This window comes from Glycine max, chromosome 20, assembly GCF_000004515.6.
Source record: "Glycine max cultivar Williams 82 chromosome 20, Glycine_max_v4.0, whole genome shotgun sequence".
In the NCBI taxonomy this organism is placed as follows: Eukaryota; Viridiplantae; Streptophyta; class Magnoliopsida; order Fabales; family Fabaceae; genus Glycine; species Glycine max.
This window is the reverse complement of record NC_038256.2, coordinates 17,515,914-17,566,749: the sequence shown is the minus strand read 5'-3', so window position 1 is coordinate 17,566,749 and position 50,836 is coordinate 17,515,914. Positions and strand designations below refer to the sequence as shown.

The 50,836-nt window shown below is 33.5% G+C and overlaps 3 protein-coding genes and 1 pseudogene across 4 annotated transcripts; 2 read left to right on the top strand and 2 right to left on the bottom strand.

Moving 5' to 3' along the window:
• The first annotated feature begins 756 nt into the window (after nt 1-756).
• Nucleotides 757-1,961, top strand: LOC100815754 (heat shock cognate protein 80-like; annotated as a pseudogene).
• Nucleotides 1,962-18,601: 16,640 nt separating this feature from the next.
• On the bottom strand, nt 18,602-21,933 carry LOC100781890 (OBERON-like protein). 2 transcript variants are annotated; one of them, XM_003555621.5, is made up of 3 exons: nt 21,788-21,933; nt 20,029-21,161; nt 18,602-19,412 (listed from the first exon to the last, which is right to left on the bottom strand). In XM_003555621.5, exons 2-3 carry the CDS (start codon nt 21,113-21,115, stop codon nt 18,796-18,798), a joined length of 1,704 nt encoding a protein of 567 aa, XP_003555669.1. In that variant the 5' UTR covers nt 21,116-21,161; nt 21,788-21,933; the 3' UTR covers nt 18,602-18,795. The 2 variants fall into 2 exon arrangements, with proteins under 2 accessions (XP_003555669.1, XP_006605660.1); XM_006605597.3 differs by having other exon boundaries at nt 21,670-21,852.
• A 10,937-nt stretch (nt 21,934-32,870) lies between these two features.
• On the bottom strand, nt 32,871-36,724 carry LOC100781341 (thymidine kinase a). Its single transcript, XM_003555620.5, has 4 exons — nt 36,549-36,724; nt 36,253-36,397; nt 34,700-34,821; nt 32,871-33,502 (listed from the first exon to the last, which is right to left on the bottom strand). Exons 1-4 carry the CDS (start codon nt 36,698-36,700, stop codon nt 33,238-33,240), a joined length of 684 nt encoding a protein of 227 aa, XP_003555668.1. The 5' UTR covers nt 36,701-36,724; the 3' UTR covers nt 32,871-33,237.
• A 541-nt stretch (nt 36,725-37,265) lies between these two features.
• On the top strand, nt 37,266-37,598 carry LOC100815225 (classical arabinogalactan protein 9-like). Its single transcript, XM_006606703.1, has one exon. It carries the CDS (start codon nt 37,266-37,268, stop codon nt 37,596-37,598), a length of 333 nt encoding a protein of 110 aa, XP_006606766.1.
• The last annotated feature ends 13,238 nt before the right edge of the window (nt 37,599-50,836 follow it).

The following is a 50,836-nucleotide window of genomic DNA, read 5'->3' as shown; positions in this document are numbered from 1 at the left end:
TTACCTGGAGAACTTCTTTTTCACGTGAAGCTTTCCATAACCTAAATTGTTCGGATTCCTGTTTAATCTTATTTTAAAGTTGAACCTAAAGAGGAAAAAAAACTATGAGAAGTGCCAAAGAGTATAATACAAGTTTTCTGCTAGTTACTGCAAGCAAATACTGCACCTTTTGTGCTTTAATGAAAAACCTCTTGTGAAAAACCTCAGTTTCAACAACCACTTTTTAACCTTCTCTTTACTATTCTTTACCTCTTGTGACTTTCATATTAGTTACATGGCACTATAGAAATTTTTTTTAAGGAAACAAATTCATGTCATTTTATTAAGGATATCAAAGAATACATTTTGAGGAATACAAATGAAATCATGATAGCTAGCATACAGCAAGCTTGTGGGCAACAATGTTGGCTTGCCTCTTGACTAAACTCACAAGAGTTTTGGGATGAATTTAAAAGAGCCATACATCTGGCTAGAATAACATGGAATTTATTTCAACCTTGCTTTGTTGCATTAAGAGTATCTTGGATGAACTTATAGTTGTAGCTCTTGAAGACCATGTTTTGAAGTTGGAGCTGTTGTTGAAGACCACGTTTTGAAGCTGGAGTTGTTGTTGTATCTAGATTAAAGTTTGATGAAATGCAAATGCTTCATCTTCATGTGGTTAAGGTATACCGGGGTGTAACTCAGATCTTGCTCTAATAACCACATCATTTTTTGTCTCACAAACATAATCTGACGCCAAAGGAAGATTGATCCTTCAAGATTGCAACGTCAAGAAAGAAGCATTCTGAATTCATTAGCTATCCAATTTCCCTTTGGATTGACAAGACTATTGAAAAGGAGATTTTTGATGATGAGGATGAGGAAGAGAACAAGGATGAGGAGCGTAAAGTTGAAGATGTGGATGAAGATAAGGAGAAGGATGAGAAGAAAAAAAAAGACCATTAAGGAGGTATCTCACGAGTGGTCATTGGTGAACAACCAGAAGCCTATTTGGATGAGGAAACCTCAAGAGATTACGAAAGAAGAATATGTTGCTTTCTACAAGAGTGTTGCCAATGATTTGGAAGAGCGTTTGGCTGTTAAGCACTTTTTTGTTGAGGGTCAGCTGGAGTCTAAGGCTGTCCTCTTTATCCCCAAGAGGGCACCTTTTGATCTCTTTGACACCAGGAAGAAGCCTAACAACATCAAACTGTATGTTCGCCGTGTCTTCATCATGGACAACTGTGAGGAGTTGATGCCTGAATATCTTAGCTTTGTTAAGGGTATCCTTTGTTCTGAGGATCTTCCTCTTAACATTTCTAGAGAAATGTTGCAGCAAAACAAGATCCTGAAAGTCATCAGGAAGAACTTGGTCAAGAAGTGCATTGAGATGTTCTTTGAAATTCTTTAGAACAAGGAAGACTATAACAAGTTTTATGAAGGCTTCTCTAAGAACATGAAACTTGGTATTCATGAGGATTCTCAGAACAAGACAAAGCTAGTTGAATTGCTCAGGTATGACTCCACTAAGAGTGGTGATGAGATGACCAGCCTGAAGGACTATGTTACCAGGATGAAGGAAGGACAAAATGACATCTACTACATTATTGGTGAAAGCAACAAAGCTGTTGAGAATTCCCCCTTCCTTGAAAAGCTTAAGAAGAAGGGGTACGAGGTTCTCTACATGGTTGATGTTATTGATGAGTATGTTGTTGGTCAGCTTAAGGAATTTGAGGGAAAGAACTTGGTCTCTGCTACAAAGGAAGGCCTAAAACAGGTAGTAATCCGTATCCACCTATAATATATAGGGACTTTCAAGAATGAAGATTGGCTGCTTAACTTCTAGCATACCCTCACGGAAGGTAAAAAATGTTGATGTTTTAGCTGAACGTGAAGCGTCTTGGTCTCAACATGTTTTAGTTTTAGAGCACTTTCCCATGTTCAAATGCTTCTCTTGGAAGCTTTAGAGTCTGCTAGTTTTGTTGCCTATATTGATTATGCCGAATGATAAAAAAAAGATGACACAATATTTTTATTATCATTATTTATAAAATCCATTAAATTTAATAATTAACATATATAAAAAAATTGATATAGTTAATAATTGATTGATAAACAGTCACCAAGGCAAAGCAATTGCAAAGTTTCATTAAATATGTACATTACCTTCTATTGGAGGTATATTGACCCTTTCCTTTAGCAATAAAAACTCGAACACGACGTCCCAAATATACTTTATTATTCAATTCAAGAACCTGTGATTACAACAGAAAATTGATTTTCAGGTTCAAGTGATAACAACTGAGTATAACTAAGAGCTTTCTAAAACTTATTAGTATGGTACTGTATGACATGGATGACAAGATGTGATTTCTCATCACAGTATAAACTAATAATTCTTATGCATGTGTAGAGGCCAGCACTTAATGTTTTCTCACATGGTTACTACAACTCACAATTTTCTTGTGCAACGACTAAAATTTAAAATAGGAACTATAAGGCACAAAGAAATAGTTTAACCAACAAATTTCTTCTAAACATAGACAAAGGTCAGAATGGAAGGACCTCAAAATGACCTGGCAATAGCAATTACTAATTTCGGTTTACTTTCTATCACTTTGTTGCTTTATTGCACTAAGTTTCCAAATTATCTCTCCACTTAATCCCATAAAAGTTCATTTTAAATTTATATACATGATCTGGAGCAATTTGTTATGCCACTGATATATGTGAGTACAGTACTCATTTGTTTTTTGGATATGTAAGTCAATCATAATAATTTCTCAGGATTTCCAGTTCTCTAGCAATACTAAATGGACTGGACTAGAAACAACTAGACTATCAATAAATTTTAAAACAAAAACCATAACAAAGAAAACTATTAGTTCCTACATTTAGTCTGTAGTTGGCAACTATTTTGGTCATGCTTTGGATTTGAGTAAACCCATGCTTTTTTAAATGCTTTGTCATAGTCTTTGTTGGAACAAGGACATTATAACAATGAAACCATACACATGAATCAATTAACACAAATTATTTAATTTAACTAAAGATTAATTTCAAGTTTAAATTGTCAGCATACAGTTATTAGAAAAATTGTCACCTATAATAATTTTATATATTTGAAGATTATTTTTAATCAAAAATACAAGTAGTGGAGGGTTGGGGGCGAAGAAGAAGGGTGAAAACCCATTAGTATAAAACATATATATTAAATTAACAATCTGTAATTCATCATATGTTCTAATTTAAGGTTGTTAGTATTATGCATATTTAAATTGAATAAAAAAATATTTTATTCAAAAATAATATCAAATTCAAATAAATTTTTATTCTAAAATAGAAAACAAAATAGAAACTTAATGCATATTTTTTTCGGTGAATAATATACATATATTTATAATTAGGCTAAGAAATTCATTTATATAAAATAATTATTTTTTCTATAAATATCACATCTCTGCAGCGTTTTGTAGTGGATGAAAAAGTTTGAAACAAGTCATTCTTTTATTTATTCATAAAGCCAAAAAAATACAATGTTGAACAAAATCATTAATCAGACTTTAAAGAATCTTTTTTAGGCAACTTTAAAGAATTGGTAAAGCTTAATACATGTATTCTATCTACTAAATCAATATTTTTATAAATATATCTATAATTATAGACACAATTCACCTTAAACCTATACCTAGCTATAACTTAAAATAAATCTATCATATTCAATTGTTTTTTTATGATGGGGTTTCTTCTTGTCAAATAACATTTGATGAGACGAAGAGGATTGTGAAGATGCCAAACTAAAACCCAATGATAGAAGTTTGAGGACCTACTTAAGCAATGGAGAGATAAACGCAAACTCTAAAATTGATTCTTCTGAAGTAAGGTTTCACTCATTGGGGCTAGGAGCCTTGGAATCACTTTGGCTTGTTTATGTATCTTGGTCTACAAAATAAAAAAATAACTTTTCTTTTCTGTATGAACATTCTTTCTTTGAAGATTGATGAGGGAGGGATTGGTATCTCTATATTTGACTTGAGCAAAAGATTATAGATCTCTATGGTGAAATAGAGATGTATAGGAACAAAGTGAACTGCAAGAACAATTAAAAATGCAGTATCAATGTTCATCTCCTCCTCCTGCCGTTGATATGTAATGTGCTGATATGTAACTACAAAAATAAATGGTGAGCAGGGGAGGTTAGCCAAATGAATTTCGCTAGTTCACTATAACCATCTTATCCACAGGACGACAACCATTTGACCACAGGGCTATTTACTCACCATTGAGTCTTAATCTCCAGTTAGAATAATAATCATCTTCTACGTTAGGATGCCTACATGATTTTCTCACACAGCTAAGGATCTCAATTATTTTCCATTATTTTAGCCATTACTAATCCTATCCCTATTTCTTATCTTTGACAAAGCATTTTAGTTTTTACAGAAAAAGGTACAGATAACGAGTTTTATTCAGTTCATGATTAGTCATATGCTTTATGAACCACATATCTGATATACTACTTCGGGAATTATAAAACATAATCTAGCATACAATAAATGCCTAATATCTGTAACTTTTCATATTTTAAAAGCATCATCAACCATAGAAAAATCCATTAACACTTTTTTGTTTCACTCGCTCAAGCTCAGTAAGCAAAATTCATCTTTGTCTGGCATTTTTGTCAAAAAAACAAAAAAACCAAACACTAACATCCATCTGTAAGCTCTACTAACAAAAGCCAACCAATATTATGTTCAAATTCAATAAGGAATAAATGTGGAATCCTCTATCAACTTTTGCTTGAATCACTGAATGGCCAACATCTGCTAAATCTATTTATGACTAAATTCAAATGTAGAGGCACAGTTCAAGAGAGTAGTAGAAGTAGTAGTCAACTAATATCTATCACATGTTACAAAGAATGAAATCATAAATTGAAGCCAAACCCCAACCCTGGGGTGTTAGCTTCAAGTATTCCTATAACTTCCTAATTTTGAGGAATGCCACATTTTCAACAACTATTGAACCCTAACCACATAGTCCACTAGGTATTCCAATAAAACTCACTCTCGCACAAACTTTCCCTATAAATAAAAAAATAGACATTTGCAGTAACCCTACATCACTATTCCACACGCTTGACTAAAGTCAATGTATTCCCATACCCCTCCCTACTCATCATTCCTCTACTCTCTACACAAAGCCAAAAGCATGCAAAGAGTTCCCACAAAATACAAATGCACACAACTAAAACTTCCTCTTTCTACTTTTTCTTTTATTTTTAAGGGAGGAAATAAAGCAAAATGACGAATCTCAAATATGATATACAAAAAATCACTTTCATATTCAAAATTAGAGACAGTTCCGTCAACTTAAAAATCCATATCAAAGCAAAAAAAAAACACTCGAAAGCAGAGAAGCTGAAAAGTAAACAGGAGATAAACATGTATGTATAAACGACAGTGAGATGGAAAAATGCACTAAACCTGGTTCTGGTGCTGCTAAAGCCGAGCTACGGAAACGGCGGAGAAAACGAAACGAAGAAGAAACAAATACTAATAGAAAGAATAAAAGAGAAGCAAGCACAGCACAACGAGTCGTCGAAGTCGTCGGGTTGAATGGAAGAACAAAGAACAGTGGCTAGGGTTCGATTTGCAATGAAGAGGGGCTAGGGTTCAAGTTGTACGACCTCCAGGTTTCAAATGACTAAGCTAGGGTTGAAATTGTAACGATGAAGGGCTTCAATGCAAGGTGGGAGCTGAGTGTTATTCGAACACGTGCTTAATTATTTTTTTCCCCAATTACGACGGGCTTCAACTTAAACTCGTTGTAAACATTTTTGCATATAACATTCTAAGGCGGTTTTTAATAACCGTCTTAGAAAGTGCGTCGTAAAACACAAATTTTTTTACAATAATTACAAAAATGCATCCGCCCCACCTTTTACATCAGGTTTACAATAACAATCGTAGATCAACAGTCGTAAAAAGTACTTTTTTTAGTAGTGTGGTTTTTAAGAAAATGTTTTCTATGAGTCTATTTTTTGAAAATGTTGTGGATTTTTTTTCAGTGGTTTCTTTGGTACATTTTGAAAATGATAACATTGAAAATGTGATGGCATACCCATAATTAACATGAAAAATATTCCTAACCCCACACATGACAATTTCTCACTCTCTCATTTCCTCTTTCTCTCGTAGAGCACTGCATCATTTGTTCTTTTGCGTTCTGTGAGAGCAAACCATCGAAGCCCGTTTCTTCTTCCCATGCCCAAATAGTAAGTTGATGATGTTTTGTTTATGTCATGTTGTCATAGAACTTGGTTTGTGATGTTGTGATTGGAAGAGCCCAAGTAAATTCTTTTTGTCATACATGACTTTGATCTAAGCAACATTTTTAAACTCATGTTAATTGTATGCAATACCTGTGTGCCATGTTAATGAAGAAAACATTTTTAAGCTATTGATTGATTCATGATGTTAGTTTAAACTCATTTTTAAACTACTACTCTATATCTTATTCAACACAAACAACAATATGAAACAAGAAGAAACCATTTGTATTCTTTTTTTATATATGACAACTTCATGATTTATCAAAGTATAATCATTTTGGTGTAGTAAGAGCATTGTGCCAGCTTCATGATTTATCAAAGTATAATAATTTTGGTGTAGTAAGAGCATTGTGTCAGCTTCATGATTTATCAAAGTATAATAATTTTTCATAGTTAATTATGTCTCTTATTTCACTATTTATAATTACATCAGTGCACCTTGCATCCACTCATGTTTCTTATTTCACTATCTATGTTGTAGTTTCTTATTATGAAGTTAATATATATATAAAAAAAAACACTGGTGGGAAAGTGAGAAGGGGGAGAACATGGAATGGATAGTCCAAATCACAAAAGTTTTGTTCGAAATCATTTATGACCAAGTTAAAAAGAGACAATTACAAGGGTCAACTTTGAAGACAACATTTTGGGAAGAAACAAATGGTGAGTTGAAGAAAATAACCAGAGAAAATTATGGTGTGGATAGGTTGAAGGTTAAGTTTAATCACTTACGCTTCAACATCATGAATCTTCAAGCTTGCTATCTCGTACATGAGTTACTTGGGATATTGAATCTAATAAAGTAAATGCTCCTGAAGAAGTATAGCAAGATTTGTATAAGGTAAGTTTAATGTATTTGTTTAAATATATTGTAATAGTCAATGTAACACGTACTTTTTAAAGTTTTTCATTTACCATTTTCAGCAAGGAAAATTTTACAAACAGTTCAAGAAGAATGGATGTGAGCATGACTATGAGATCCTTGGTGAAATATTCAATTCCAGCACAATTTATAACAGGAAAGTTAAGTCAAGCTTCTACTCAAGAGCCACCAACCTCTAATGATGAGAGAGAAATGGAGGGAAACTTTCTTTCCAAAGGTGTTTATGTTGATGCCAATGATGATGTTGATGGAGACTACATAAGAACTTGACAAAAAAAAGAAAAAAACTACATCTTCAAGTGAGCATCAACGTAAAGAAACAAGAGATTCTATGTTGCATAAATTAGATGCATCATTAAGCTTGTATGATCACGAGGAGTCTTCATCTATGTGTGTTGCTTGTTTATGATAAAATTGAAAATAATGAGTTCTATAGGTATGGAAAGCATATGTCAGAATATATTACATTTGTATGTCTGATGGAACCCTAATTTGTGGATCTAAAGAGGAAACGTTTGACTTGGGTAGGCTTAACATAGATTGATTGATCGCTAGAGCAAAAGTATGAAATTTCAAGAAGAACTTGACGAGAGACTAATTTCTCTCATGGAGGAAAGAGAAGCGAAGCTCATAAATTTTAGCCAACTTTTATAATATGATTTATTTTTGTTTTTAATTGTATTTTGAGCCTATTTTTGGACTTGTAATGGGCTGTCATGACCTTTTATTATCATTTTCAAGTCTTTTAATGATTCGATTAGTTATTGGGCCTTGGGCCTAATTTAAGGTTATTACTAAGAGGTATAAATTAACTCCTTAAACCCTTTGTTGACATTTTTTATGAAATTTCGTATTAGACACAGTTAAAAGAATAGAATATATCTTGGTTCTAGTGTGAAACCTTAGGTTTTTATAAAAGAATTCTATTCTTTGTGGCGAATCATCCTCAACTTATCACTCTTTCAAGATTGTGGCGTTGTTCTTTCCATCTCGTTTTCTAATTCTTCTTTTTCCTTTTTATTTATCCCAATTTTAGAGAGTCTCAAATAGGTTTTCCAGTTTGATGATGCTACAAATTAGATTCGCAAATTAGGGTTCCATCAATTGGTACCAGAGCTTCGGTTCTTGAAATCTAGTGTTATTTATCCCTTGTGTTTTCTTTCTTCTTTTGTGTTTTCTCCTTTGTTCTTCTTTTTGTTTAACTCTATATTATTATTTTGTCTTCCTTTGTTCTATTTCTTCGGAATTTGATTTCAAATTTGAAGCCAAAATTCTATTACAATCCAGATTTGGATAATTGAAGTTGTTAAGATATGAATTTGTTTTTCAAATTTGGAGCCAAAATCCTGTTACATTCTAGATTTGGATCTGACCAATCACTAATTTGTGCTAAATTTGAATTTCATGCAAAAAAAAAAAGTGTTGAGATAAAAAAAAGGAGCAAAAAAAGTTATGCATTGAGAGTTGTTTCCCATCTAGTTTTCACATTACCTATACTTCAAAAAAAAGGTGTGTCTTGTTGATTATTTATATCTAATTTAGTTCAATTCTGGGACAATTCTTTTCTTGATTCCGGAGTCTTCTAGTTTTTCTTCCTTAGCAATCCTTTTGAGTGTTCCTTTTATTATTTTTGCTTGTCTTTAAAATTCCTTAGTTTTGTCTTAGAGTATTTCTATTCCTGGCTTCTTGAGTTGAGTTTTGATTTGTGACATATTTCACATTGAATACTTCATGATTTTGAGCTTGAAGGTTTTGCTTAAAAACTAAAGAGGAGCAAGAGTGGTAAAAGACAAGAGTGCATATTATTAAAGAAAAAAAAAGTCTTGAAAGAGTGATACACGAGTGAACTTGAGTGAAATACTAAGTTGAGTGGTGAGGTCCTATTCTATTTATTACTTGTGCACTAACTTTTCCTTGTAGGTATGGCTTCTACAAGTGGAGATGCTACTCCACCATCTCCAAAAACTGCAAAGCTCATGGCAGAGATGATTAAACTTGGTGATCAAATGAGAAGAATGAGTTACGAAAATGAAGAAAGGATGGAAAGAGTGAGAAAGGAGAATGAAGAGAGTTTTGGAAGAATACAAAGGAGTAGTGAAGCTTTAAGCATTAGGATTGAAAATATAGAGCAAAGAAATCATGGAGAATATGAGGGGTATGAAGATGAAACGCACCGTTTCACTTAAGGGAAAAAAAACTCACCCCTCTGCATCAACTTATTACCTGAGACCCCTTCCCCCCCCCCCCCCCCCCCATTTTCAAAATCCCTTCTTCCTTTCAATAACCCACCTCCCACCTCTCAAACCCTATCTCTTTTTCCCCCCAAATTTTCATCTCTCAATCTTTCACTCATCTCCTTCCATTGTTCCAAAATTATCAAGCTTATTACATCCTTGTGTCATTTCCAAGCACAAGTAGGTGATTGGAGAAAAAGGGGAACACTACTCATTTCCTTAGATTTTTCTATTTGATCTCTTTAAGGTAAAAATTTATAACCCATTGTGTTAGATGAGTATTTTATAGCACTGATTAGTTATGGGTTGTGTGAAAAGGGTTAGAAACTAAGTATTAGGAATTATTGTGGTTTTCTCAAAACCCTAGGTTTTGCTAAAATTGGGGATTTTGTCTAATCTCTTATTTTAAATGCTTAGATCCTGTGGAAAATACGGTGGTTGATTTTCCCAACAACAGTAGAAGACATTGATTGCATTATTTATGTGAGTAGCTAATCTACTTAGCGACATTTTTTAAAGTACTTTTAGGAGAAGCAAGTAAACTTCAATATATATATATATATATATATATATATATATATATATATTCTTTATGATCTTTGAAATTTATTTTGGGATTTTGATAATATATATAAGGATGAATGTTGGATTATTTGTTTATGGTATTTATTGTGAGTTTATGATTGATTTTCGTTTGCTACAACGAAGAGATAATGTAGCCTATGAGTCAAATTCTCATAGTATAGTTATACTTGTCGTTTGCTACAACGAAGAGATAATGTAGCCTATGAGTTAATTTCTCATAGTATAATTAATATTTTTCGTTTTCTACAACAAAGAGATAATGTAGCCTATGAGTCAAATTCTCATAGTATAATTATATTTGTCGTTTGCTACAACGAAGAGATAATGTAGCCTATGAGTCAATTACTCATAGTATAATTATATGTTTCGTTCACTATAACAAAGAGATAATGCAGCCTACGAGCTAAATGTCGTAGTTATATAATTACCGTTCACCACAACGAACAAAGAGATAATGTAGCCTACGAGCTAAATATCGTAGTTATATAATTACTGTTCACCACAACGAAGAGATAATGTGGTCTATGTGCACATAGTGGAATGAAAGTTCGATTATAAAGTTATTATTCTTGAATACTAGTTTATGAGTAGTTCTGAAATTATTCTTTGAGCATACAATGATTTCTAAAAGCAAGTTGTATTTTATTATTTATTTAATTAAGGTTATTTAAATTTCTTTTGATGTAAAGACTCGTGCTATGTTATGCTTTCCTTCCTGTTCGCTTTGTATTTTATGCTCTCACTAAGTCTTTGTTACTTACCCCCCCCCCCTATTTTATTTTATTTTCTCAGATACACAATAGTGGAGTAACTGACTTCCTGGGATTTGCTGACGTACCTAGGAATTTGATTATCTTTTGGTAGGCCTCCATTGCGTCTAATGGATATTTTGTTTGTAACTCCAGTATAATGCAGCTATAGGGACCAGGGTAGTAATAGATTTAGAGAGAATTCCTTTATTTTGAAATTTAAATGATTCTCTCTTATAGGTATGCTAATGATGTGATGTACTTATGATATTTTGAGATACTTTGATGATTAGTATTTATAATCAACATTGTTATTAGTGGATATTTTGGTCAATATGTTAAGGGTCTATATATATATATATATATATATATATATATTATGTGTTCTTTTACAGGTTATTTAACATAGGATAGGCTAGCCAGACTAACAAAATCATAGTTTGTGCGCCAGTCATGATCCAAGGGTGGGTCGTGACAGAAGAGGAAGAGGAAGGAAGGAGGAATGAGCAATATAGGGAGAGAAGAAATCATAGAAGATATGGAGGTAGGCAAAGAGAGGAAGGGATTGAGAGGGTGAAGGTGAAGATCCCTACTTTTAAAGGGATTTGTGATCCATAAGTGTATCTTGAGTGGGAGATGAAAGTTGAGCAAGTCTTTGCTTGCTACAACTATAATGATGAGAAAAAGATCAAATTGGTCTCCTTGGAGTTTGAGGGATATGCCTTAGTGTGGTGGAACCAAGTGAGGAGTGATGTTGAAAGGATGAGAAGGCCATTGATGAATACTTGGCAAGACATGAAGAGAGTTTTGATAGAGAGATTTGTGTCGTCCTACTATGGAAGAGACCTTCACAACAAGCTCCAAAGATTAATTCAAGGAAATAAGAGTGTGGATGAGTATTACAAAGAGATGGAGATTTCCTTGATTAGGGCTCAAAATGAGGAGTCTCAAGAGGCCACCATGGCAAGGTTTTTGCATGGTCTCAATAGGGAGATCCAAGACATTGTAGAGTTGCACCACTATGCCTCTTTGGAGGATCCCATTCATCAAGCTATCAAGGTGGAGCAGCAATTAAAAAGGAAGCAAATATACAAGAAGTCCCCCTATGGCTCTTAAACTTGGAAAGATAAGGACATTCAAGAAGGGGGCAGATCTTAATTCAAATCTCATGAGAAAGGTGTTGCACTTAGAAAAAATAATTCTAACCCTACTCTCACTTCTTAAAAAAAAGAGTTCTATTTAAATATTTTAAGTGTTTGGGAAAGGGTCACATTGCCTACCAATTCCTAACAAAAGGACTATGGTTGTGTTGTGTAATGGGGATATCACTAGTGAATCTTCTTCTAGTTAGGGGTGTGCAAAAACTAGTTCGATAAGAAAACCTAACCGAACTAGTTTCAAACTGTTTTAACTGGTTCAGTTTTATATCATATAGTCAAACTGATTTAGAAATTGGTTCAAAACTGAACTGGTTTTAAAAAATTAGTTCTGAATTGAATTATTTTTTAACCAATTTTAAACTGGTTCTAAGAGTCGAACCAGTTTCAGACTGGTTTTCAAACTATTTTTTTCAAATAAAAAAATATTTAAATGAAAACCAATTCGGTTAACCGAACTAGTTTTGTAGAAACAATTTGGTTAATCGAATTGGTGAACTCGTTTTTTCTTGAACTAGTTTAGGAAAAAAACTAATTTTATTTAGGTTCGGTTACAATCCGATTCAATCCAAACCATTTTTTTTTGCACACCCCTTCTTCTAGCTCTTCTAGTTCTTCTAGTGAGAGTGGAAGTGAATGTGATATATAGCCCCTGGAATGTGATCTTTTGATGGTTAGGAGGTTAATAGGGAGTGTGTGTAAGGATAGAAATGAAACGCAAAGGGAGAATATTTTTCATACTAGGTGCATGGCCATGGGGAAAATATGTTCTTTGATTATTGATGGGGGTAGATGCACTAATGTGGAGTTAGTTGTAGATAAACAAGTTTTGATATGCTTCTCCATTGGAAAATATGATGATGAGATACTATTTGATGTTGTCCCTATAGAGGCTAGCCATCTTTTACTTCAAAGGCCTTGGCAATATGATAGGGATGTTGTCCATAATGGTGTCACAAATAAATTTTCATTTGTACATAAAGGGCAAAAGGTTACCCTCACACCTTTGTCTCCAAGTGAGATTTGTGAGGATCAAATAAAAATGAGAGTGAAAAGAGAACAAGAGAAAAAAAAAAAGAGAAAAGAAAAATTGATAAAGAGAGAGAGAGACATGAAAGGAGAGAAAAGAAAGAAAAGAGTGAAACTGTAAAAAAAAATGAAAATCAAGAAGGAAGAAAAATACAGAGCTTGTTCATGAGAGAAAAAGAGGTGAAGAGAGTGATGCTAGCTAGGCAACCTATGTATTTACTAATGCCTCATGATTATTGTTTGTCTTCTGTTGCTAGTTCTTTGCCTCTAGGTGTGAAAGAATTATTGAAGAAGTTTGGGGATGTCTTCCCCAAAGACACCCCTCATGGGTTGTCTCCCTTAAGAGGGATAAAGCACTAAATTGATCAGATGTCAGGAGTTTTCATACCAAATAGGCCAGCATATAGAAGTAACCCAAAAGATACAAAAGAAAGCCAAAGACAAGTGGAGAGCTTAATGGAAAAAGAATGGGTGAGAGAAATTTTGAGCTCATGTGTTATGCTCGTCATCCTGGTAAATTGAACTCTATCTCAACTTCTAAGGTGCTTGGTAGGTAAGAATTTGAAAATTTGGGAGGAATGCCTACCTTGTGCTGAATTTGCTTATAATACGGTAGTAAACTCTATTACTTCTTATTCTGCTTTTGAGATGGTTTACGGTTTTAATCCATTGTCCCCTCTTAATTTGTTACCTTCGCCTATCAAATTTGCTATGATGAATCGGAATGGGCTTTCTAAAGCCAACTTTGTTATGAGTTGCACGAGAAGTGAAAGCACAAATTGAGAACAAGGTTGAACAATATACTAGATATGCCAATAAGGGTAGAAAGATGATGATTTTCAAACGGGGTGATTGGGTTTGGGTTCACTTGAGGAAGAATAGGTTTCCTTCCAAAAGGAAATCTAAACTTCAAGAAATGGGATATGGTCCTTTTAAAGTTTTGGAGCGCATAAATGGTAATGCATATAAATTGATTTACCACTTGACTATCATGTGAGCAACACTTTTAATGTTACTGACTTCACTCTTTGTGATGTAGGTACCTTTGACATCAATTCGAGGGCAAATTCTTCCCAAGAAGGAGGGAATGACAGAAGACTATCCAAGGAGGAAAAGTTTGACTTGGGTGGGCTCGACATGGATGGAGCAATCACTTAAGCAAAGAGTAAGAAATTTCAAGAAGAGTTTGAAAAGAGACTAAATTTTCTCATGGAGGATTTATTTTTGTTTTTAATTGTATTTTGGGCCTATTTTTGGACTTGTAATGGGCCACACGACCTTTTATTGTTATTTTTAAGTCTTTTAATTATTAGAGTAATTATTGGGCCTTGGGTCTTGAGCCTAGTTTAAGGTTATTAGTAGGAGGTATAAATAGACTCCTTAAACACTTATTTGATATTTTTTTGATGAAATTTTATATTAGACACAGTTAAGAGAATGTCTCTCTTGGTTCTTGTGTGAAACCTTAGGTTCTAATCAAAGAATTTTATTCTTTGTGGCGAATCATCCTCAACTTATCAATCTTCCAAGATTGTGGCGTTGTTCTTTCAATCTCCTTTTCTAATTCTGCTTTTTCCTTTTTATTTTCCTCAATCTCAAAGAGTCTCAAATAAGTTTCCCAGTTTGTTGAGACTAAAAATTAGATCTACAAATTAAGGTTTCATCAATGTCTCTAATGCCATTACATGATTCTTTAGATGGAGAGGCTCATAATAAAAATTTATTAGATATTTTGAATTACATAAGATGTGTGATGGAGATATTAAAGTTGAAAATACAACGCTTAGGTGTTGTTTCACAAGTCATATAATGCATTGCAAATGATATGTGATGGTTTCTTTAGGTTGGTCTTTGACCTGGGAGGATTGGTGAAAAGGTACTTCAATAATAAGATATTTTCCATTTTAGGGGATTCAAGTCTACTTAGATGTAGGATTTTCTTAATGCAATTTTCAATAAATTCTAATGTGTGTTTTTTTTGTTTATGTAGGCAATCAAGTGTTAAATTCGAGGACAAATTTCTTTCAAGAAGGAATGAATGATAGAAGTCTAAAAAAAGGAGGCTTGAGACTACATTAGAGTCAAATAGTAGATTAAGGAATTGTGTAATTTTGGTGTTGGGCCTTTGTTGGACTTTTTATTTTTTTTGTAATTTTGTGTTTAGCTTTTTAGGCATATGTGTCAAATGGGCCTTGGTGGACTTAAGGGCTATAGTATAGTAGGAAAAATGTTGACATTGTCATTTAGTTTTCACTCATTTTGAAATGAAGCTTTGTGAGAGGAAACTCTCTCTTGGTTCATAGAAACTACCTTGATTCTTATCTTTGAATTTCCTAATTCAAAGTGGTAAATCTTCATTTCAACTTATCAATCCATCTAAATTGTGGTGTTATTCTATCATTCCTCACCTCAATCCATCTTTTCCTTTTTGACTTCTATATTTTTCTTGAAAAAATTACCAAAAGAAATGTGAGATGTTGAATTTGTGATTCAAGTTGTGATTTATATCAAACTATGCAATGTTCGTTGACAAAATGACTCCTCCCTAATTTAATTTTCAAATCAATCAGTGCGTTATAGATGGATAATTAATTTGAATATTAAAGGGAACTAAATTTATGTGTAAAAATATTGGTATTAATTAATGATGCAATTAAGGGTAGCTTGATTACCTTGTTAATTGTGCAATTAGATGAAAATCAATGAGCGTGCTTCTTCGCTCATCTCTCTCTTATTATTAAAGTGAGAAGTTCATAAGAGAAATTTTCTCATTTTTTTAATGCAAATTTCACTAAAAAAAATTGTGTAAATTAACTGCATAAATCACATAACATATTGATATTATTATTAGAACAATTTATATTGATGATTGCCTAATTGATAATATATTCATTGATTGACATGCATTTTTAATATCAATTGGGAAATAATCATTACTGCTTTAATAATAATGTCAATATGTTATGTAATTCAATTAGGCGGTTAATTTACACACCTTTTTAGCAAAAATTGCATCTAAAAAAACCGGAAAATTTTATTTGTAAAACTTCTTCGCTTTAATAATAAGAGAAGATTAAGCACAAAATCCTAATTAGTCCTTGAATCCAATATTGTTACCTCTATAAGTTTGCAATGAGTATTCTCCCCTCTTAAGGTCAATATTCTCACCTCTCTAGGTTAGTATATATTCTAGTTGAGAATACTGGGTTCAAAACCTATATAGGTAAGAACATTGGCTTGAAGAGGTCTTGAATCCAATTTGATCACATGTGGAGTATGCATTGAGTATTCTCTCATCTTAATATCACTATTCTCACCTCTCTAAGCCACTATTATAACTTGGTTGAGAATACTAGATTTAAAACCAATATAGGTTAGAATATTGGCGTACAAATGTGAAAATATTGACTTGAAGAGATGAAAATATTGAGTGTAGGCATGTAGAGGTGGCGATCGCAATCAAGAGGGACTAATTAGGTTCTTGTGAATTAATTTTTTTAGCAATAATTAGATGAAAGAGTCTGATTAAAAAAACAAGGCTTAATTAAGTTTTTCATATCTAGAATATAGACCGTTTTCAAATTACTACCTAACATTCACTTTTTTTTAACCAAGTACCTAAAAAAATTTCAATTTCATTTTACTATCTACCGTTAGTCGTCTTCTATTAAGTGATGACGTGACAGACAGAGTGTCACGTCATCACACCCAATCATTGACATGTCACTATCACATCATCACCTTCAATGACGTGACGATGACGTGTTAGTGATTGGGTGTGATGATGTGACACTGTCTGTCATCTCATCACTCAACGGAAAGGGATTAACGATGGATAGTAAGTTGAAACATAAAAAAAAATTCAAGTAGGTATTTGACAAAAAAAAGAATTTTTAGGTAGTAATATGAAAACGAACTATTTTTCAGGTATGGAAAATTTATTTAAACCATATATAATTAGTGTTTTGTAGTCTATGATCAACGTACACATGTTATGCCTTTCCTTATTATTCTATGGATCCAAAATATATATCTCACCATTTGATTTTGTTGATTCTCTTTTAGCTTTGTCCAGCTATTAAATGTATTCATCTTAACTCTTCAATTTCAATTTTAATACTATCTTATTAATCTAGTTCAGTTGATTAAACATGATAAATTGATAGGTAAATTATTGTAAATTTCAAATAGTATTTTTTTTATTCCTACCAATAAAAAATATCTTATCAATTTAATGTATTTCTTATTTTGAATGAAGAATTATCTTAAAAAATAAATCGGATAAAGTTTCTTAAGTCTATATAAAAGTAAATTACATATATGTTCATCAAGTTATTTTAATTAATTTTTAGTTTTTTGACAAGTTTACAAATATTTGATCAAATAAAAAATTTTGAGAAACGATTTTTTCTTATTGACTAGATTTGCTTTCAAACATAACTTAAATTTACGATTACCATTTTTATTTTTATTTTCAATAAAATAATAAAATTTATCATTTTATTTGAAATTAAATTATTTATTTTGATAAAACTCCTCCTTATCATTTGTTAACTAAAAAATTAATTTTCAGATTGATTTAGTTAAGTTTTTCATACCTGAAAAATAGATCATTTTCATATTACTATCTAAAAACTCATTTTTTTTGTCAAATAACTATCTATAAAATTTTTGTTTCAACTTACTACCTATCATTAGTTTCCTTTCATTGAGTGATAACATGACAGACTATGTGTGACACACCCAATTATCGACACGTCATTGAAGGTGATGACATGACAATAAGGTGTCTGTGATAGGACGTGATGACATGATACTTTGTTTGTCATGTCATCACTTAACGGAAGACGGCTAACGGTAGATAATCAAATGAAATTGAAATTTTTTTCAGATAATTGATTGAAAAAAATAAATTTTAAGTGATAATCTAAAAACGACTTATATTTTAAGTATGAAAGACTTAATTAAACCAATAAACAAATACAAATTCAAAGACTTATTTTTAAAAAAAATAGCTCTAAGATCAAAAAATAATTTAACGTAATTTTAAATATAATGCTTAAATAGGACTTATCCTAATAACTAGTACATATGTAATAAAAATATAAAATATTTAATATTTCAATTTTATAATATTTAATGAAAAATATCCATATAATTAAAAATTTGCAACTCTAAAATCATGCCTAGGATTATAATATCTATATTAATAACTTGTTTTACAAAGTTTGTTTTCCCATTGTAATAGTATCATATTTGATATACTCGTATAATCCCAACTTTGTGATTTATATGGTCGTTGATGCCACTCACCGAACTATTAATTGTTTGGATAAACTTAGGAATACTTATCATCAAAGAAGAAAATAATAAAGTTAAGTGAATTTAGTTTCTTCAAAACATTAAAATTAATTTATGCATAAATTCAAATCAATTTCTGAAGAAATAAAATAAGAAAATTTCTAAATATTAGCTTATACGATTAATTTCAACTAATGAAAAAATCTTCATTCATTGTATTTTATTTTTTTTAATTTTTATTTCCTATAAGTAGTTATCGAGAAACTTATCACACTGCCAAACATCTAACTCAACTTACCAGTAGCCACAAGTTATGCAACAGTCGACAATTCCTTACAAAAAACATATTAATAATGCTTACAACAAGCCTAGTTTCAAACATATATTGAAGCTTTTTCCAATATCTCCTTGTACAAAAAGCAGATAAAATTGATGAAAATGATGATAACATTGCCATAAAAGTGGCTCATCCTAAATTGTTCAAAGGGAATGACTTAGCTATGACAGGGAACATAATTGGCATTACAAACACAATGGACTCTCAGGGATTTGTCCGAAAAGGGTGGCGCTCATTACCCTGACTGTCTGCTTTGGAAGGAACACTGTAAAGTAGATCGTGGATTTTGGAATAGATCAGCATCTGAGAAGGGTCACCACCACTACTGCTCTGCGAAGCGCGAGAACTCTCTTGCAATTTGATCTTCTCATAAAGATACTGCTTCTCGGCCTCGGCCTCGTTTAAACGTTGTTTCAAGTAGTTGCTAGTAAATTCTTCTTCTGATTTATCTTGCTTGGCAAGAGCAATCCTCTGAAGCCTCTCGGCCTCTCGTTTAGCCTCATTAGCCTTCAATTGGAACATATCAGCCTCTGCATTTTTCAGCCTCACAATTTTCTCCAGCTCTTCTATCTGCAGCTTCTTTTTCTGTCTCTCCATCTTGAGCTCTGTCACCTCCCTGGCCTTGTCAGCTAGTTCATGTTCACAAGCTTCAAGAGCCAAGCGAGCCTTCTTGAACATCCTCATCTTCTCATCAGCTACCATTTCCATCTTTCTTATAGCCTCCTGCACCACTTCAGCAATTCTATTGCATGCGTCCTGCGGAGCAATCAACGTTCCACTTTCTCCATTTTCCAGGCATTTTGCAGAGTCCACCTCAAGCTCTTCAATTAGGATAATGTATTGGTTAGAACAAGAGAAAAGTTAAACTTACAATCATGCATCAACCCCCCAAACAACAGCCTTTGCCTTAAAAAGCAAAAGTAAGAAACAAAGAGAAGTGTTAACAACACACACTTCACTATTGGTTAGAATTTATAGAAAATTACAAAATCAAAAGAGAGAATTATTAAATAACAAGTGGGACCTACAAAAATATGTGATTTCCAATAAATTTTAGTCAATCAAAGAGATTGTTCAATAAAGAGAACATATAAAGCTGTAGTCTAAAAGCACTGTTCACCATTGCTATCTCTATTTATGGTGCACGTTATTTTTGAATCAGCCTTAGCATAATTTAGACATAACTAAATTCAATTAATATAAAAGGAAACAAAAGGCAAAAGCATGATATTGCCTATATATATATGAGGAGGGATCAAGTTACTCAAAGATTTTCTTGAAATCCAATGGTTGCAATGAATAACTAATCTTAACCATTAGATTTCAAGAAAATAAATGATGAAGATGAGGAGTAATTCTTTTAAATTTACTGTTAGAGTAACTTGATCCCTTCTCTCTCTATATATATAAAGGCAGAAAAAACTAGATTTCTAGTACCTTGGAAAAACATCAATATTGCCCTGCAGACAGCTTTTGAATCCATTTTTTTACTTTTAAATTTTTCCTTAAGATCATCACACTTCCAAAATAGCTTCCTTCCTCGGGGGTCTTTACTCCCATGAAAGATCCTACTAACATAATCAAGTTCCCTCATTAAGGCTTCTCCATCCCATGACGGTGCACAGTGCTGGAAGACATCTTTAACCCAACCCAACAATTCTGAAGTCCTATTGCATGCTTGACACCTGAAAACCATTTCACTCAGTCCTGCTCCACTCTTTGAAGAAGGGCCCATGCAAATAAGTTGCTCACGAACGGCACAATCTGTGTGAGTCCAATGAGAACACAAATCACATCCAATCCAGCGGCAAGTATTCACCTCAAAGTCAAACTTGTTGCAGATCACGCACATGCAAAGATTGCAGAAACCATTAGTGTTGGTGCATATCTCACAGGTACAATCATCAGCTGGAAGCTGGTTTTGGCACGCTATGTTTCTGCATCTCTTATAGCCAAAGATCTCAATCAGGGAAGTCTGTGATAGACTGATGCTAGGATGCAAAAATCCCTGAATTCCAGTATTTATTGCAACAAGGATTTCAAGCTGCACTCGGTGTGCTCTGACCAGTGTCTTGGCAGTCAAATCAGTTCTACTCTGAACAAGCTTCTGCAAAATGAAAAAATCCTCTCTGTGCTGCGAACCATTCCCTCCCTCAAGGATACTTCGCAGTCCATTCTTTAGCTCTTCTAGATATTCCTCAGGTAGATGATGCATTTTTTCACATATCATACAAACACTTTCTCTAGCAACATCCTGAAGAGTAACTTTGTCTGAACTAGAAACACGATGAATCACTTTCTGCTCAAGGCAATTAACCTCCGCTTTTCCATTCTCCATCTTCTTTGCTGCAGCTGCATCAGCAGTAGGCCAAGTTTCCTGAGAACTTGCACTTTCAGCCGGAGATTCATGGAGATTGTTGGAGTTTGATCTAGGTTCATCAGGAGACAGGAGAGGGTCTGAGGAAACCAGAGACAGCGATGTTTGTAGTCCTCCAACTTGTGCTTGTGGACGCAGAGGTAGCATTTTTGGAGACGACCCTGGGTTAATGTTATAGAAGAAGATGATGTGCCTATTAAAAAGATTTACTTGGTTAGTCACTAGTGGGGGGATTATATGCACATTTATAAAACACAACACTTGATTGGGGAAATTATTAAGTAAATCCCTAAACTAGTCCTTAAAAATTCAAACAGCATAGGTAGGACATTGCAATGTCAAGGACTTGCAATTTGAAGAACTAATTTGGGGATTTACTCAATTATCATGGTTGTTATCATTCAATAGATGGAGGCCGACTGCAAATGTAAATTATCAATAATAACAACAATAAAAAATCCATAAACCTAACAATTCATCCATGTCAAAAGACAGCCTAAGATAAGAATAGCAACATATGAATTCGGAAGCCAATTGCTCACTTAATTAATTCCTTGATATGCAAATCAGTAAATTAGCTTACTTAATTAAGTAACTGTGGGATTTAATCTTTCCTCCAAAGCACACATAAAAACTATAAAGGATAAGAAAATTATAGAGTTTGACACTATTTTTATTTATTTATTTATTTAGAATCATACTCTGGACAGCTGAAATTAGCTTCCCTTTGGAACTAACGATGGTGAAATTAAAAGAAGAAAGGAAGTATGAAATTGGAGAACCCAAAGGGTAGATCGAATGATTGAACACAACACCGACCTGAATGAAGTACGGAGAGAGAACAGACGATGGGGCTTTGTGTTGAGCTGCGAAAGAGGAAAACCCAAAACGACAACAGGAACACGAAGCCGTGTTTTTCAACGCCCATGGGTGACCGGTTCAGCCGGTTCTCCACAGTTGTAAATTTGTAATTGTGATATCCCTTCCATTTCTACTTTTGTCTTCTTTTTTTTTTTTTTTACTATAGGACATGTTTATATATTTTGGTAATGAATAAACAAAGCATGCATAATTTTTTTTATCAATAAAAATTAAATACAATATCAGAAATTTACAAATACTCACACAATGAGTTAACTCCTCGTAAGCACACACAAATATAATTATTTTAAAAATTTTATCCCAAATCCCCAAATATTTGATGAAAAATTAATTTTGAATTTTTTCTACTAAAATATCAATGTCTAAATAATTTAAGTACTTAAATAAATTATTTTTTATGCTATAAAATTATTTTAGATAATAATATTGAGCATTCTAATTTTTTATTGATTAAATAAATATAGTAATAAGAAAATTTAAAAAAGGAGAAAAGAAAAAAAAATAAAGAAAGAAAAAAGTGGGTAAAAAACTTTCCAAAATGCTGACGTGTGTAAAGTTGGGAAAAAAAGTAATGTATAAATCAATTAAGATTAAAATAAATAAAATTGAAAATGTTACTAAATAAATAATATAATAAGAGAAATGTTATTTGTTTAACAGAAAAAAGAGTAGAAATAATAATCTAAACTCTAAAATAATAGAAAACTAAATTTATAAAAAAAATATAATTTTTGTACTATACTAATAAAAAGTAATAAAATATTTTCATACAATATCACTTAAACTATTACAAAAATAGAGATATTTATTTCAAAAAATGGTCCAAAGAAAAAATCTCTATTTGACCAGAATAATCATATTAGTCTTCCAATATCAATAAGTTGATTGTTTAACTCTTTTGTATCTTCCAAAAGGAAACAAATCTCTGAAAGCTGTTTCCGTGCATGCCACTTATATATTAAGTCAGGTTAGTAGGATTCTGTCCAACAATGAACAAATGATTATTTTTTTCCAATTGATAAAAAAAGCTATCAAATTAGTGAACAAACGATTTATCCTTTATTTTTTAATTGAAATAAGAAGATAATTTTTTAAAATTTTGATAATATGATTTCATCATTGTGAATATCCAATTTTATTCGAGTGTATTTATTTATTTTTTTCTTTTTTCTTTTTAAAATATATTTAAATATTTTTTAAAGAAAAAAAAGTAAATATTTGGCTCTTAAGAGAAGATTTAATCATTAGAAAATATTTCAGTTATATGGAGTAACAATTACTTAACTGAGAAAAACAAAACGATTACTAAAAATAATGATTATGAAGCCACAGGTTTAAAAACAAGATAATTAGTTCGTTACGCGGAGATCAAACAATTCTTAAATTATAAAAAAGACCCACTAGCACTCAAATGATGAAAAAAAAAAGTTCTGGAAAGAGAAAAATTGGTTCTCTCATTCTGTCGTTCATTCTCAATAGCCTACCAATTACAAGCCAAGTCTTTCTTTCTTCGTTTCGTGTAATGACAACAGGTCTTTCATCATCAAGGTTTTTTTTTTTTCATGTTGCGTGTTGCATTTTTTACTTATTTCGTGAGTTGATACAAGCCTTGGTAGTTGGTACTATTCTTATTGTATATGAATTTTGAGTCGGTTAAAAATAATAAAAGAATAGATTAAAACCCTTGGTAGTTGGTACTATATCTTTCGTTGTGGGTGTAGAATCTGTATTGGTTTTAACCTTTCATTTGATTCTAAAAAAGGGATAAGAATGTATGTTTTAATCTGTCTGTGCCTTTGAGTGTGAAATGCAAATGCGTGCTGTTGTACATAGGATAAGAATTGAATATTTGAAAATTTAGTTTAGGTTTTGAGTTTCTTTTTCTTTTTTTCTTAATCAAAATGGAAATGAAATGATTCTAGTTTTGGTGGTGAATGTGCGTTACATCAATTGCATTAATTAATTTCACCATTTTTTGTTTTTTTTGTCAAAATAATATAATTCATAGTAAGGAAAATGAATTCTGACTTTTTTATTTGTATTTATTTGCAATTTTTAAAAAATAATTATTTTAACTCATGTAATGGTTTGTGACATTAATTAAGTAGCACTTCTATCTTTTAATTTTGCTTAAATAATAAAAGTTTATGAAATAGTCATTTGTTATTTAAAACTTTTATTCATAAAGTTGTTTTCTTTTTATAATTATTTGGATATGCAATCATCAATAGCGTTAACAAATAACAATTTTATCTTTAATGTTATTTGATTATGAGAGTTTAATGACTACTCATTTATTAGCTTAAAGTCTCATGCATGGATAATTTCCATTAAATAAAAAATAAAAATATAACCATCATCAAAAATAAAATAAAAACTATTTTCTTTTTGGGAAAAATAAATGTTTATAAAGTTATATAATTTTGTGTAATTAGTTATAAGTATTGCTTTTAACGGGGATGATAAGGTGCTAATACATTCTTTACATGTAATTGACTTTCAAACCTATCATTGGTCTCAAAGATCATTTTGAGAGATGGCGACTCCATTGAGGATTTTGAGAGTCAAGCCTGATATAATTAATAGCGCAAAATTATATTTTCCTTTACAAATATTTGGTTTACCCCTTTTGTCTTTTTCTTGTTTGTTTTGTTGTAAATATTCTCTTGTTTTTCATGTAAATATAGTTTGCTTTGTGGCTTGTTGTTAAACTCCATTGAACATGTTGTTGTCTTGAAATTTTTGTGCTTGCTTCCCTGTTATAGATCTATGGGTTGAGCTGTTTTCCTTGAGTTTTGAATGCCAAAAATTAGTTTTTTTAGTGTTTAAACATAGGATAAGCCTTAAATTTCACTTAAATTGGAGTTTTCTAGCAAAATTTATGAATAAAACAAGTTTTAGAACATATTATTAGATAAAATTTGTCTCGAAAATAACCTGGCAGTGAGAAACCGATTCCTGGAGCACCCAGAAACACTAAGAATAAGTTGGAGCAGAACTTTGTAAAATTGAGCGACAAAGTGATTTGAGACAATAGACAGCTTAACATTGGAAACCATGCATCTAGATAAAGTTACCTTAGAATTATTTATTTTTGTAACTGTTGATTTAATTGTTATATATGATTGTTGAGATAAACTGCAAACTCTGATGACTGATGCATGCTTTGAAATTGTAATGATTTTTTTGCTGATACATTTTCAGAAAGCTTGTATATTATTATTGTTGAATGATAAGACCGATAGAGTGTGAACTCTAGCAATTATATATGTTTCATGCAAATTTATATTCTGATATATATCTGTATATTGTCATTTTATCGGTAGGCGTTGTGGATTGGGTCTAGGGGAGTCTGACCCTCGACAAATTACTTGTTATAAATTTTGGGATGTTGTAAATATAATTGTCATGTTGTCGAATTTTTGGTTGAATTGGGTGACAGTGATTTCTATCACTTGAGGGGCCTAGAATGGTTCCCTAAGAGTAATACATAGGCTCGAGCCTCGTCTCTCTATGTGTGTATGAATGTTTGTTTTGTGTGATGTATGCATAATGAGGGTTATGCACATAATATGATACATATCTATTATTTGAATAGTTTTTGAAACAAAATTTTGGAAAAAGACTTTAAGGTGTTACAATGGTGGTGTTAGAGCAGTTCGTCCTATCAAGACTGGGGTATGAACTTGTTTGTTGTTTGTGTTGTGTACTCTTATTCTTATGAAAACTAAAAAGGACCCAATGCAACTTAGGTACTTAAATCTACCTTTTTAAATATGTTTTGTAGGTGTGCCTAGCAACGGATAAACAATATTTGTATGTTGATAGTGGCTGCTCAGGGCATATAATTGGAGACAAGTCAAAGTTTGTCTCTAAAGGCTAAAGTAGTAGGATTGTAACCTATAGTGATAACAAGAAAGGGAGAATTCTTGGTGTAGGTAATATTTGGTAATTCCTTAACTATTTCCATAGAGAATTTCTTATATGTGGAAGGGTTGAAACATAACTTGTTGAGCATAAGCTAACTATGTGATAAGGGTCTTAAAATCATTTTTAACTGAGAGTGGTGCACAATAACTAAATCGATTTCAAATAGCATTAAGTTTGTTGGTAGTCGTATTGGCAATACCTATATGCTTAATGTAGAAAGTGTATCTCACTCAAACATATCTTGTTTAATAAGTAATGATGATCTCTCTTGGCTTTGGCATAGGAGAATAGCTCATATCCACATGAATCATCTAAATAAGCTAGTCTCTAAGGAGTTAGTTAGAGGACTCCTAAAGCTCAAATTTGAGAAGGATGGATTATGTAAGGCATGTCCAAAGGGAAATCGAACTAGAGCATCTTTCAAATCTAAAAATGTTGTTTCTACCTCTAGAGTGCTCAAACTTTTACATTTAGATCTTTTTGGTCCTTCTAGAACCATGAGCATTGGAGGGAATTACTATGCTTTGGTTACTGTAGATGATTACTCTAGATATACCTGGACTTTATTCTTATCTTCTAAAAGTATTGCTTCTAAAGCTTTTCAAAAACTTGCCAAGCTTATTCAAAAGGCAAAATTGCACTTTTGGTCCCCCAATTTATCTCCAATTTCGGATTTGGTCCCCCTATAATTTAATTCACAAATTTGGTCCCCCAATTTTATAAATCCCTGCAAAATTGGTCCAGGAAGCTCGATTTGGATGTTGATTGTTAACCTCAGACGTTGACTGTCACGTGTCAATGCCATGTGTCAATGTCTGAGTGGTTTCCTGTAAAGGCTTCATTTTTTGTAGGTAAAGTTGTACTTTTGGTCCCTCAGTTTTACTCCAATTTCGATTTTGGTCCCCTTATAATTTAATTCGCACATTTGGTCCCTCAGTTTTATAAATTCCTTTATAAATTCAGCCAAATTTTATTACTCGAGAAGTTGTATTTCAAATTTCAAACAAAAATACCATTGTCATACATAGGCCACTTAAGCAATCGTATACACATAATACCGCATGGGGGAGCAAAAAAAGAAAAAAAAATAGGGGGTTATTACAAAACATCTTAAAGTAAGAGATCTGAAAATTTCTGACCCAGGTTGGGATTCATGCGCCACTTTCCCAAGTTGAACAACCCCGGAAGTGGGAGAGAGACAAAGAGTGATTTTTCTCTGGGTTCCAAGTGAGTGAAAAACTTGCGATAAAAAAAAAAGTGCGAGATTTATCAAGACCTACCATGTCTCTAGCACCAGTAGCTAAACCATTCAAAAGACCAATTTTGCAGGAACAATTTATAAATGGATTTATAAAACTGGGGGACTAAATGTGTGAATTAAACTATAGGGGGATCAAAATCGAAATTGGAGTAAAACTGGGGGACCAAAAGTGCAATTTTACCTACAAAAAATGAAGCTTTTACAGGGAACCACTCAGACGCTGACACGTGTCATTGACATGTGGCAGTCAACGTCTGAGGTTAACGGTCAACGTCCAAATCGGGCTTTCAGGACTAATTTTGCAGGGATTTATAAAACTGGGGACCAAATTTGTGAATTAAATTATAGGGGGACCAAATCCGTAAATGGAGATAAAGTGGGGGACCAATTTTGCATTTTGCCTATTCAAAATGAAAAGGATTTCAAAATTAAAAGTTTGAGAAATGACCATGGACAATAATTTCAAATTGAGGACTTTGAGTTGTTTTGTGACAAAAAATGGCATTAATCATAACTTTTCTGCTCCAAGAACAACACAACAAAATAGTGTTGTGGAGAGGAAAAATAGGTCCCTTGAGGAACTAGCAAGGACCATGCTTAACGAGAATAATCTGCCTAAATACTTTTGGGTTGATGCTGTTAGCACAACTTGCTATGTACTCAATAGTGTGATGATTAGACCCATTTTTAAATTAGCCCCTTATGAAATATACAAGGGTAGAAAACTAAATGTGTCACATCTCAAAGTTTTTTGTAGTAAGTGTTTTGTTTTGAATAATGGTAAGGAGTTACTTAGGAAAGTTGATTCAAAGGCGGATGAAGGTCTATTTTTGGGTTATTTTACAAATAGAAAAGCATATGAAGTCTTTAAGAAATGTACACTAAGAATAGAAGAGTTTATGCATGCAGTTTTTTTTTTATGAAACTATGTCCCAAAGATTGGGAAAAGTACTTCTTTATGATGATAATGATGATGTAGGAAGTCTAAGGAATCTTCTCCTACAAGAGAAAAGGTAGTGAACAATAACCCTCTTGAAGGACACTCATTATAACACAACAATCTTCCTAAGGAGTGGTGTGGAAGCAATGCCTTCCAAGATTATTTTGATGATGCCAAAGAATCAAGAGTCAAGCAAGTTTCAAGAATCAAGATCAAGATTCAAGATTCAAGTAAAGAATCAAGACTCAAGATTCAAGAATCGAGAGAAGACTTAATCAAGATAAGTATTAAAAGAGTTTTTCAAAAACTATTGAACAACTCAATTTTGTTCAAAAGAATTTTTCAAAAGAAAATTTTACCAAAGAGTTTTACTCTCTGGTAATCGATTACCAGAAGATAGTAATCGATTACTAGTAGCCAACATTGTTTTCAAACTGATTTACAAAGTTGTAATCGATTACCAATGTTTTAAAATGTTAGATTTCAAATTTCGAAGAGTCACAACTTGTGATAAAACATTTTCAAATCATTTCAAACTTGTGTAATCGATTACACAATACTTGTAATCGATTACCAGTGTTTCTAAATGATTTGATTTTCAAATTTAAACATGAAGAGTCACATCTGTTGATGTATAATCGATTACCAGTGACTTACTTTGAAAAATAAATTACCAAAAGTCACAATTCTTAAAGTGACTAGTTTTCTGAAGATTTTTTAAGAGTCACAACTTTTAAGTGACTAGTTTTCAAAAAGAGTCACAACTTTTAAATGACTAATTTTCACAAAAGTCACAACTCTTGAAGTGACTAGTTTTGAAGAAATTGTCAAGAGTCACAACTTTTAACTTGAGTCATCAAATGACTATAAATATGTGACCATGGCATGAATTTCAAAGAATGCATAACATAATTCTTTCATTCATTTCTCTTCATCTTTCAAAAAGTTTTTGTTCAATACTTTCTCTTTCAAGAAAAGTTCATTGACAAAAAACTTGTGTTATTCTTCTTCTTCTTCCCTTCTCTCTCTTGACAAAAGATTTCAAAGGACTAACTGTCTGAGATATCTTTTGTTTCTTATAAAAGATTTCAAAGGACTAACCGTCTAAGATATATTTTTCCCTTTTCCTTTATACAAAAGATTTCAAAGGACTAACCGCCTGAGATATCTTTTGTATCCCCCTTACAGAGAATGCAAAGGACTAACCGCCTAAGAATTCTTTGTCTTAACACACTGGAGGGTACATCCTTTGTGGTACAAGTAGAGGGTACATCTACTTGGGTTGTTTTACTGAGAACAAGAGAGGGTACATCTCTTGTGGATCAGTTCAAGTGGAGGGTACATCCACTTGGTTGTTCAAAGAGAACAAGGGAGGGTACATCCCTTGTGGATCTTTGCTTGTAAAGGATTTTACAAGGTTATTGAAAATCTTAAGAACCGGTGGTTGCTTGGGGACTGGACGTAGGCACAGATTGTGACCGAACTAGTATAAATCTTGTATTTGTCTTCTTCTTCCCTACACTCTTTATCTTTTCGTTGTGCACTTTTTATTTTCGCTTTACTATTGTCTAAGTTATTGTTTTTGTTTTTTACTTTCTCATAACTTAGTAGTAAAGCCTAATTGAATCTAGTAACATTAAGAAGGATAAATTTTTAATTAGTCAAGACACATTAATAATTAATTCAACCCCCCCTTCTTAATTATTCTGAGGCCACTTGATCCAACAAGTGGAAAACACCTAAGGACCTTTCTATTGACAACATCATAGGTGATACTGCAAATGGTGTTTCTAGTCGACACTCACTAAATCTATTTTGTGAATTTTATGCATTTGTGTCTATGGTAAAACCTTCAACTATTGAAAAGGCGGTTGTCAATGAACATTGGGTTATGGCTATGCATGATGAACTTAATCAATTTAAGAGAAATGAAGTTTGGGAACTAGTACCTAGGCCTAGTAAGACAAACATTATAGGTACAAAATGGGTTTTCAAAAATAAGCTAGGTGAACATGGCTTGATAACTGGGAAGAAAGTAAGGCTAGTATCAAAGTTTTTCTCTGATACTCTGATCTTAATCTACTTATCTTATCAAGTTAAGTATCAAAGTTTATATTGTTTGTCATCATAAAAAAAAAGAGATTATTGAGTCTAGTTGCATCCAAGTCACATTGGACTGTACCAAACAATTATATCCCTAAGGTTTTGATCTTAACAAAGTATAGATTTTATGTACTAATCTTTCATGCTTAAGTCATCAATTATTTTATCTCTATGAGGTACAAGCAGAAAAGCATGAACAAAAGGGTTTTGGACGATAGGCAAAGTACTAGTCATTGGATGATAATGCTTCTATGTCCAACCTTGAGAAGACAAGTGCTTTTGCACTTGGCTTGAAATGCAAAAAGCAATAGAATAGTTACTCAATCCTCAAGAACTAAAAACAATCACAAGAAAGTAACGTTCACAAAATCAGTAAGAAACTCGTGCTTTAGCACACAAAAGGAAAGATTTAAAATGTCTCGTCTTTAGCACACACTGAAAAGTCAGCTCTGAGCACTAGGCGACACTGAAAAAATGTACATCTCTGAAGATATCTTTGCATAGTAGCGACCTCGTGTCAAGCGCCAAAGCTATTAGACAACGACTAGTTGGGATCTCTCAATGGATCAAAGCTTCGAAATCTATATAAAGCCTAAAGATGCTCGTGTTAAGGTTGTCGAAAAATAAGAAAATATTTTGAAACAAAATGAAAAAGTATTGTAACGTTGTCAGTCCATTGGACGAAGGAAACTTGAGCGAATTGAGTAAATCTTAGTATTGCTAAGTTATCGAGTTTCATTGTATTCAAGCTTATTGTGTAAACACTCATTGAGTGATTAGAATAATTTTTCTATCAAACATATGCTATTTGTGAAAGCCATGAGTGGCTTAGTGACAAAAAATACTTCTTAATCCCAAGGGAAGATTAAGTGTAATGTCAAGAGTGGCCTAGACTCATTGTAGCCAAAAAGCTTTTGTATAGAACACTTCAATAGAAAACCACTTCTCTTTGGGCAGAGCAGGTCTGTCACAACAGAGCACGTCTTTTGATGTTGTTTGACACTTTTAAAACTTGAGCTTCATTTATTCTTCATGGGATTCGATAAATCCTAGGAGAATGATTTTGCAAAACGAATCTTAGACAAAAAAATAATAAATGAAGTCTTAAATGTCATTTCTTGAATGATGTATCCGATCGTGATTTTAGTTAACTATTTGTATTTATTTGCATCTAATTAAAATAATTAAAAGTCTTTCAACTTAATAATGGATGACTTGTGTTCACAATAAGAAGAGTAAATTACATTCACGCTCATGTTTTATGATATTACTTTTACTCCCTTGTAACTAGGGGTGTCAAAACGGGACAGTCCGACTCACACAGGTTGGCTCACCATGAGTTGAGACTTAAACTGGTTGAGCTAGCTCAACTAACTTTTAAATGAGCCGCGAAAATACCAACCTGGCCCAATCCACCACAAGTTGGTGAGTTAGGTGGATTCTCAGGTTAAGTTGGGTGGCTCACCAAATTTTGTATAATAAAAAAATATGAAAAAATGACATTTAAATAAATTAAAAATATTTTTGTTATTTTTAAAATATATTTTTTTTAACCAAAGACATTCCAATGATTTAAATACAAATGCAAATAACAAACAAATGTCTTAAATAACCATTCAAATACCTGATATAACCAAGAAAATAACCAGTCCAATGTCTCAATTCTCAAATACATAAAATACCAATCATAAGTCTTAAAACACCAAAGTCTTAAATCCAAACATCAATCATAGTTCAACAACATTATACTCTTAGAATTAAAAATACCAAATTGTCAAAGACAACATACATAATTGAAATTACTAAACAATGACTTAAGTGGATTAAGTGGACCAATTTGATTCAACCTAGCTCAGACCCACTTAGCATATGGGTTAAGTGAGTTGATTTCATTTTTTCTTAGTAAATGAAATTTTTATTTTTTTCGGCACAGACGTGTAGTGAGTCGAGTTAACTCATTAGATTTGAGTTTACTTTAACACTCATACTTGTAACATCATCAACCACCACACCATTAGTCGATGATCATCAAAACCAATTTATAAAAAACATAAGAGTATGAGTGTAATTTATTATATACTATTTTTTTGACTCATCCAATACACGAGTTTATTTATATTATACTAGTATATTCTAAAATATATAGAAGTATAAATGTGTATGCAAATAAACTTTTAAAATTTTTAGTGATATTTTAGACTCATACAATACACGCTCTTTATCATTTAGACTCATACAAGTGTGGAAGTTGTCTACAAAAGAAATTAGTGATATTTAAAAGTTAATATTAATATTACAGAAAGGAAAATTATTTTTATTTATATATTTACAAAAATACTACATATATAACATTAAAATTTACATTTTTTTTTCATAATCTCGTTAAACCATTTTTATTACTTCAAAATATATTTTATGAACGATAATAAAATTTGTGTTTTAATACTAATTAATTAATTAATTAATTATAGATCTTATGATTTTTTGGGTAACTTAGATCTCATCATTTCAATATTGATAAATATTAATTCATATTTATGTAATAAATTTTCAAATTTTCGTATCTTTTAAATTCATTTATATATACTATTTTTAATTTATGTTTCAACTTTTAACAACTAAATTTTAAAATAACTTTATGAAATCTTGAATAATTTAAGTCTGAAATTGAAAGAAATTCATAAACCAATTAAAAAAAATATTTTAACAACTGTTTTTGACTCGCTTTTAAATATTGTTCAGCAGTTTCCTGACTTCAAGTGGATGGATACGTCAAAGAAAGGATAGACAATAGAGTCATCGAATTTTTCTACAAGGCACCAAGGAAAAACATGTAACATAGCAAATGAGCATTAACAAACTCAAGTACGTATACAAAAGGGTGATGAAAACAAGAAAAAAAAAATTGTACATTAATAATGCAAAAAATTACAAAATCATCGAATCACAACTTATAAAAAATAATTAATTTACTAAATTTTAAAATAATTTAAACAGTAATTTATTATTAAATAAAAATATAAAACTATTTTACCGTATTAATACTTATATATTAAACTCTAAAAACTAATAGATTAAGTTAGATTCATTTATGCCTGTCTCAGTCGAACAAAGGCATGATAGGCCACATACAAGCCAATTTCCCAATAACCCTTAAACATCTGTAGCTGCCTCAAGAAGGGAATCAGTTTTCTCATTTTCAGATTCGAGAACACTCCTCTCAGCAACTTGGCTGTTGATGTAGTGAAGGCGACAAACCGGCATATACACATCAGCTCCACCAATTAGTTCAGTCTCTCTCTGCTCTGTCTTCCTCAAGGTGAAAAAAGCACGTTTGCCACACAGTTCACAACGTGCTGTTAGTTTGGTCACTGATTCAGCAAGTGGAATTATGTGAAGGACTGAGCCAAAGCTTCTCCTGTACAAAGGGGTAAGCTGGAGAAATAAGCATTCGAGGAAAAACCAAATACTAAACCAAGGTAGTTTGAGCTTTTGTACCTACTAACATTTGTTAATATTTTTATCTATTTCATCAATTCGGTATCCTTATTTTTTAATTTACTGTTTAAGTTTTTCTATATTTTAAGATATATTATGTTAATTTTTGGAGTTAATTTTAACCATTGAGTAACCATTAATGATTAAATCTTAAACATTGATTAGACTAAAAAATTGATTAATATTTTCTTAAAAAATAAGAATTTAAAAAAATACTTGAAAAAAAAATTAAAATAATGATCGTTAAAGTAAAAAATATATTCTTTTATCACTATACTTAATGTTTATTTAAATATTTAATGTAAAATATAATATTAATATAAGTTTTATAAAAAAGAATTTAAAATTTAAATTTTATTCTTTTTTAGTTTATTATATTTTTATAATATTATATATTATTTTAAAAAATATAATATACAAGATTAAATTTTATTTTCACATAAATTAAAATATATATATATATATATATAAATTTTATTTTTATTTTATATATTATATTTATTTTTTAAAATAATACTTGTAATTTAATAACAATATTTTCTATATAAAAAATATAAAAATATATAAAAAAATATGAAATTATAATTTATATAAAAAAATATACATTAAAGATAAATTTATAGTATATATTTTCTATATAAAATAAGTTTTGAATAGTTTGATAAAAGTATATAAGATTGTAAAAATATAATATATAAAATAAAAATAAAACTTATATAATATATATATATATATATATATATTTTAATTTATACAGAAATAAAATTTAATCTTTATATATTATATTTTAAAAAATAATATATAAGATTACAAAAATAAAATAAATTAAAAAAATAAAATTTGAATTTAAATTATTTACCTATAAAACTTATATTAATACTATATTTTGTATTAAAAGTAATCATATAAATGTAATGATAAAGAAATTTATTATTCATTTTAAATATCATGTTTCTAGTCGATCAATCAAAATAATAAATTTTAAAATATAAGAAGATTCAAATAATGAATTAAAAAAATAAAAGATTAATTTAATGAAATTGACAAAATAAAAAAAAACAAATTTTATAATTAAGCCATTTTTATTTTAAGTCTCAATAATACAATATAGCACTACCTTAAGTACTCACCATCCAGGCCTGCAACAATTACGGTTTTGCCATCTTCATCAGCAGCCTTGCAGCAAAACTCGTATAGATCTACAAAAAACTGAGCCTCGTCTATGCCAATCACATCCAACTGCATCCAAAGCAGTGAAACACATACATAAACTACCTAGTCAAAGTACTAAATATTTTGAGAAGTGAACTGTAATCACAATTGCAGCCCTAATATCAAGACAACAATTTCGGAGTTATAACTTATAAGGTTGGCATTAAAAAGAGAAAGAAGAAAAAAAAAATCACAAATTTGATTTTTTACCAACAAAAAAATTTAATAATTAATGACTAAAATTCGTCTATAAAAAAATACAATTACAACGATTTGCAGCCAATTCAACTATATTTATCTGAAATTTTAAACCATACTACGAAGTGCAACAAAATTACAATTACAACCACACACAAAAGTTAAAACATTAACTATAACTACTGAATTTTGATCCTGTCTTACCATCAAATAGAATGTTGTGGTGTTAACAAAGACCCAAAGGAATGGGTTTGCAGCCAATTTATGACTGTGAGGGTTGTTTGATTCCCTTCTCAATTTTGTTTTGCTATAATTTTATTTTAAAACTCAGCAATCGATTTCTCATCTAAAATTCATTGCATAGTACTCAACAATCAATTTCTCATTTCTAAAATTCATTTAAAAAAATGTTGTCGTGCTCTTTCTCTGCTTTTTCAAGTGCTTTATTAAGTGTTCAAAGAACAGACCTATAAGAGTAAAAATATATTAAAGTTTAGGAAACAAAAATTTACTTTCAAAAACAATAAACAATCAATGACCTGTTTGATTCTCATTTCACCTTTTTTTTGTTTTAAAAACTATTTTCTAAAATAATTTTATACTAATCAACATCAATTTCTTATTTAAAATAAATTAATTTTTTATTTGAAAAACATATTTTTAAAAAAACCAAGAACCAGATCTGTTCAAGGGCCAAACACAACATACTCAAGGACAAACAACTTTTAGTAAACCAAAAACTGTTTTTAAAACCAGTAAACAAAACAGTGCTACTCTCGGTCCATTTCCTCTTCAAAATGTCAAATAATCAAAAGGTTTAATTATGTTTTTTATTTCTAATTTTTTAATTTTTATGAATTTTATCTCTAACTTTTAAATTGAACACATTTTACCAACTTTTAAGGAATTTAGGAATTTTATCCTCTATTATATATCAAAACACAAAAATTGAAGATAGAATTTATTAAAAAAATTAAGGATAAAATTTGTCCAAAAATAAAACTAAAAAGACAAATTTGTCAGAAAATAACAATTTAAGATAAAAAGTACATATTTTTTCAAAAAATAATAACTTAAGACAAAAAGTAGAATTATGTTAGTAATAAATTGATAAAAAGTAAAATTCACAAAATTCTTAAAAATTAAAATAAAATGCATCAAATTAAAATATTAGGATAAAATTTATCAGAATTTAAAAAGTTAAGAATAAAAAATATAATTAAGTTTTAAAAAAAAAAAAACAAAGAACATCAAAAGTACCTTTTGATAAGCATCCTCTCCGTATTTTTCTCTGAACGACAACAGATCCGGTAACGCCCAACAAGGAAATTTAATCCCATCGTGCGTCACAACCGAGTCAATTGCATATCTTGTATCCTTGCTCGATTTTAACAACGCCACATTACTTGGCAACAACAAAACACAAATAATAATAATAATAATAATAATAATAATAATAATAATAATAATAATAATAATAATAATAATATGGCAAGAACAAAACAAAATTTCAGAATCAAAGAAAGAAAGAAAAATGTGGGAATTGAAAAGATTACTTGGCAGCGTTGAGTTCGGATTTGATGCGACGAAGAAGGGCAGTTGTCTTGCCAGCGAACATGGGACCGATGATGACATGAACCTCACTAAACGAGTGGGAAAGGTCTTTGGCAGTGTCCAGTGAGAGGGACGAAGGAGAAGAAGAAGCCATAGTTTGGTATGAGAAAAAGGGAAGGCATTCATTCAATATTTATAGAGGGATTTTGAGATTAGGAGCGTAGCTTTGATTTGATTTGGTTTAGAGGGACATTTAAATTGTGGAGGGAAAATTGAGACTTTTAGACACATGGGATACGATTCGAATTCTAAATTGGTGGGAAACGGATATATGAAAAAATATATTTGTACGCTTTACACATATAGTTTAACATTGTGTTTAGATGAAGGATTTAAATTTTTTTTTAGGAAATTCAAATATACAATATTTTAATTGTCTTAATTTAAATTTCTTTCATTTTGTAAATATTTTGTTTGGATGAAGTAATTTAGTTTCTTATATTTTAATTTTCTTGTTTGAATAAAATAATTCAATTTCAATGAAATTTAAATTTTTCATTTCTAAATATTTATTTTTTTTTTTAAAAAAAAGTGTTGATAGCATCCCCGGCTAGAACCCCTTCTAAACCAAAATCAACTGTGCTTGTTGCTTCTCCCACTTCATCTTCTCCATCTTCATCCCCAATGTTGCAACCGCAACCCCTCTCGTTCCATCTCCCATGGTAGCATCTCCTCCGTTTAAAGCTGCTGCTCCAGCTCCAGCAATCACTCCTCCGGTGGCAACACCTCCCGCGGCCACTCCTCCTACGGCTACACCTCCTGCTGTGACACCTGTGAGCTTGCCGCCAGTGCCAGATCCAATGAGTTCTCCACCATCGCCTGTTCCGGTGAGCTCTCCCCCTGCACTGGTACCGACAACTCCGACACCCGTGGTAGCACCCAGCGCTGAGGTCCCCACTCCCAAGTTGAAGAAGAAGACGAAGAAGAATAAGAAGCACACTGCACTAGCATCGTCGTCGGCATTGCTTGACCCTCCCACTCCTCCGATATGAGCTCCGGGTCAAGCAAAAATGCTTCGTCTCCTAAAAAAAAGGTGTGATAGAGAAAACGAAGGGGCCTATGGTACAATGTGAGATTAGGAAAATTCAAATTCTTACTATGGTGGAATTTCAATTCCTATCATTTTAATCTATTAAGATTCTTTTAAAAAATGATGTCATTTTAAATTTTTTGAATTCCTATATCCAAACAAGTAAATTATGATAGGAGTATTTTAAATTCACTAAAAAAATGAATTACCTTATTTAAATATCTCATCCAAACACGGGGTAAATGTTTTGTTGTTATGGTCATCATTTTTTTTTGCTGAATATTGTTCGGTCATCATTAATATATATCAATAACTTAATTAAATATATATTAAGATCTGTTAACACATGATGTAAGTATAAAATACTTATACCAAATCTACACTATAAATATATGTTAATTCTATCATTTATAATATCTTAATAAATATGATAATTTTAACATATTTTATCACTATCAATTACCTAATTATAATTAATCAATTAGATTATTTGATTGATTTTTTAATGGTTTATAAAAATTATTAACAAAATAATATTTTCTACAAATACTACCCATAATAAAGACTATATTTTTTCTACTTATGATATACATTTTTCACAGTTAATATAGGTTAAAAAGAAAATACTACATAATATTTTTACAATAAAATATATAAAATAAATAATACATGATAATAAAATTTATAAATAAATTTAAATCATAATTAATTATACATTTATTTTTTCTATTTTCTAGTAAGTGTATTTTTTTTAAACGATTCAGAAATAAACTATTGTTATATTATGAAAATAATAAATAGCCATAAATATATACTTTATTGCATGAAAAAAATTGTATAAATATATAGCAGTTAATAATTTTAATAAATAATTAATTTGAAAAAATCAAATCAATCAAATAATCTAATTTATTAATTAAAGATAACTAATTAATTATAATTAAATATATTAAATTTGTCGTATTTATTAAGATATTATAAATCATAGGATTAATATATAGCAACGGTCTCAGTTTGTTGAGCATGATGTGTAAGTGTTGTACATTCCATAGTAATGTATTTAATTTCTATGAATAAAAAAATATCAACGGTGTAGATTTAATAAGTCTTTGTAAATGTATGAAGATAGATATTTGATGATACCAAAAGTATAATCAAATAAGATTGCTTCAACAAACATTCAAAGTTAAGCAAACAGAGATTGCTTCAAGATTAATTCAAGGTCAAACAAACAAGATTAAGAAAAATATAAGGCCTTAGTTTATTTGTTAAAAGAATCTCACTCGTGGTTCAGTTTTGGCCACAAACAAAATATTTTCAACAACTCAAAGGCATTGGTAATCGATTACCAGATATTGTAATCGATTATCAAAGACAAGATTTCAAATGAGTTTTTCAAAAGGGTTTTGAAATTTGAATTTTAAATCCTGTAATTGATTACCAAATGTTTGTAATCGATTACCAGTAACGATACTTCAGAAAACACTTTGAAAAGTCATGACTGTCATACTTTAATTTCGTCCGGGGACCATTGTTTGATAGCCTGCAACTTTTGCTTGACCGCTTCGAAGTACTTAACACCCATCGTTAGGCAATACGTGAAGTTTCGCGACATGCCAGAAGTCGAAAGGGAGCATTGTTGCGCAATCCATAAAATTCCACAACATTTCAAAAGTCAAAGAGGGGATTATTGCATAATCCGTAAGGTTTCGCAACATTACAGAAAGAAAATAAGTGTCGTTACGTAATCCGTAAAGTTCTGTAATGTTACGGAAAATGAATCATCAAAAAAAGGCAAAATGGGGGTGTATTTAGTAAAATTGGGGGTGCAAATAGCAATTTTCAAATCTGGCCCCTTCTAGAGGATTCTGGGTATTTCCTTGCTTAAGGTGGAAGCAACCTAGCTTGCCCAGGCAAGCTAGGCGGCAACCACCTCCCCCGTTTTGTTAAAAAAATGGTTTCCGGGGCTTCCGAGACTTCCGTAATGCTTCCGTAAAATTTCCATAACCCTAAATAAGCATATTTAACTTAATATGGGTGAGATGGAAGAGAAAAAAATAAGAAATTCAAGTTCTATATACTTCCTTAAGGCTTCCGTAACTTTTCCGTAAATTACGAAAGAAGGGGGGTGAACTTATCAAAATGGGGTTGTGCAAATAGCAATTTTCAAAATTTTGAATTTGGGCATTCCATAATATTTTCGAAGCAGGGTTGCTTCTGGAGGAAGCAACCCAGCTCGCCTGGGCGAGCTGGGCGACAACCTCCTCCCCATTTTTCCTATAAATAGGCGAAAATGGGATTTTCCAATGATCCCTGATCCCGCTGGCTATGCATTTCAGCTGTTTAGGGTGAAAGAAATTGTTTCCGTGAAGAAAATCCAAGCCGAGGTGCTTCCGTAACGCTTCCGAGATGTTTCCGTGAACAAATCCGTGAAGGTTTTTTGTCGTTCTTCACCGTTTTTCATTCGTTCTTTGTTCTTTCTTCGTTCTTCAACGGGTAAGTTTTCGAATCCGAGACTTTCAATTCATTTCTTGTTTTTTGGCTTTCATCTTTATTTCGTTCACTTTTGGTTTCTTTTCTTCCGTTTTTAACGAGCTTTAATCGATCGTTTAAGCCGTTTTCTCACCTAATAAGTGATAAAATGAATTTCAACCGATCATTTGTATTGTAATCTCGTTTAATCACTGTTAAAACAAAATCTAACCGATTGTTCATGTTGTAACCTCGGTTAAACAAAAAAAAGCAAAATAATAATAAAATAATCAAAATATCTTGAAAAATAATAATAAAATAATCAAAATATCTTTGAATAAAATAATCAAAAAAATCAATCGGACGCTTTTCTTTGAAAGTTTCCTTGGATCAATTGACTAATAACCAAAGTGAAACTAAGGCTAAAATCAACTCACAAATCAAGCTTTGTCCGCAAAAGTCACTAAAAACCGTTTTAAGGTCCAACGCCTTAAACAGTCCTCTTTGCTTTTATCGGTTAACATGGATCGTTTAAAAGCATAAAATCAACACATAACTTTACCGCTTTTGCAAGAACTACGTAGGTCTGATTTCCTCATCGCAATTGAGGATACGTAGGAGCAAAAGCCCCGCTTTTGTCGACCACCCCAAGAGATCGTTAATGGTCCAACGCCTTAGCGTTTCTCTCCTTTCAAAACCAAGAGATCGTTAATGGTCCAACGCCTTAACGTTTCTCTCCTTTCAAAATCAAAAGATCGTTTAATGGTCCAACACCTTTAAATGACCTTTTGTTCAATTAAAATATATCTTGCAAAAAAAAAAGAAGATAAAAACAACTTAACCAACGTTCAGTTCTCAAAGAACTACGTAGGTCTGATTTCTTTATTACAATTGAAGAATACGTAGGAGCAAGGGAAACACCCTTGTCGACCACAAAAAGATAAAAAAATACAAAAAAAAGCATAAAAAGACATAAAAACGTAAAAGGGAAATAAAACAAATCGAAGTCATGTCTGCACACTCGATTAAAGACTGCCATCCCTTGTGACGAATGCGTGGGGTGCTAATACCTTCCCCGTGCATAAATACAACTCCCGAACCTTTCACACTTAAAGTTCATAGACCACACCTTTCTGGTTTTTCCGATGTTTTCCTCGAATAAACATTGGTGGTGACTCCACGCATTTTCCTTTCTTGGAAGACGCACCCGTGAGCCCTCGCGTCTCCCTCCCGTTGAAGGGTAGGTTGCGACAGTTGGCGACTCCATTGGGGATAGTTTTTAGAGAGTTAGGGCAATCACTCAGTGTGCATTCCTTACCATGACTTCTCCTTTGTTCGTTTTCCTTTGTTTTTTCTTATGTCCTTGTATATAACTCTTTTATGCTTTTAGTGTGCTTTTTAATGTATGCATGAGATAGATATTTATTCATTTGATGCACACAAACACCAACACCTTTTTGTACACACGGTGAGTTGAAAAGGGGCCCTATACCCGGGTCCATGGGAACATAAGGAGTGGAGGTGAATTTGTGGTCATGCTGGGTCTCCGACTTGCTTGATAACTGTGAACCCTCATCTAGAGTTTTTCTCTTTGATAACATATTGTTGCTAGTAGTCCCTACTGCCGCAATATGTTTGTCGAAGGGGATGATACCTCTAGAAACCATCAAGAGAGATATGACCACCTTGGGAATTATCACTAAAAGCCTTTTAGTTCCTCCCGTTTAGGTCCCTAAAATAGGGGCACGAAGCAAACACGTTGCGTGCCTTTTAAACACTGCCATGCATATAACCTAAATGTCATATACGCCTTTGCTTATGATTATTTGTTGATATTGCCATACTGTGTACATCCCCGTGTTATGCTTTTGCGCATCTACATCATGTCGTCACGCACGCGTTGCATGTTGGTCTCGTCTTTTGTCACGGGAAGCCAGAAGGTCCATATCACCTTCTTAACTGCACACATGGGGCACTGCGTCCCCGAATGCACAAGTAAGAAGAGATGATTTTCCGGGCTCTCGTGTCCGTAAATGCATTCATATTGTGCATCGCATAAGCATCTCTTCATGGCATCATAATGAACATATCGTTCCTGCATTTGTCCGTTATCATATTCCAGCATCACATTTTGCATGAGTCATTGCATCATCATGCATATGAATTCAACATACTTTTTGTTCTACAAACTGCATACCTTTTGTTTTCATGTTTGCTCATGCATGATCCTTGCATTTTCCTCTGCAAAACAAAAACAAAAAAAAGGAAGCATGAAAATTCACGATGCATTCTTAGTTGCATATGTTCGGTACCATGAGCCAACCATGTTGGGATCATAAACCCATTTCCAAAAAAAAAAATCAAAACAAAATGATTGAGCATGGTACCTAATGCGTGGTTAACTAGGAAATGATGTTTCTTGGGGCATCTCAATCTCATAATTACATTTTCCATGCATAGCATGCATATTCCCGAGTCTTTCATCTCTATGAAATATTGTTGAAGTATTGGCGATCAGAATTGCCATTCCTTGGATTTCGGGGTTGAACCAAGCTCATGCTTTTACGAAAAGGTTCATCAAGTCAAGTTGAAGCATGGAAGTAACCATCTTGCAAAAATTGGGACAAAAGATGGATCGAGTTACATCGCTGCTTCGTCTACTGGCAAACACATTTAGGACTGTTGATGTCCTTGTTACTTCCAGTTTCACCTTGACAAAGATGTCATGGACCATGTTGAAAATCTAAATTGATTCAACCCCATGTCCTGCGTAAAAATTCGCAATACTTCAACTGTGCATACATCCATGCTTTTCATTGATTGCATTGCTCATTGCATTCTTTCCTTGAAAAAAAATGAACTTAATCATTGTTATCAAAAAGAAAAGAACACGTTTTACGGCGCCCTTACCGAACTCGTGCTAGAGCTAGAGTAATGGGTAAAGCAGAGGAGGTACAAGAGCAGATGAAGGCCGACATGAAGGCCATGAAAGAGCAGATGGCCACAATGATGAAGGCCATGATGAGCATGAAGAAGATAATGGAAGCCAATGCGGTTGCAGTTGCCGCTACTAGCGCTGTTGCTAAGGTGAACCCGATGCCCCCATCTGACCTCAACCAAATGAATCATCCAACCTCAGATATGGTAGACAAAGATTTGGGAAGTATGGACGGCCCCCTATTATGTGCAAATTCAAAACAAGCACGCCTTTCCGCCATATGGCTTGCCTCCCAACTATACGCCACCCAATGTGGCGTACACTCCCAATGAGAATGTCAATAACTCCACTCCTATACCCATTGAGAGCCGACAACCTCATCGTGTACATGTCTCTCAACCCATGGGGGAGACACATGAAATTCCCAACCACAATCTAGCCGACTTCGAGCCTTGCCTCGGATATGCCACTGAAGGGCAAGTAGTTGGTGGTATACCCCTGCAAAACACTTTGGAAGGCCCTCAGTATCACCCACAACCACACCCCTTGCATTCCACAGCGGGTAAAAACCCTCATGCTATGGCAGAAATGGGAGAAGTTGGATCATCTAGAGGAAAGGCTCATGGTCGTTGAAGGAGTCAGAAATTATGCCTTTACTGACGTAGAAGAGTTGTTCCTAGTATCCAATATCATCACCCCTCCCAAGTTCAAGGTGCTGGACTTTGACAAGTACAAGGGGACTACTTGCCCCCAAGAACCATCTAAAGATGTATTGTCAGAAGATGGGGGCATACGCAAAAGATAAGGAACTGCTGATACATTTCTTCCAAGAAAGTCTTACTGGGGTAGTTGTTACCTAGTACACTAACTTGGAACCTTCCCAAGTCCATTCATGGAAGGACCTAATGGTTGCCTTCATTAGGCAGTGTCAGTACAATTCTGATATGGCTTTAGATAGGATGCAACTATAGAACATGTGCAAAAAGGAGCATGAATCCTTCAAAGAATACACCCAAAGGTGGAGGGATCTGGCAGCCCAGGTGGCACCCCCAATGACGAAAAGGGAGATGATAACAATGATAGTAGACACATTAACAGTGTTCTACTATGAAAAATGGTGGGTTACACACCTTCAAGTTTTACGGATTTGGTCTTCGCCAGCGAAAGGATCGATGTGGGTCCGAAAAGAGGCAAATTTAATCATCCTGCTTGGACGAATGAGAAAACTGGGGCAAATGAAGAGGGTGAGAATGAAGGAGAAACCCATGTTGCGACTGTCGTTCCTACATGGAAAATCCCCCACCATCCCAACAATGTCATTACTCAGCCAATAACAACCCTTCTCCTTACCCACCACCCAGTTATCCACAAAGGCCATCCCTAAATCAACCACAAAACCCACCTACCACACAACCAATGCTAAACACCACCTTCAGCACAAACCAAAACACCAACCAAAAAATGAATTTTGCAGCAAAAAAAAAGCCTGTAGAATTCACCCCCATTCTAGTGTCCTATGTTGACTTGCTCCCATATCTACTTGGTAATTCAATGGTAGCCATAACCCCAGCCAAGGTTCATCAACCTCCATTTTTCTGAGGATACGACTCGAATGCAACATGTGCATATCATGAAGGAGCCCCGGGGCATTCCATTGAGCACTGTATGATCTCGAAGCGTAAGGTGCAAAGTCTAATTAATGCAGGCTGGCTGAAATTTGAGGAGAATCGCTCGTGAATCCTAACATTAACAAGCAACACCACACATGGGACAATTTTGAAAGCTATTGTTAGATGTCTCTAATGACTCATTAGGATTTTCAAGTTTATGCCATTATTGTAAACCATAATTACAATGCTAGATAATATGGATAAATTGGACATCCTTGTCTCTCTCATCCTCTCACAAGCACATCTTTGTTTATTCAACTTTCACTGGAATGTGAGTGCAAGCCATTGGTTTGTTTAAGCGACATGCGCTCCTGAGTTTGGACTTCCAAGACCGTTCAATCAGAAATTACACGTGCTACACATTTGGTGAGGGTGCCGTAAAACGACGAGCAAAACGAATAAGTTCAAAAAGAAAAACAAAAAAGCATTTGATTGACTGTGTTTTCAAGTAAAAATATAGACATTCAGGTGAGCTCATTTTATCATTCCTGAAAGTTTGTCTTTTTTAGAGGGAAGTGAGTTATCAAGAATAGGAGTCATTTGACTTAATCCGTCAATTGAAAAATCCTTTAACTATTTCTCGTCCTTGAAAGTCCTTTTTGAGAGTCAGTTGCTTCTTTTATTCTTCCTTGTTACAAGGTTGTGAAAACAAGACAACGATTGATACCTCAAAGCCCTACACTGGGGCAATGAGGGGCACCATGCATAAACCTCAAGCAAACCTAGGGGAAGATTAGAAGTTCTCACCCAATAGGTTCCCTGCTACAAGGTCATGACGAAAGACAATAATTGATACCTCAAAGCCTTACACTGGGGCAATGAGGGGCACCGTGCATGAGCCTCAAGCGAACCTAGGGGCAGAACAAAAGTTCTCATCCATCTATGTTTTTTTAAACAAAAAATGAGGGGACAAACCCTGGGATTTCAATGGATTAATTAAACATCAAACGACTCCATTGCCGTCACTCCAAAATGCTCAAGTGACTAAATCAAATAGAACATACACTCTAAGGGAGTTCCCGGAGAGATTTGCAAAAGATAGGATGAGGTTGCATAGACTATCACCTCTTTCAAAAGGACAGTCAATTTGTGATTTTCCAAAAAAATCAAATCAAAATCAAAATAGGGAAAGAATGTCATGAACATTGTACAACTTTCCATTACATTGCATTGTTTCATATGAAGTCCGCATTTACCAAATTTCACGACAAAGGTTGCATGCATTTGCATCCCTAAAATCCATGTTAACTGCATAGATTTCCTACATCTAATGTCCAATCTTTTGAATTTGGGATGACCGGCCCTCTCGATGAGTCGATCTCTTGCTTTCTCAAAAGGGTGGACCCTTGGGTACTAGTACCTATCACCTTTAGAGGACTACACGTCCTCGCCATCAGAGGACTACACGTCCTCACCATCAGAGGGCTGCACGCCCTCACCTTCAGAGGGCTACACGCCCTCACCTTCAGAGGGCTGCACGTCCTCACCATCAGAGGGCTGCACGCCCTCACCTTCAGAGGGCTAGACGTTCTCGCCTTTAGAGGACTAGACGTCCTCGTCTTCAGAGGGCTGCATGCCCTCACCTTTAGAGGACTACACGTCCTCGCCTCCAGAGGACTACATGTCCTCGCCTTTAGAGGACTACATGTCCTCGCCTTCAGAGGGCCACACGCCCTCGACTTCAGAGGACTACCTGCCCTCGCCTTTAGAGGACTACCTGTCCTCCCCTTCAGAGGACTACACGTCCTCGCCATTAGAGGGCTGCACGCCCTCACCTTCAGAGGACTACACGTCGTCGCCATCAGAGGGCTGCACGTCCTCGCCTTGAGAGGGCTGCACGCTCTCGCCTTCAGAGGGCTGCACGCCCTCGCCTTCAGAGGGCTGCACACCCTCGCCTTTAGAGGGCTACGCATCCTCACTTTTAAAGGGCTCCACATCTGCGCCTTAAGAGAATTTAAGGTCCTCTGCCCTTAAATGCTTAACCAAGACTTGCGCTCCCGGTTATGGGGCCAGTTGTTTCCTTTTATCAGTTCTTGGGCCACCCTATGATATTGGAGGGCGACCAACTGTGCGAGCACAACCAGAGAGGAAGGCTATTATGCAGCTACTATGCATACCGGGGCAAGATTTCACCCGTGCCGCTGCAAAGAGACGAGTGCGGGTCATGCGCACCAACATGACCACTCTTACACAGATATGGATGACGCTGCTACTTAACAACATTCCACCCGATGATCACAATGCCGATCTCCCCCCTACGGAAGTATCAGTTGATCTGTGCCATCATGACATAGGTGAGTATGCACGTGGCTCTACTGATTTCTGATGTCATCTATTGTTTGCAAGGATCACGCCCACGAGACACCTAGTGGACCAGGAGAAGTCCAACAGGGCCCTGGGGTTTCCAGCTCTAGTTACGGGCCTCTGTCCGTCTTACAGGGTGCCCGTCCCCCCCAACAAGGTCATGCCATCGTGACATAGGTAAGTATGCACATGGCTCAACTGATTTCTGATGTCATCTATTATTTGCAGGGGTAGCGCCCACAAGACACCTAGTGGACTCGGAGGAGCCCAACAGGGCCCTGGGGTTTCCAGCTCTGGTTACGGGCCTCTGTCAGTCCTACAGGGCACCCGTCCCCCCAGCAAGTTGATGCCATCATGACAAAGGTAAGTATGCACATCTCTCAACTGATTTCTGATGTCATCTATTGTTTGTAGGGATCACGCCTGCAAGACACTCAGTGGACTCGGAGAAGTCCAATAGGGTCCTGGGGTTTCCAGCTCTGATTATGGGCCTCTGTTAGTTCTACGGAGTGCCTGTCACCCCCAGCAAGGTCATCAAGCCCCCTACTAACCGAGCTTTCATCAAGAAGTATTGCGCCCCCAGGCAGGCGCAGGGCGAGACACCACAGCAACCTGGGGATGGCCGGCAGCAGGCAATAGACGCACCGCCGCCACCTCCAAAGCCCCTCAGCTCATCTACAAAAGCTGGAGCATTGCCTACGACCTGTGGTCGACCAGCAGGCGACCAAGTCCAAAGCCAAAGATAAGCAAAAGTACTAGGTCCGTGATCGACAAGTCATGACGCGTCCAGCTCAAGACGTTAAAGAAGCGCTACTAGGAGGCAACCTAGTAACTTTTAAATCTCTACTTGTTATTTGATCACCTTTGTTTCTCAAGTCATAGTAGGACACACCTAGTTGCTTATGATCCTAGGAACTTAAATAAAACAAGCACAAGCTCAGAAGGTAGTCATACCTCACAAATATATGTATGTGTGTTTAGGTAGTGAAAATACCTTAGATATGCATGTATATAGCAAAAATACCTCACAAAATATATGTATGTATGTTTAGGTAGCAAGATACCTTGGATATGCATGTATATAGCAAAAATACCTCACAAAAATATACACATGTTTAGGTAGAAAAATACCTCATGAAAAAAAAACAAAAACAAACAAGAACAAAAAATATATCTTTCAGCTGAAAAGCCAACATGTTTTTGAGAAGAGATAACTTCCAGCTTTTCTTTGAAAAAAAATTCACTGATCATAACCAGTTTTTGAAAGAAAATGTGTGTAATACACCTGAAGGGTGAATGCTGTGAAAATATTCCCGAACACCCAAAATGGACTCGGATGAATGCATGAATTGATAAAAGAACATATTTTGGAAACACTGGGTTGACTTAAATAGGGAAAATGAATCCTGAGCCCTAGTGTCACATGACCATAAAAACTTGATGCTTGAGTGTCCACATAGGTGCATGCATGACCAGTTTTGCATAAAATTTCCTAATCGTCATCGTTGCATGTGTGTCATGGAAATAATGTGGGGCATCCCCTTTATCCCCGAACCGCTGGCCAAACCCTGACATATATCATGTCCAGCCGTTCTACAAGCCTTGAGCCAAAATCCCAACTTACCATAAACCTTGACCCAGGGTGAGAATGTCAATCCTTGCCCTCGGAAGAAAACAAAGAAGGAAATTTCCCAATCAAAGAGTGAGAGAAAGCAACAAAGAAGGAAAATTCCCAATCAAAGAGTGAGAGAAAGCAAAAAAGAAAGAAAATTCCCAATCAAAAGAGGGGGAGAAAGCAAAAAATGAAAGAAAATTCCCGATCAAACATCGGAAGAAAAAGAAATGTGCAAAAAGGTCTTTGGACCAGATAATATCTGAACGATACAGAATTGTCACCAAGTAAACAAGAGAAGAAAAGAAACCACGACCTAAAGTGGTCCTCTCCCTTTGATTGCCAACCAAAATCCTGTGCATCGGTGACTTGTTCGCCTCACACTAAACAAAAACAAAAAAGGAAAAGGCCAAAAACACTCAAAGCCAAATTTCCCACCAAGAAAACAAACCATTCCCAAGAAAAAGTCCTATTGATCCATGATCACACATGTAATCTTTGATTTGATAGGAAATGATTTGCAAAATCAAGTCATGACATATCTATGGTTCAGAATTAGGATAAAACACTTACCTGTGTGAGATTGATGCACTTTGAGTGATTTTCTCCTATTTTTGTTGAACCCAGTGTTTCCTTTAAATGGTCGCTTAGAAACAAAATGCTAACATCCAAAATCTCATTTATGGTTATGAGAAAATTTCATCAGCATACTCTCCTTCCCCAATAGACACATTGTTTTTCATAAAAAAATCATGTTGCTCTGATCAGTTGAAGGTTTTATTTCTTTACTAAAGCATGTATGCATTTTAGTGAAAAAAAACATTGAGACTATTTTAGTCTCACAGTTATCAAGAACTACGTAGGTATGAGTTCCTCATCACAAATTGAGGATACGTAGGAGCAAAAGCCCTGCTTTTGTCGACCACCCCACCTTTTGTTACCGTGACCCAAGAGTCCGGTGGCATGCGGAGCCACATGACCGTGGGATCCCCAAATTCGTATTCTTTTCATTTTTATGTTTCATCATTTATCATTTGTATGTTATCTTGTTTCTATGACTTGAGGGACTAACGTTTGTTTTTGTTGTTTTTTTTCGATTGTCATTTGTTTTGTGCATACATTTTGTTTGGATTGTTGCGTTAGTGCTTATTTCGCTATTGTCGATAATATTTGTTGAAATTTCGGAACCGTGTAGAGTTTTCGTTTAGGAACGTCATCCTAACATAAAATGAACAAACGTCGTAATAACGCCAAGAATAGAAAAAGAAAGAGACGTTGTGAACAAAATGTCATATCTGTATATAAAGAAAAGAAAATAAATTTTTGTATATAAACAATGTGTGAAAAGAAATTCTTGTATATGAGCAATGAGTGTATATAAAGGAAATTTTTATATAAACAACGAGTGTATATTGAAAAGGGGAAAAGAAATCTTTGAAAAGGAATAGAGATTTTATATAGACCATGTCGGTATAGAGAGAAAGTTTTTCAATGCATGTGTATATAGAGAAAAAAGTTTTTTTGTGTATAGGAACGTAGGTGTACAGAGAAAAAAAAGCTTTTCTCATAGATAGCGATGGATGTATAGTTTTTTGCAAACATGCATAAGAAAAAATGAAACAAAAAGAAAAGAGAAAGAAAGACCTCGAAGGTCGGCATGCTATGGTCATAGGAAGCACAAATCATTCGTAGAGAGCAAACATATCTTTTGGAAACAAGAAATTAACGCTAAGAGTTTATTTTCCAAAATAACCGAGATAAGAATGGATGGATTCATTGAACCAATGAAAGAACATAATTTGGAAACGTTGGGTCTACTTGTGTAAATCCCAAGCCTTAGTATCATAATGCCATAAGCTGGATGCTTGAGTACCCACCTAGCTGTATGCATTGCTAATTTTGCGCGTTGTTTCCAAATCATCATTGTTACGCGTGCCTCGTGGAAATAATTTGGGAGTTTAACCCGAAGCCGACACCCTGACACATGAATTTGTTTTGCCCCAAATATCAAAATCGGGCACGCACGATGAAAAGACCATGTTGAGACACAACCTTAAGCTACCTTGAACCTTGGCCCATGAAGAGAATCCTCATCCTTTCCCCCAAAGAAGAGGACAGCAGAATCTCCTCAAGGGAGAGCGAATATCGAATGCTAAAACCCGAATTCCCAATCAAAGATCGGAAGAAAAAAAAAGAGAAAGAAA

Excerpts from the sequence above, each read along its gene's own strand:
- LOC100781890 (XM_003555621.5), bottom strand. The coding sequence starts at position 21,115 with ATGCTACCTCTGCGTCCACAAGCACAAGTTGGAGGACTACAAACATCG. Across the intron at positions 19,413-20,028 it reads AATATTGATGTTTTTCCAAG|AGCTTGAGGTGGACTCTGCA; the intron begins GTACTAGAAATC and ends TCCTAATTGAAG.
- LOC100815225 (XM_006606703.1), top strand. The coding sequence starts at position 37,266 with ATGGTAGCATCTCCTCCGTTTAAAGCTGCTGCTCCAGCTCCAGCAATC.
- LOC100781341 (XM_003555620.5), bottom strand. The coding sequence starts at position 36,700 with ATGGCTTCTTCTTCTCCTTCGTCCCTCTCACTGGACACTGCCAAAGAC. Across the intron at positions 36,398-36,548 it reads TCCGAACTCAACGCTGCCAA|TAATGTGGCGTTGTTAAAAT; the intron begins GTAATCTTTTCA and ends GTTGTTGCCAAG. Across the intron at positions 33,503-34,699 it reads CTGGATGGTGAGTACTTAAG|GAGAAGCTTTGGCTCAGTCC; the intron begins GTAGTGCTATAT and ends CCCTTTGTACAG.